The sequence below is a fragment of the Erigeron canadensis genome, chromosome 3 (genome assembly GCF_010389155.1).
Source record: "Erigeron canadensis isolate Cc75 chromosome 3, C_canadensis_v1, whole genome shotgun sequence".
NCBI lineage: Eukaryota > Viridiplantae > Streptophyta > Magnoliopsida > Asterales > Asteraceae > Erigeron > Erigeron canadensis.
In genome coordinates, this window is record NC_057763.1 from 24,577,453 (window position 1) to 24,649,541 (window position 72,089).

The 72,089-nt window shown below is 31.8% G+C and overlaps 3 protein-coding genes across 3 annotated transcripts; 2 read left to right on the top strand and 1 right to left on the bottom strand.

Moving 5' to 3' along the window:
- Positions 1–14,547: 14,547 nt before the first annotated feature.
- Positions 14,548–15,594, bottom strand: LOC122591737 (protein ANTAGONIST OF LIKE HETEROCHROMATIN PROTEIN 1-like). The gene has a single exon (XM_043763984.1). It carries the CDS (start codon positions 15,592–15,594, stop codon positions 14,548–14,550), a length of 1,047 nt encoding a protein of 348 aa, XP_043619919.1.
- A 1,237-nt stretch (positions 15,595–16,831) lies between these two features.
- On the top strand, positions 16,832–18,510 carry LOC122592703 (hydrophobic protein RCI2A). The gene is made up of 3 exons (XM_043764995.1): positions 16,832–17,004; positions 17,252–17,351; positions 18,212–18,510. The coding sequence occupies exons 1-2, from the start codon at positions 16,924–16,926 to the stop codon at positions 17,333–17,335; spliced, it is 165 nt and encodes a 54-aa protein (XP_043620930.1). The 5' UTR covers positions 16,832–16,923; the 3' UTR covers positions 17,336–17,351; positions 18,212–18,510.
- An 8,415-nt stretch (positions 18,511–26,925) lies between these two features.
- On the top strand, positions 26,926–27,560 carry LOC122594397 (hydrophobic protein RCI2A-like). Its single transcript, XM_043766863.1, has 2 exons — positions 26,926–27,006; positions 27,468–27,560. The coding sequence occupies exons 1-2, from the start codon at positions 26,926–26,928 to the stop codon at positions 27,549–27,551; spliced, it is 165 nt and encodes a 54-aa protein (XP_043622798.1). The 3' UTR covers positions 27,552–27,560.
- Positions 27,561–72,089: the final 44,529 nt, after the last annotated feature.

A 72,089-nucleotide genomic window follows, 5' to 3' on the forward strand; every position in this document is an offset into this window, starting at 1 on the left:
ATCTTGATATAACGGAATATTGTAATTATTTATTTTAACTTTGCTAACGATATGTTTCAAGTATTATTGTTATTTCCACGTGAGATAAACATGCAGGTTCTGGAATATTTGATATAAAGCAAAGGAAAATACCTCTAACGGTAAAAAGAAGATTGCGCACATGGGATAAATCTTCAACACGCAAAGAAGACTTAGTCTACCAATGACTCTAATTTGATTTCAGCATGAGGAGATTATCATCAACAACCACAAGACTAGTCAAGATATGCTCCAACGTTTAATTATTAAAGACCTGGAAGATCCCTACAACTTCGGATAGTTAGTTAGTTCCTAGGTCTGTATAAACGAATAAGGGTGATCGATCTAGGCATTCAATCTCGTTCTACTTTCTGCTCACTATACACTTATATTCACACATATTGCTCTTATTTCTTTTTTCACACTTAGATACATCGATCAACCGAATTTCACCATTTGTAAACACTTAACAAGCATTAATAAAAGAACAAAGACAGAGACAATTGTTTCCTCCCGGGGTTTTTATGCCGGCGATCCTCAAAGAATTAAGGGCTTTTTCTCGTCAACAAATATCGGTGTTTGATATGTCCATTTATATATACATTCCCATATCGTTTATAAGTCGTATTTTTTAAGCTTAATTATGTGCAAATTTCATGTATATTCGATGCTTTGATGGTATTGTTAGTGGTTGCAGGCTTAGAACAGGTAAAATGGTTAAAAATGGCATTTGGAAGGTCAAAAGATGCATTGGGATGGTTCTTGGACGAGTACGAGTAAAGGCCGAATGAAAAATACAAGTTTTTAGAGTTCTGAAGATTTGTGCGGTGCATGGATAATATGTGCAGCGCATATATCAAAGTTATTTTGATCGGAAAGTTGGGAAAATTCGAGCTAAGAGTTTATGCGGCGCACATCGGGTAGATTGATTTTTGGAAACTTGTTTTGTGTGGCGCACAAAAATGGTGTGCGGTGCACAGAATAGGTCGGCAGAAACCCTTTTGAATTTCACTATAAATACAAGACCAAAACCCTCCCATTCGATATACTTTCACTTCCAGTCGATTTTAGGGTTTCTTGAGGCACTTTTTAGCAGCTTTTACGTTCTCCAAGTTCTAAGGGTTGCTCGAGGGATTCAAGGCATTCAAACATTGATTTCTTTAGCTTTTCATTCTCTTTCGCACTTTGGTATAAGATGTTTACTCTTTCTTTTACTATTTGTGACTTATTTATGATTATGTCTAGCTATATAACTTCATCATCCACTGAGATGAAGTGACACATTGAATAATTATTGCATAATCTTTTGAGTTCAAGTTGATTGTTAAACGTTTTGTCGTAATCTTAATGTTTTGAGTTCTTGTGTTTTTATCTATTGATTTGTTGATAATGTATGAATGATTTAAAGGTATCTAAGTTTAGGAGTACGTTATTCTAGTTAATTGGGTAAAATTAATAGGTGTTGACTTGTGGTAACAAGACAATAAAACGACAATAGATAATAGAATTCGATGTGTTAACGGTTTGGTAAAATCGATAGACAAGATTGTTTACAATAACAAAACAAATTCGTCAATTTAGTAGGTCTTGATAGTGAAGGTGGTCACCGGAACTTAGGGGTCGAAGAATTGGTTAATGGGACGAATAGGGTAATAAGCTAGGTGTACAACTAGTGAGTTCTTTGTCTATCCTCGTTATAAAATCAACAAGTTGAATTAGTTTTAATATAAATGCAACCTAAATAATGTGTGTCATGGAGTCGAAGTGGATGATCTTTTAATTATTTTTGATAATAAGACAATTCTCTTTTCGATAAATTCTGTGAAATTTCTAACTCCTTCAATCAACTAACTTTTTAAAATAAAAATCAAGATGACGTGGTGTCTTTAAAAACCAAACTCTTTTTAGCTACTTAAAACTCGCTAGCTCTTTGTAGTCTCTATGGAACGAACCTTGACTTACTTTAATCTATATTGCATACGAACGGGTCCACTGCCCGATTGTGTGTGGTATTTGATTCGGAGTATTTCTAGTATTTTAATTTAACTCGATTGTCACACATCAGTGTTCTTGTTCTTTACTCTTTACTTAAGTTGCATTATTTACTTTAATTAGCATCATTTATCGCTATTTTACTTATTTTGATATTGATAATTCTGATTTCTATTGTTTTATATTTTTCTTCTTTGTTCAGTCGACATAACCGTTCTTTAAATCCTTTTCATTAAACGCATCTTTGAATCTCAAACATATTTTGTAAGCCCTTAACCCCACGAATGAAAGCTTGGTTACATAATTGATCTAAGTATTTTAAGTAAATTATCTTAGGTAATTTTTGACCAAAACAGTTGTATACTTTACCTAATGCTATATTCAAATCCCGAATAATAAAAGTAATCCTAAACTTCGCTTTCATTTGCCTTCACTTTAGAGTGGCCAAAATTTATTGATTTTGTCGTAACAATATGATTGTTGTAGGGCCAAGAAAGTCAGTTGAAGCTAACATATGAATGTGAAGCTCGGGAATAGTTTTATCAACATTTGAAGATCTAAATGGCACGTTGAAGTTTTTGTTGTTGCAGTCATTACGACATTATGGATTATGTATAACATTTATTTTGCTCTTATGTAAACCATATGCTTAAGCTTGGTGTTTGTTTATGAATTATGGATGATTGTTTCAAGTTTTTGTTGTAGCACTTATTTTAAGTTATACACAATATTGCTTAACCTTGGCCTCTATTTATTTACATATCTAGCCATTTTTGGGGTTTAGTTGGGTAGCTATTTGATCACGTATGTGATTACATTCATGTTATTAAGGCCTAAAGGCATAGCAAGAGCCCCTTTGACCCATCTTATTTACGTATACATTATATTGATACAAATGAGTAAGTGACGGTTGTTATCGGATAGATACCTACTTACTCTTTTTGCTTATAATTATTCCCCTCATAAGTGAATCATATTCACTTCAACTTTCATGCATACATGTGAATGCTCTCTCTCTCTTTACATAATAGTAAATCATCTCTAACAAATTCAAGAGGGAGAAAGATGAATCTCTCTTTTCTCTGATCACTTAACAAAAGTGAACTTCTCACTTATAATATATATATATATATATATATATATATATAATATCAATGAAATTCCCTCACTTTGACAAGTGAATTATATTCACTTCACATACATTCAACTTCATATGCAAAAGCAAGTGATCATAATCACTTCTACTTACCCTTTTAGAGCTCATGAGAAACGTCTATCTCACTCTAGGACAACCATTGCCACCTTAGCCTCGTTAAGAGCTTGTTAGGTTCGCACTGAGATTCAGGAGATGCGATAGTTGTCACAGTCAAACTCGTATGGTCACTGAGCTAGTCAATCTAGGTTCAAACACTAAGTTTTGATCTTAACTGGTGGTGGTGGTGGTGGTGGTAGTGAGAATGGAGAAATTTGTTGAAGAGATGTTGAACACATTTTGTGAAGATGGAGTTTTGTGTTGACTATTGTGAAGAAAATAAATGAAATAGTAGTAATTGTTGTTGTTGTCTTCATATTCATTATTGAAGAAAGAGAAAAAATGGTATGTGACATACTATTGAAGTATTGATTACACAAATTTTAATTGTACAGAGAGATAATGAAGGTATCTCACAAAATGAATAACTATACCACTATACATACAATACAACTATGTCATATGCAATTCCGTAATTGTAATAAATTCATTAATTTTTATGCTACTGATATCTACATATGTATGCATGAGCTAAATAACACAACTTAGTAATATTATCTCAAAGTTAGAACTATTGGTCCATTACGTGAGAGGCACATGATGAACTTTACACTCGAAGTTTGATGGAATCATTAATTTGGACCGTGAATGAGAAGAAAAAGGGGTTTTGGCACCAAAATCACGACTTTGAGTAAATTTGGACTATTCTTCCAAATTGAATGATAATCAAGGGTCAAAAATGCAATTAATTCTGAAAGTTATAAATGTATAACATCAACATAAACTAAAAAAGAAAAAATTTTGAACTACTGCATAACTGAATACATGAAATGGAGCAGTTAATTACACCACCTTTTTAATTATCAATAATAAGCTTCACAACAACATCAATCAACATTATAATATGTATGGAATGGTTTTATATACGTACCTAAAGTGTGAAGATAAAATATTGTGACGTGTCATCAACAAATGACTATGAAATCAGTCGCCAAATCAGATGAAACGCACCTGAAAATTAAGTAATATATATTTGATTAAAATGTAGACAAGAAACATTTTTTATGATAACAAATGTGTACGTAGTTATAAAAGATCATATATGTATAATTATATGAATATGGTGAAATCTATATACTGTATTGTACGGATGTACCTGATGGAATTGGAATGAGGATCCGAACCGAATGTATCAGGTTTGGAAACTAGTTTCATAAACTTCATTATGAATGTTTGTTAATTACTTGTTAGAACGGAATGTAGGTAATTTGAGAGAGAAATTGGTTAGAATGGAATGTGAATGGTTAAAAGGAATTGAAGTGGTAAAGTAAGATGATGTTTTAAATGGGAAACTGAATTATCCAACCACCAAAACAAACCTTTGTTATGGTTTTTATTCACTCGTCCCCCACATTTTCAAAACTTGTACTCTTTTTCATTACAGTAATTTTTCAAAATATAGTACCCGAGGTTTGTGTTCATGCTAATAGTACCGTACTCACCCCTATCCCACAACATAAAAAACGTGTCTTTTAATTGAATGAAACTTGATAGTAAAGATTGGTTGTTTTTTTTAAAGTAAAAATTGGTTACCTATCTGTAACTTACAGACTGTAAAGGGAGGAAGAGTGCACGTTGTTAACACATGGGAGGTACATTCAATTATTCAAAGAAAGCTCTAGACAAATGCAATTTTTTTTTTTTTCCATTGAACATTGAACTTTTTATTGATAATGAAAGCCAGCAAGCTGCTAGCCTACTAGTACAACAATTAAAGGAAAGACAAATGCAAGTTACGTACATCAGTACATGTTAATTTAAGTGAAAAAACATGTTAATTATTTTTAATATTTTAAATAAATAATTAAGTATTTATGTTTGTTTTTCTTTTTTTTTAACCGAATTATATTCAACTTCTACACTTAAATTACACATGTGGTTGGAAATCAGGACTCTCGAAACACCCCTACAAATGTGAAAAGTAAGACTCGAACCCAGGTGGATCCTCCCAAGGTCAAAGACTTTACAAATGGGCCACCAACCTCATTAACAAATATTTACGTATTAAAAATTAATGTATGAGAAATTTTTCATTTAAATTAAATATGTAATAGCCTCATATTAATTTGTCGTTTATTTATATACTTGATACTAGCATCATGTAACTTTTGCTGTGTTTACAATTTATTTTTTATTTTCGTATATTATAACATGCTCAAATTTATGTGAGGGAGAATGTTAACAGCAATGCTAACAGCAATACAGCATATATTCGTTTTCATATTTTTTTTATATATAATTTTATTTTAGTGATGTACTTCAGACAGTAATTTTAATTTATTCTACTACACCGAAGTGAAAACCATTCTAAAATAGATGTGAGTATTTTAATATATTCCGGCTAGCCTATCACGTAATAGCTTCTTAAGAAGTTACTCAAATATTCAGCCCAAAATTTTAAATCTTTGTTTTACGAGTAAATGACTACTAAAACTCAATTTTTCGACCAAATGTATGGTATTATAACCTTTAAAATATAAAAGTACAAAACTACAAATGACACATGCCTTACACGCGCATAGCGGTTTATACCATATTCACATGGATATAGTGTGTATTGTGATGTGATGCAGAAATTGAGTAAATTACATAAATCAATTTACCGTATGTTTGATGTTTTTTATTACTTTCTTCATTTATTTCTTTCTTTCATTTAACGCAAAACTTTTGTTCTTATTTTTTTAGTCTCTTTTCCTGCAAGCATGAATTCGTGAACCCAATGCTAGTATAGATGTAGAAGAACGTGCATCACCTACAGCCTTTCCCTCTACCGGGGACTTCCACAAAATGAAAATAGACGACATCATCACCAAACTGGCTTCTCGGTTGTTAGTAACTCATACAGAGCAGCCTATCTTGCTATGGTGAGTTATACAATTAATTGAGCAATAGTTAGATGACTATCAACGCTTAGCCGCATTATTCATCTTGAAAGGGAGCCGCGAGGCGCTGTCGTGTCAAGCCCTATATATACGGGAAAAGAAATAAAACGAAAAGCAGGGGCCCGAGTTCCACGACATTAAAAAGTTCATTTTTCATGATTTATCTTTTTGCCTAAGATAAAAAAAAATCCCTCCTTAATAAAATGGTTTTATAATATATATGGGTAAAGTGAATATAAGGCTGTCTGGAACCTAAGTTTACGTGTGGAACCCTTCACATACTAGTTTTTTAATATTTTTTATTTAATAAATAAATGTTTGACCCCTTATGAAATTTATAGATTAAAAAAATAAAGATATGAATGTTTTACATCTAACTTTAGGTACCTAACATACTTATATAACCATCCCCAACTTGAAATGTATAATAATTAATATTGAGATGCATAATTATATATGCATATACTTGTAAATTAATAAAATAAGTCCTTTTAGAATGTAATATATATCTGATACTTTCTAAAAAAATACAATTAAATACAAAAATTGAAGTGTACAGTAAAAACAAATTATTAATTATTTAAAAGTTTATTCATGATTAAGTTACATAATATATACAGTTGTTCATTTTCATTTCATGCATTTAACTTTCTTATTTCGTATAATAATGTTTTAGAAAATTCGGTCACCGACAGGGGCGGACCTACATACGAAGAAGGGTTAGCCGGGGGCCCGGGTCTACGGGTCCGTTTCGTCTATGAAGTGAAAAATTTTTTAAAATATTTTATTTTATGTTATGTATTGTTGCTACGGGTCTAAAAAAAATAGGATACCGGTCCAATAAAAAAACAACTATATTTTTATACATCGTTTAGAAAAAAGAGATGGAATTAAAAACCCACTAACTTAATTGTAACTTTTTAAGTGTATACGCTTTTATAACTGTGCCCAATTATAACCATTAACCACACATCATATCCTTATCTCCATCAATAATCACTTTAAGTTACATTTGCTAAGGTATTGTTAGGTCGCATGTTTGATAGTCTTCCCTATTTTCAAGGTAGTCGGACTCAGCAGACATCTTCTTATCAGGTTCTCGGCCGACAAGTATGGTATCTAAACACGTTACACTTTCCGACTTTTATCTCTTTGTGGTAGGAGGTCCTTATGGAAGCATTCTATCTATCTTTGGATAGAGGTAAGACTATCTACAACTCACCTCCCGTATTCCCTTTTCAGGGATTGAGTCCTATTGTTGTTCTTGTTGAGGTTATTGTAATTATTTTTAGTTCCTATAATTTTACTTCTTATGATGCTATTAGTTAATTAACTATATCAACCTATTTAAATATATGAGAAGCTTGTGAAGTCAGAAGTTAATTTTACTTCTTATGCTTTTCGTCAATTAAGCTTATGAAGTCTGATTTACGTAATCAAATGGGTGATAAATTTATGAATGGTTGTCTGATTTGTTTTATAGAAAAGAAGGTACTCGAAAACATTCCAATTAAGAATGTGATTGCACTATATCATATGCAAGACCGTAAAGGACAACTTCCATGAGACAAACTGCTATTGTTAATCTTTTGTGTTATAATTATATATATATTATATTATTTGTTTAATATTTTAACTTTCAATATTTTATCAAAACCAAAATAATCAGTAAGTTACACCACGCGTCATCACCACCAACACCACCAATCTCCGCCGTTACCACTGCTGTCACCTTCGCCCCCCCCCCCCCACGTTACTACTACCGCCGGCGCCACCATTACATTACTACCGTCGTCTCCACAACACGAGAGTACCGTTCTAGTGTTGATAAATTGTGCTACGGGTCCTTTGAAATCCTGGGTCCGCCACTGGTTACTGACTAGCTAGACATTAACTTAGCTACATATTTGTTTGTAGTGTACATATTTAATGTATAGATAAAATTAAAGGGGTTTGCTAAATACAGTCAGGGCTGTGTTTAAGGTGCATAAATTGTTTGTACATTTACCATTAAAATCAGGGGCGGGCTTTTAATATGGAAGGTACAAGTTTTTATATGCACGTTAAATACAGCCTTTAGGGCTGTATTTAGCATTTCCCAAAATTAAAATATGTTCATAGATATATGTAAATACGTAATTATGAAATTTAAACTGAAGAAATTAACATGTAAACGACACATGAACAAATGACAAATGTTAGGAAAACCTTCTTTAATATAATCAAATATTTTAGTAGTCTCGATCCAGAGAAAAATAAAAGGTAAAGAAATGGTGGACACGAAATAAAGAGCGCGTGGAGAGGGAAGGAAATAGACAGATCGACGGGCTTGGTTTTTACTTTATTGGGCTGGTCGGTGGCATGTGGGCCGGATCCGAACGTGACGGAGAAGTTTTTCATTAGCAAAACACGGAACCGCGTACTTATCTTGTTAAGCTTTTATTGGTTAACTTAATGTTAGAGATGTAAGTAAACCGGATGAACAATAATGAGATATTGTATACTCACTAAGAAAATTACTTTTTAAGTTTTTAATATCTTTTTGTATGTGTTTATGAACGAATACATAAAAATGCAAACAAAGAACGTACATATATTTAAAAGCATTAGAATTCAAGTAATGGAAGTTTATTAAATATAATAATCTTATGTTTATAGTTAGAGTTGTAGTTAACATCATGATATGGTTATCTATGTTTTATTTAAAGTAATTGGGTAAAATATAATTAATTCTTTTTAAAAAAAAATAACGTCCAATTGTAATAATTCAAAACATAATGAAACGGAATTTTTAAAACATATTTTTGAAATCACTAGTTAATTAGACGAGTCTGAATACTAGTAGCTGTTAAATGGTATTCAATATATTTATCAATTTTTAATCATCCATTACTAAATATGTATTATATCATTATACGTTACAATATTGAAGACACCATGTTTAAATAAGTTTGATGGTGAAAAGTAAAAAAAAAAATGGTGAAAAGTAAAAAAACAAATGTTGAAACATAAATAAGAAAAATCTAAGAAAAAAGAAAAAGAATACGTGTCTACTATACCCACGCACTGCCATATTGAGTGCTATAAATCATGGCAGTTGACACACCTAACTTACAAAACATAACCACAACCATCAATCAATCAAATTCTATTTGAAATTTTCATCGTTCGTAAATCGTAACACACTCAAATACATTATCAAAAAGAAGATCGATCAAAAATGCCTTCTGAAAGTACACTAAACTGCATCGACATCATCCTTGCAATCATCCTACCTCCTCTTGGTGTTTTCTTCAAATTCGGTTGTCATGTACGTTTTTTTATTTCTAATTTCTTTTATATATCTACCATAATCTATATTACTATTATTTCATTTTGTTAATTAGTAATGATTTGTTTTTAGGACATATATTGTTGGACCTTTTTGTATGTAGTTTTTTATTATAAATCTTACTGTATATTATTAGTTAATAATGATATAATAATAATAATAATTAATATAGCATTGAACATGTTTATTTTTGGTATTAGAAATTTGAATCATACTAATATATATTAGTATGGTGATTACAGGTGGAGTTCTGGATTTGCGTTTTGCTGACTTTATTTGGATGGATCCCTGGAGTTATCTATGCAATTTATGCCATCACTAAGTGATTCTTCGATCTTTAATCTTACATGGTAAAACTAAATCTTTTTCATTAATTTACCATTATTAACCTTTACTATATGATCAATTATTTAAACATTTAACGTTATGTGTAAGTCTTATGATAAACGGTATAAATATATAAGATACAAAACTATATATATAGTATATTTGTATGATTTCTGTGTATATGTAGTTTAGTTTAATATTAGAATATTAATAGTTGTTTTTGTTATTTTTTAAAACAGTGATAAAAGAAAAAGTAAGTACTTTATACAATACATTTTCTAGAAAAGTTATCCACATCAAAAGGTCTAGAGTTTTCGTTGTATACGATTTGCTTTTACTTTTATTTAAACTGACAAGAAAAGGTTGTTTCTCGTGGTACTTTAAAAATGTACATTTGTCTAAAGAAATGGGCCACATGCCTTGCTTAGCATTGTGTAACCTTTTGTGTGTCGCGAGTATTTTTTTTTTATACTCACTCCGTCCCATTTTAGTTGTCATATTGACTAACTTTGATCGTAAATAACTTTGTTTGTGTCATGTAACACTTATATAAAATATATATGAATAGAGAGTTAATACCCAAAATGGTGCAAATGAAAAACATATTTACTAAAATGGTGTAATTTAAAAAATATTTATCAAAGAGGTGTTTTTTTAAAACTTTTTTACCAAAATAGTGTTTTTTACTACTCTTGTAGAATTTTGCTTAAAACTTATGTTGCACTTGTTTTTATTAAATCTATTAAGTCATTAAAACTTATATCCACTTTTCGCTCATCCCATCCGGGTTGCTGATCCTAAAATACTAGTGGGTGAACAACCACATTTGCTCAAGTGAAGTTATCTAATGATTTCTTTTTGTTATATTTGATAGGTGGGTGGGCTCACATCGGATGCTGTCTGTGAAAAGCATTGATATAATTGGTGTCATTTCGTTTTCTAGTTGTGTTCTTCTAATTAGTGGTGGGTGATGTATTAGTGAATATGTTATCTGGTCATAATTCTTTCTTTTTCTTTTTTTTTTTGTTAATTTCTTTATTTTATTGTGAAAGAGATTATCGGATGTGGGTAATGAAAAGTTAATGTAAATTAGACTTTGGATTAATATTATTGTTATGTGAATCTTTATCTTTATGGGATTATGCTTTCTTGAGTTTGTGGAGGATATGAACGATATATATATTGGCAAAGTTTGAGAATATTATAGGTTGTTCTATGAATAAACAACACCATTCTATTCAACTCAAATTAGACTCTCTCGAGTTTTCAAAATCTCAAAAATAGAAATGTGGAAAATAATTGGAAAATTATTTTAAATTTTCGAACAAATAACAAGAGATCGTGATTCACGAGCACCAAAAAAGCACGTAATCGACAAGCAAACTAAAATCCATGTCATTCTATATATATGTATAAATAGCGTGGCTTGATTTCCATGGGGAGTTTTTTTTCACAACATTAATTTAATCTCTTTTAACAATAGTCTATCGTTAAAAAAAACTCTAACAAGGGCTAACGGTCATTTACTTCTGTTTGGATGTTGAACGGGGTAACAATAACGACTACAAATCAACTCCTTTTTTCTAATAGGGAGTTATGTCATTATCTTAAACGGGTGTTAATGATTGTTAGATGTTATTTTAGGGTCTAATGAGAGTTACAAATGCAACTGTAATATGTGGTATTTGTGTCAAATTAATATTGTCTCTCAATAAGCCTTCATAACAAAAAAGTGTCAGTTTGTTTTTATTTTTTTAAAGTTTTTATTTTTGTTTTATACTTTTAACTAAAATTGTCGTTTTTTTTCCGTTGTATTAGGGTTTTTACAGTTATTGTGTAAATTTATTATGATATTCGTGTTCATTTAATTTAACATATTATATACTATTTAAAATGATTTCGCGTAGTATATAAAATGATTTCGCATGAATAGTGAATCATACTAACTGGTAGCTGGCTCAGCAGCCTGCCTATCTGCTTAGGTTTTTTCTTTTCGTTTTTTAGTTAACGTGTTGTGTAAAATTTAACTTGCCTAGCTTCTTGGGTTTTATATACTTATATTTTTATTTTTAGGTGATAACATTTTAGTGTCTCACACTTTAACTACTAAATATTTTGGAACTTTTTATTTTTACCATTAAAAATTAACTACTAATTCATGGTACTTCGCTTTAGTATTTTTTTTATTTGCACCATGAAAGTTTTAAGCTTATAATTTTTATCTTTCAAGATAGTTTACAACATTTTATTTCTCTATCAAAGCTTTGTGTTTTAAGATTTACTTATTGTTTAAGGATGTGGTTTTTTTTTCTTCTAATGGTAACAGTTGACATGTTAAATTAATGACCCGCATTCAAATCTGTGTCCGATCGTTATCCCTGACCGTTGGCCGGGTATAACACTAGTTTAACATAAAACAAATAGGATTATCAAAGTAATAAACAATTCGAATGCTAAATTCTAAGCAAACTTCAACTATTGACTAAAAATCATATATGGTTAAAACGGTAGGCTGACCAAAGAGATCAATAAAATGGAACTTCTGCCAACTTTTGTTTTTATTTATCTAACCAAACTTCATTTTTACAGCAGATGTAGATAAGTTATAATAACAACATAACAGATTGAAACAAATAGCTAGTAAGTCTGATAAGTAAACTACATATGTTTTAAGTTCAATTTGCATATAAAAAATTAGCCTTAGAAAAGATGATATGAAGCCATGAACGATGTCGGTTTTCTAAACCAAGAAATTAGACAACGAACTAATTAATAACAAATTAAAGATCGTGATTAATGAGCACTAAACAAACAGGTACAGTCTAGAGGATAAAAAAATATCCATGTGATTTTATATGAATCAACCAGCTAAGACTCTCAAAGGAATTTAACATAAAAAAAAAGTCATGCCAAAAATAAACAATCCAAATGCAAAATCTAAGCAAACTGTATTGACAAGCATGAATGGAACAGATACCCAAAGAATTTATTCACAGGGTGGATTAACAAAGAAACATAAAGTATATACTCATTTATATATATGGGAGAGCAAACTCTTTAAGACATTATCAAGATTTGAACAAAACGTGGGCACATCAAAAGTTGAGGGCGTTAATCATTTATTCGCTCTGCCTTTCAAAAAGAAAAAGAACAACTTAGTTATTTAACAGCATATAACTATGACTATTATTAATCTAACTAATGAAACTAGCAAAACCAAAGTTGTCACATCATTATGTTGGGATCTTATTAACCGATAACATAAATGGGTCGGATGACGACCCAATTTGAGTGACAAAAATAATTCTTTATATTTAATTAAATGTCTTATTAAATCAGAGTAAGGAGCGAAAATATGTCAATCAACTATAAATCTAATCTATTTTTTTAAAGACAGAAGAGATACCTAACACCAACTTTGGTGCGCCCACCTCAGTATGGAATTGTCTATGCCCTAAAGAAATTGCTCTCTCAATCTTAGTGGGTATAGCGAAGGTATAACACCATACCCAATTTGTATTTGGTAGGATTCGAACCTTCAACAATAAAGAAAAAAACCACAAGCTGAAAACACTTTCACGACTTGCTTACAACCCAATCTTTATCTTAATCTTTATATATACTAAGAAACAACTGAGCTAACCAGTTATTGACCAATCACAACTTTCTAATCTTCAAAATTGAACATTGAATCATTTTCCTTTCAGGGGAATGATTAATCCTCCCAATTCATTGGATGATGACATGTGGAAATTAAAGGGGGGGGGGATTAAGAGAGAGATTAAGTGAAATACACTTGTCAAATTCATAAGGGGTTAAGAGGATCTTTAGGCTAAAAATTTTGGAGGATCAATCATTTTCCTTTCATTATTGATCTAAATCTATATTAGAAGTCATTATAATTATTATCCAAATATATTAATATATTAGTATTTGTAGAAAAAATCTTACTAAGTTACAATAAATTTTTTCATCAACAGTTTACATTTTTTAGACTCACAAAATACTAAATTTATAATTATTATATTATGTAGTTATAAGCTAGAGAAAGTTTTTCACTATACTTATTTTATTTTGAAAATGTCATAAACAACTTGTGTATATGACACGGGAATCTTAATATATATATATATTAGTTTTACGTATCAATGTTTAAAGTTATAATTGTCACTCAAATCAATAGTCTTAATTGTTATCAAAGAAAATGAAAACAATCCTAAATCTTATCTAATTATTATAAGATTGATAATTGAAAATAAACTTATTCGTGTTGTGGACCCACAACATGATCAAAGACATATACTTAATTGTCAAATTGGATAACAAGTATGCTTATATTAAGTCTTAATTATCTTTCATAATATCACAGTACGAGTACAACTGGTTTCAAAAAGTTCTTAAAGGGGGAAAGGAGTCATGACTCCCAATTTCCCATCCCTCCCAAATTCCACTAATCAAATACCTGCAACTCAATTTTCCTTTTCAACCCTCCCAACCATCCCTCCCAAACATTTTTAATGGCATTCATGACTTTTCCATCCCTCCCAAATATATATTTTTTTCATTTAATTTAATCAAACATTAAATAAAAACTTAAACATTCATTAAAATTAAAACTAAACATTACATAAACATAAATTAAAAAGTACATAAATTTAAATTCTAAATTTCTAAAATGAAGACAACTAAATCAAACTCGCAACTGATGGTGGCTGCATCGCTGGATCGTCAAGGTATGATAAGTCTAAAGCCGATACATGCGTCGTGAGATCATATCGGAGTCGATGATGCACGTCCTCGTCCTGTAACTCCCGGTTTGCTTCCGGGTTATAAACTCTCGCCACTGGTGGATCCATAATATGAACCGGTGATATCGCCCGCCCGTTGTTTTTGATGATCATGTTGTGTAGTATAGTACACGCAGCGACGACTTTTTTGATCTTCTCCTTTGTCCATCGACGGAGGGGACGGTCCAAGATCTTCCATTTTCCCTTGAGAACACCAAACGCTCGCTCAACATCCTTTCTTGCAGCCTTTTGTAGTCTTTTAAATTTCTTTTCATCTTGTTCCACTGGATGAGGATAAGCTTTAACAAACGCAACCCACCTAGGATAGATTCCATCGGTAAGGTAGTAACCGCGCTTGTAATCATGTCCATTTGCGCTAAATGAACTGTCTGGCGTGGATCCATTACGCTCGTTTTGAAACAACGGCGACTGCTGCAAAACATTGACATCGTTGTTCGATCCAGCAGGACCGAAAAACGAATGCCAAATCCACAAGTCATAAGAAGCAACACATTCAATCATAATAGTAGGTACCTTGTGATCACCCCTCGTGTATTGCCCTTTTAAGTGTTTAGGGCACATCCTCCATTCGATGTGTGTACAACCAAGACTACCAAGCTTTCCTGGAATGTGGTGTCTTTCTTCATGAGCTTGTGTGATGAGAGCAATGTCATGAGATGTTGGCCTACGTAAGAACTCCTTTTGATACAAATTGACGACCGCATCACAAAAGTACTCCATGATCTCGCATCCCGTTCTAGTAGCCATACATAAATACTCGTCATACGCGTCTGAAGGTTCACCCGTAGACAGTTGCTTGATCGCCGATGTGCACTTTTGAAGAGCGGTGCAACTTTTTTTACCCCGTGCGTCGTACCCCTCTTGAAAGTAACTAAAGTTGGCTTCAATATCACCAACAATCTTCAAAAACAACCTCTTGCTCATGCGAAAACAATGACGAAAAAATGGTTCGTCAAACTTTGAGTCTTCAACGAACTAGTCACGCATTAGTATCGCGTGAGCTTCTTCCCGGTCTCGATCGATATACCTACGAGTGTCGGTAGAGGTGCCGGTATCTTCAAGCTCGGCGTACACTTGATTAAAAAACTGAAAAGTACTCCCCGTAGACGAATCGTCTAACTCCGGTGGAACACAAAATGAAGAAGATGAGGAAGAGGAATCCATTTTTTGGTAGTGTGGTGTTTTTTTTTTGTGACAGTGTGAAATATGTTTTTGCTTGGTGAATTTTTTGGTTAAAAATGAAGTGTATATATAGATAAAGAGGTTGGGGGAATTTTATTTTATTTTTAATAATGTTCAAACGGTCAAAAAGTGGGCGGACCCCACCACAAACGCATCCCCCAACGGTCGGATTACTCCAACCCGCACAGGGCTTTTATGCCGCCAGCCTCCATGCCGGCTTCATGCCATGGTGATGGCGCCGGTGTTCCTTCGCAGGGATGGGCATGTCGCGACCCATGCCGTCGCCACTCCCTTCCCCCTAATATAGGAAATATTGTAGCATTTGCTTTGTGTAATGACTACGACAAACAATTTCATCAATATGTCTCAACTAGTAATGACAGTGACGAACTTATGATAGTACAACTTGCAAAGTATAACAGTTGCACTGTATATCTTCAAAAAATTATAAGCTTTTATTACTTAAATGTATGAAAATCTAATATTGATAATATCGTAAATCTCGTTTACAGTATTGGACACGAGTATAAAATCTAGTTAATACATGTGTTTTGATAATAATCTAATCTGCATTAGCAAAACATTATTGTAAGGATTTAAGTGCGTGACGAGTACGTTGTTTGGAAAGTATCAACAAAAATCAAAACTTAACCCCATTTATCTAGGATGGATAACACGTAAACTTAATTAGAGTGAAAATACTTACTTGTCGACCAGATTATCCGAACACAAGCAAACCAACAAATCTGGACCCGTCAAAAACAGAGAAATATCTACTTGAAAGATATTGATTTTATAATTTATGAAAATTGGAAAGCATGTCGACAATATTGTCACAACCAACAAACACATTTTATTTTCCTTTTATATTCATTAGTATTTTAATATTATGAGCTGGATAGATTAGAAGAACAAAACGAGACACGTGTTCTGCTTTAACTCATTCCCTATTATGGCTATATATATTGTCTCAACTGGCACAATCAAAAATATATCCAATCGTAACAAAAGCATTACGAATTATTTTCCGGCCATTATAAAGAAAAAAACACATTCAAGGGAAAAAAAAAAATGTCTACAGCTACGTTCATCGACATCTTACTTGCAATCCTTCTTCCTCCCCTTGGTGTTTTCCTCAAGTTCGGTTGCCATGTATGTAATCCTTTCTCGAACTTTTAATTTGTTCTGAATCGGACCCTTTTTTTTTGTTATTATTTACTGGTATCTATTTTTTTATATAAAATTTTGATACATAAAAAAAAAATAACAAACTAGTAACATATTTTGTAAATATTCTGAAATCTTGCATGTAAATACTTTTACGACTTAATTTGTTAAACTTTTAATAAAGTTGTTATAGTTATATTAAATAACCAATTGTTGTGTATATTATTTGCAGTCTGAGTTTTGGATATGTGTAATTCTGACTTTATTTGGATGGATTCCCGGAATTATTTATGCTATCTATGTTCTCACCAAGTGATGATTCTTATATGATGGTAAGCTACTACGTACTATTTTTCATCTTTCACTAATTGCCATGCCATTTTTAATTGTTTGGATTTTCCTAATAAGTACTCTCTCCGTCCTAATTTAAATGTCATGTTAATTAACTTTCACCGTAAATAATTTTGTTTGTACTATAGGTTAGTTGATGAAATTTATATGAACGAAAAGTAAATTAAGAACTCAATCCATTCATATATTTTGTATCAAATGTTACATGACACAAACAAAATTATTTACGGTCAAAGTTAGTCAACATGACAATTAAAATGAGACGGAAGGAGTAATACTCAATAGAGACTATAAAAACTCATTATACTTTTCAGGCTTCCATATCAAAAGTTCATTCTTAAATTTTATATTAAATGTATTAACTATAAACTCTTCAGTTTTAGTCAAACATACAATTTTTTATGTATGCTGAAGATAATTTTTGGGTGTCATTAGTAAAACCTTGATTGTTTATGCATAAATGTAAAACTAAATCTAACATGTGGTCCAAAGTTACTCCAAACACACATCAGCACAAAGAAATTCTCCCATGTAGGAGATCTAAACTGTGATTTTTAATTTAATTCCTCATGTAGCATAATCCTTTTGACTAAACTCCAACCGGTTGTTATTAATCAATCTCTAGTAAACGTATTTATAAATTTTCTAGTGGTTTTAAAAGCAAAAAATTAAGGAAAATACCGAAAAGTAATTTGGTTTAGAATAGCGCAAATTGGAAAATAATTTGTGTAAAACGACCTATTTTTTTTTTTTTTAAACCGCGTTGAATATATATCTTTTAAATAAATCGACCAAATTTGTATGCTAACCCGACGATTTTTTTTTCTTGTGATTTTGACAGATATTGGTGAATTGTCATCAGATATTATCCGATGATACGAAGTAATACTATTGGTGTGACATATTAGTTTTGTGTATGTGTTTTCCAGCTACGGTCGAATCGATGTATGAGTGAATACGTTTTGTTTTTTTCTCTTTCTTTCATTATTCTCGATTCTTGTTTTCAATTTTCATTTTTCATCTGATGTATGAGTGAATTGAATATGACACGTGTATTTCATATCATTCAATCAATCAATGTATCTATGTTGGGTAGACTTTGTTTTATGAAATTGACATAAAAGTGTGAAACTTTCTTTAGAATGCAACTTTTATTTAATTATTTTATTTTATTTTTTAAGATATATAAATGTTATGAGTAATTGTTAATGATTAGATATTTTCTAAGTTAAATAAGAGATAAAGTGTTAATGATTTTAGTTAGACCAGGATGTTTAGAAAAAAATAACTAATTAACTTCCACCATCCAGTCTTAAACCATTAAATAAGAGAGCTCATTGGCATCTAATGCAATTTGATCGATGGAATGGAAACTAGTACGAGAGATGATTACACATAAACTAGAAGATAAGCAAAACATTGATTATATACTAGCACGCCCGCGCTTTGCGGCGGTGTTCGTGGCAGCGACGGTGTTGGTGGTAGAGACGGCGGCGAGTGGTATAAATAATTGATGTAAAAGTAATGGAAAATGATTGATCAACCTAACCAAAACAACCTAATAATCAACTTAAGTACATGATGATGACATTTGGCATAATCAATAGAAGAGATTGAGAGAGATAATGAGTGGATTACACATGTCAGGTGATAAAAGGTTTAGGTTGATTATTAGGTTGATATATCATTACTCGAAAATAATTTATGTAAAGAGTTAATTGAGAAATTCTAAAAGACTAAGGACTAATAGTGTAATATATATTATTGGAGGTATTTTAGACATTTTCCCCCATGTAACTTTCAACATGGGCACTATTCTTTTTATAATATCATATAGATAATGTTAAATAAAACTTAGACCATCCACAACAAGGATGTCCATAGAAAATTTGTGGTGACATGGAGGATGTCCATCCATGGTTGTTTGTAGAGAAGGATTGTGAAAGATGAAGAGAGATAAAGGTAAAAGACAAAAATTACTTTGGAATTTATATGGTTGCTTATAAGAAGGATGAATATATTATTGTTGTGGGTAAAAAGTGTTTGTGGAAATGATGGATGAAAAGCTGACATAGTATGTTGATTAGGATGTTTGTCAGAAGGAAGTGAACTGATGCGGATAGTCTTATAGGACTTTATTTAACCTGTCAGAAAAATTAAAAAATTTATACATTTCATATAAAAATCTAAGTATACAGGACTTTATTTAACCTGTCAAAAAAATTAAAAAATTTATACATTTTTATATAAAAATCTAAGTATACAAGCAGTATTTATGGAGTAATACATTTTAACAAAAGCCCGTAAGGGTTCATTTAGCAAACACCATATAATATATATATATATATATATATATATATATATCTACTAGATTATTAACCTGAGTAATACGCGGGAGAACACATAAAAATATATCAATGTGACACCAGAAATCAATCCATCATATTCCAATAGAAGAACACATTATGACGAAACCTGTAAACATAAGAAAAAACTCTTTTAATGAGAATTGAACCCATGACTTTTGAACTTTGATAAAATATGCAAAACTTTACAAATTAATATCTGGAATGAATGATTGATAAGCCGCATATATGTATCCCTTTTATATTTGACTAATAAAAACCAATGCCAATTTTTTATATACTATATGATAATTGTTTTAATGACTAATCGATCAATTGATTTCTTCACATTGATTTTTATTTTTAATTTTGATTTTTGCTATTATAGTTATATATTAAAAAGTACGGGCCAATAAAAACTTTAAGTATTAATTATATTAATAAGAGTAAATTACATGAATTGTCTCTATGGTTTGTACATTGTATCGTGAACTATTCATCTTCGGAAGTTTTCTCATTAACAATCTCTACAGTGGTAAAGTTTTAAAGACAAATATGCCCTTTTAAATTTATTTTACTTTATTTGAAACTAATTATCATTTTAATCTTTTAATTAAGATTTAAATATGAAAAAAATTTATCACCATCATTTCTCCTTTCATCTTTCATATTTTTACATATTACTATCTATAACAAAATTCTTCCTTATTTACCCTTCAACTATCTAATTGATGATAATGTGCAAATTTGAAACTAAAATAGTATAAGAAGCCCGATCTAGTACACCTAAAATAAAAGTTAAGTTAGAAAATAGGTCAAAAGAAAAATTAACATATCTATTACAATTAGTATTAATATAGGATGAAGATTTTCTCAAGTTATTACAACTTCAGTTTAAATATTAAGATTAAAATCAAAGGTCAAAGTTTAAAAGAACAATTTTAAACCGTGACCATTGATTTTATTAGTATCTTTTCATCTTTTGTAATCATTAATTAGTATATTAGGAGACAATGTCGTTGAGGTTAAAGTTATCGTTTAAAAAATAATTGTTAGTTAAATAATTATAAATTTTAAATATTTATAAAAAATACGAATGTTGATTTAAATGTTCTTAAGTTATTGGAGACTTGATGAATCCAAAATAGATTTTAATTATAAAAAAAAAAAAATGATTTGAAGAACTTATGAGAAATATATTAAAATCAAAATGGTTGTGATTGGGAATTTAAAATGATAATAAATAATATATAAACAATTCAAATGATGTGATTATTCAATTGTAGGAGGAGATATAAAAAATGATGGTGTAGGGAAGTTAATATTATTATTTAGTTTAGTTATAGTTATTATTAGTTATTATTATTAATAGTTTGTATTAATAAAAATTTGGAAGGTGGTAGCTTTTCATCTATGGGTGGAAACTTTTTAAAAATTAGTTTAAGAAACTGTTTTATTATTATTGTTAGATTCTCTCTTGCTAGTTTAATTCTAGTCCTTTTAATTCATTTAATAAAGTCAATAACAAATGAAGCTTGATTTCATCCATTTTGATATCTCCATAATACTGAGAAACTTGTATTGTCAGAATTCCAACTTCAGTATACACGTAACAGGCCAAAAGATTTTTCATACGATTCATATTTCAAGCAGATTTGTCGTAGTTAATAATTTATAGCTAGCTTATACATGTTTGAAATGTAAAGCTTTTAGTTTGTTTCTATAACTTTAGGACGTGATGATTAAATCACCTCCCAATCCTCCCATTATCATGTAAGAATAAGATCACTCTAGATCATATGATTTACAAATTGCCATTTAGATTTTGGTTTAGTGTTAAAGCTAGTGGTTTTTCATATAGAATTTCAGTTTGAGTTAAGGTTCATATCTTGCCAAATATTGGGGAAAGAAGCTTTGTAATTAAAAAAATGATGATAATTCGTTCGCTCTTCCAAAAAAAAAATATTATAACCTATATAAAAACATTTCACCCGAATAGTAGAGTAATTTGGCTGAATTGATAAAATGACTGAATGGATAAATAATGTCTGTATTGATTAAGTCAATACAGTCTTTTTTATTTTAAGTTAAAAAACAAACATTTTTGATTACTTAATAGATTAAATACTTTTGATAAAGTCATAATTTTTTTATAAGACGTTTAACAACCCCCTTAATGTGTTGTGTATATATCAGTTGTTTTTGTGTTTTTTTTTTTATTTTGTTTTATATCAATACTTTTAGGGTAGGAATGTTTTACATTTACACAACAACTACATTTATTTTTAAGGCTTTTATATTTTTACCATTAAAGTTATTTTTTTGAGAATTCATGATATGACAGTTTTAATTTTTTTTTCTACCGTGAAAGTTTTTATTTTTTATTCTTATCTTTCAAGAAAGGTAACAATTTTTTATTTTACCATCGAAGTTTTGTGTTTTAAAATTTTATGTTGTATTGGTTAACGATGCGTGTACTTTTTTATTCATGGTAACGGTTTAATATATTAAAACTAACGACTCGTATTTAAATTATATGTTAGATTGTTACCCTGTTGTTTAGGCCTCAGCCAGCCCAAGACACCATCCTTCTTCTTCCTTAGTGCCACATCAGCTTTTCTCTCTCCTAAATCACCTCTTTCTCGCCTCTTCCTCATCTCTTTCTCAACTTTTATCTTATAATTTAATATATCAAAATATAAAACACAAACTTAATTTTAGTAAAAAAAACATTACATCAATAAAAAAAACACATTACAACTAAAGTTCAAACAAACTACATAATTAAAACATTACAATTAAATTAAAACTAGATAAAAATAAACAACATATTAAAAATACATAAAACTACTCGTCGTCCTCGTCGGCCTCTTCGCCGTCTTGGGCATCGGCATAAAACCTGCTCCCCCACTTTTCCTGCAAGAACTTTCGATATGCCATGTGAGCCTTCAAGTCTTTCTTTGACAAACCTGTTGGAATCTGTTTTGCTAAAAACTTCATGGCATCCCTAATCTGGGCCTGCTCCAAAGCCTCCTACTGCATTCGAACATACGTAGTAATAGTTTGGGTCGCTTCCGAACTCGGTGACCGGTTAGATGTTGTATCGGATGAACTAGATAACCTACGACTTACGTTGCGACCCGGTGGTCGCCTGATCGGGTCGTCACCAAATAACCCTTCAAATGCGGGACCCGTTTCATTTGAAGCCAGGGTCGAACCATGAGGCGTATCATCGGCGGTCAAATCTATCGCTGGCGCTGGTTGCCTACTCGTCGAGGCGTTGTCGTTCCAAAAGGTGACCACGTCATGAAGAAGGTCATAACACCTTTAATAATGCCAATGTTTTTTCCTTGTCGTTTTCTTGTACAATGCAATGTCCGTGTCGGACACCTGTCTGTCATCCGCCCCGCTTTGCCGGGCCTGCTGACTAACTTTCTTCAACGTTGCGCCAAAATCCTTAACATCCTTTTTGATCTTGTTCCATATGCCAAGTATTTGGCTTTTCGTACGGTCGCCGTATCTCGTTTCCTTGATGAACATTTCCACAATTTTATTCCAAAAGATGGCATTCGATTGATTCTCACCCACAACCGCGTCCTGCAAATTATGCACCCAACATCATGCCAACAATTCCGTATCGTCATCCTCCTAATTTTTTTCTCTAGCGGTTTCCTGGGCCGCCTTCCACCCTCCCCCCCCCCCCCCGCACGAACAACCGTTTTAACTTCATCTTCATCATCAGCAGAGGCGATGCTACCCGCTTTGAGTGCATTTTCCGGGATTTTTATTGTTATTGTTGTTGAAATTCGAATACCATTTGTGCTTGAGCTAACGCTATTCATTGAGTTTCGTTCCGATTATGACCCATAATTGGATTGTATGGGTTAACCATAAAGCCTCCGTGTAACACCCCGAGCTAGAGCTCGAAATATTACGGAAATTAAATAGCGCACAGTGGAATTATCGTAGAACATAACTACATGAAATAAAAGGATTCGGTAAACCAATCCTAATTGGACAAACGGATCACTGATCCATGAGAGTATCTGTCCAAGCTCAAGCAAAACAACAAGTAGTCATCAAGTCTCCAACTTCACACGAATACCTGAAAAGTAAGTAAGGTAAGTAAAGGCTTACAAGTAGCCTTTATAAGGCTCAACATCAACCAAGATAGACAACTGAAAGTAAACCTCATCGTATAACAAGCCAATAATGTATCAACAAGAATGAAAGATGCGTGTCACAATTATGCATGAGTAATATCAACATCCAAGAGTATGCAAAGCAATAAGGAATGCATAAAGTATATGTGCATGCGACATAAAGTATATCGTGTATCTCTTAACCATCATAAAAAAAAATGTACAAGTCCCCCGGGGAGCGAACGGCCTCGCACACGTTTCCCATACAAAAAGGGTGCGTACGTTCTCGCTCACGTTTCCCATTAGCTTGGGGGTGCTTGCGCCTCATCAATAACCATATCAATACGTATGCGTGTTTACGTACCCCGGGGAGCAAACGACTTCGCACACGTTTCCCATACAAAAGGGGTGCGTACGTTCTCGTTCACGTTTCCCATTATCTTGGGGCTACGTACATCTCATCAATAACCAACAATGCGTGTTACCTCAATCACAATCCATCAATCCTCAACCAACCAAAGTTATACGTACATACACTTAAGAGGATTCTACTTTCAACGAGTTCTCGATGCTTATATATAGGGTCACTCGCAGCCTTCCCACCACATCTCAAACTCTTTGAAGGTATAACCGACTTTGTGTAAACCATCAAACAATCAACAAGCTATCCATAAATCAAACCACAACTCAATTCATCATCCAATCGCACAATATATGATCATAAACAAATGCATAATAACTCAAATAAACCAATCAAAACATTAATAAGTCAAACAAACAATCAAACACATATGGGTGCACTTTCCAGCCCAAATCTCAATTGAGTAGGGAATTACGAAACTCACATTGGTTTCCAAGCTAAATAACGAGTTGGCGAAGAGTTATTTAAGCTCAACAGCCGCTACGTGTCCACAACCTAGCAATGAATATCAAAATATCATCAAAGTAAACTCTATAATCCTAAACAAGTTGATTTAGCAAGATTAAAGTCGAGTCACAACCCTCAAACACTTAAACAACTTTCCGGAGTAAGAACAAGACACTTTGACTCGACATTTTTAGAATGGAAACGGTTTCACTTCGAAAGGATGATACTATGAGAAAGTAGACTCTATCACGATTCCAATGATAGGTCATACATCTAAAATGGACTTACGGATTAAAAGATATATATATATATATACACATGTATATAGTTTATGTTAATATCTTGAATTAGGTTCCAAAAAGACACTCGACTTTGAACAACTCGTTTGTCATGTGTAGGGCACCAATAAGGTCATAAGAGTACATTCCAGAAAGGTCAGGACGATTCCAGGATGCTAGAATTGAAGCTAGGAAACGATTAGGTGGAAATGGGCCTTACTGCGCCGCAGTCAAAATGCAGGAAATTCTGCTGCTTTGCAGTAGCTAGCTACTGCGTCGCAGCAGATCCAGGCCTACCCCAAATCAGCAGATTACGAGCCAAACACCCCTAAACCCCCATTTTTGACCCAAAGATCGATCTAGGAAGATTCAAGACATGTTTTGAAGCGCAAACTAACATCATTTGACATAAACAAACATAATCCACATCTTAGTTTCGATTCATAACATCAAATTCTTGCTCAAATCCATTTTGACCCATTTCAAAACCCTAATTGAACCCTAATTCGTTTTGACCCGATTTGTGACCCGAATTTACTTGAAATCAAGTAGAAACAAATTAATAGACATAAATTGATGACTATGGGATGAGTTTAACTTACCAAAATCTTCACCAAGTGCTCAAACCCGATTTTGACACAAAGTGGATGATTTGTTAAGCTTGAAGAACCAAAATTTTGATATGTTATAGATAAAATGAAGATGTTAACGTTTCTTGTATAAATCTTGCTTTAAAAGACTAATATGGTGATGAATTTATAGAGAGAGAGTGAGGTTGTGTGTGTGTACTTGCAAGAGGAAGAGAGATAGAGAGAGAGAGAGAGAGAGAGAGAGAGAGAGAGATAAGATGGAGAATGAATGGATGAATGAGTGGATGGTGGTGGAATGGGGTGCAAGATCTTGGAGGGATAAGGTTGGGTTAATGGGTGTGGGTTATGGGTCTTGGGTTAGTTCCATGGTCAACCCGTCTACATTTCTAGTTAAACCCACTTATCGCCTAGTGTCATTTCACATAATAAATCGATATACCGACCCGCCAAGTCCATGACTAAATACTTAGTCTCAAAATAAATGGAATTACATTACTAATTTACTTTGTTAGTCAAATTTTCTATAAAGTCAAATAGTCAAAATTTGCGGATGTTACACTCTAGGAGGACCCATAGGGGGCAGCGGGTTGAAGGAGCCCGATGGGTGGCTTGTTTGGCTTTGATTGGTCGATGACATTGCCGGTGACGGATAGTCAAGAACTTGTTGCCACATATCGGCCGAGGTTTGATTTTGGTTAAGGTTTTCGTTGTTTTGAGACATGATTAATTAGATGAAGGAGGAGGAATATTTGAAAGAGTTTTATGCTTTGTGTGTGTTGTTTGAATTGTGAAAGGATTTTTTAAATAAAGAAAGAAAAAAACTTACCGTTTGACGTTCAAATTTAAAAAAAAAAAACATTTTTTTTTTGTTTTTACTCAGCAACATGGACCCACACACGCTCCTTTTCACCGTCGACCCCCTTCGATCCGTGGATGGTGAATCAGGACTAGGCCATCGACGAGGGTGCTGCCAACGCAGTCCTCGTTGACGAACTCGAGGAACAGCCAAAGACGGGCGGGTCGGCACCGGCCTTACAAAATTATTTTAGTTCAGGGAAAGCATGACACCTGCGAAGCCTATTAACTATTTAACCTAGTGTGATGTGAAGTGGGTTGGAAACTTGGAATAAAAGGAAGCACAGGACACGTGTCACGTATGATCCTTTATCTCATTCCACATTAGCACATAGATGTTGCCGCTGGCATATACCCAATACATATAAAATACAAATACTCCGCCTATAAGTACGATCATATTCATAATTCGTAACAAATCATTCGAATTCCATCTCTTAGAAAAACAAATTAAATACACATATTGAAAAAAAAAAGATGTCTACTGCTACGTTTATCGACATCTTACTTGCAATCCTTCTTCCTCCACTTGGTGTTTTCCTCAAGTTCGAATGCCATGTAATCACTTTTCTATATCAATTCCTTTTTTGAAAGTAACAACTTTGTTAATTCCTTTTTTGAAAGTCACAATTTTGTTATTCTTATATTCAACTACTAGTAGTTTTAATATAGGAAAATTTTAAATTACAAAGTTACTATATATATACTCCAATAACTTGCAATTTTCGTATTTATAACTATTTTATCATATCAACAAATAGCAATATGACAATCTAAATTAGATAGTGGGCGAGGTCGGATGTTCTCATTGCTAGGTTATTATTATTGTAGGCCAGCAGTGCTTTGATTGATATATGTTACTGTACTTTGTAAATTTAGAAGGTTTAAACATCACGAATAATATTATAATGGTTCACGTTTTTAATTAGCGTGAATAATTCAAAAAATTTATCACGCCTTATGTGTGAGAAGTTATGTAGTGAAAATTTAAAACTAATTGTTGTATATGCTGATTGCAGTCTGAGTTTTGGATATGTGTATTGCTGACTTTATTTGGATGGGTTCCTGGGATCATTTATGCCATCTATGTCCTCACCAAGTGATTCTTATATACTATGGTAAATTACTTCATATCTACTTTTTTTTCTTCACTAAATTACCGTTTCTAATGTTTATGCACTATTGTAGAAGTATAATTAACATGTGGTCCAAACACACATCAGCAAAAAGAAATGCAGGAGATCTAAAAGACGACTATATATGTTAACAATTTTTTTTTTTTTCATGAAAGTCATATAGGCTAGGCTTTAATTTCGGTTATTGAAAGTCATGTAGCCTAGTCTTTTTGGGTCATGAAAGTGATGTAACCTGATCTTGTTGACCAAACATTAAACGGTTGATATTAATCATTTTCAAAGAAATCAGGATTTTTCTTCTTAGAAAAGCAACAAATCAGGAAAATATAAGAGTTTATAAAGAATATAATCTTATAATAATTTATTTTTATAAGTATATTATATTTGCTTTATATATATCTAACTGAACTCGATGTTAAAGATCACATGGTCTTACACTCTTTTTGCTTTAATCATATATACTATCATATTATATTATATTATTTGGTATGTCTTGTAGCATCGCGTTCCCAAAAATCGAAAAAGGACGATAAATACTTGTAAACAGTAACATGACATACCCCATATCCCCACCACTTTTTTTTAACCCGACCACTACTACTTTTTACAGCGAGGGTCGCTGTAAAAAGTGAAAAAAAATGAGGGCCCTCATGTCTATAATGGTAAATATGGCAGAATAAAAGCGGACTCCCTGTTAGTGTCGCTGAAAAAGTCTGATCGGGTTACCAAAAAGGTGATCGGGTTATCAGGTGCCCTTATCTTATAGCAGATAATATAGTAGAGTAATAAATGAACTAATAATTTATTTATTTTGTCAGATTGGTGGGTTTTCACAAGGTTTTATCCGATGAAGTAATGTAACTGGTGTGTGGGTGCGTGACTTTTTTGTTTGGTATTTGTGTTTTACGACTCTGTCGATTGATGTATGAAAGCAATATGCGTTACTTTCTAACTAATTTGGTAATTCCCTTTTGGAGTTTTTTTTTTCTTTATATATATATATATATATATTGAAAAGTTCTTAATATTAATTGAGTTTTGTTAATGATAACCTTTAAGGCTGTCAGTATTAGTTAATTTGATGCATTAAAATTTGTACTTTGTCTTGTGAAAATTCAGGGGATAATTATTGATATATAAAGTACTACTTTTTATCCATGTAATAAGCTGTTAATGACAACCCTTAATAACAAACTCTTAGGGCTGTCATTATCATTTTCCATATGAGTGAGTATGACAAATCTATTTGGGTCTTTGAAGTAGAATCTATTTGGCTGTTAACATGGGCATACTCAACATGTGTAATTAGTTAGATAAATGCTAAAATATAGCAATGCAGGTAATGAAATGCCAATGGAGCAAGGTAATGAAATGCCAATGAAGCACAATTTAACCGGTAAATATTTGAAAACTGAGGAGACCTTTTTGGTTTTTATCCTTGTGTTCCGCTAGTTGAATTTTACATATTATCTCATGTCTAAACTTGAACATTCAAAAATTGTAGAAAATGAAATGTCTAACATAAGATACATAATAGACCCTCAAAATTTGTTATTAATTACATGATAACCAGTTTCCAAAATAATCGATCAACTTGATTATTTCAGGTAGTTTCAACATGTGGTTGCTACTAAATATTAAAAACCTATAATTAATTATAGGTAATGAGTTTGTTCAAGATCAAATAAGTTTGTCTGGCTTGTAATTCATCACATGAAACAAATAAATGGGATTCGAGAAGGTGGCTCCAAATTCTCAATTCTTAATGGAATTAGAGGCTGGGAATCCATTGTCTAGCCCACTCCAGAGAAGGCCCAACAGCTCTTCTTAAACATCTTTAGTAAAATAATCCAGCAAATATAAAAAATAAAAATAAAAAATATCCTCAGTTTACATGAAATTCAAGATTCATGAAATTCAAGATTCACTCAACATATGAAAGAAAAATGACATTCCAATAATTTACTTAAAATTTCTCAAACACATAGGTTACATTATTGTTTATATTATTATTAGCTTATATAATAGAAATTCATAAAATTAGAAAGAAAACATTATTATTTTTTTATTTATTATTAATATATTTTATATAATATAATTATATCATTTATACAAATTATCTAAAGTTAAAGTTTCTTTAATTGTCTTAACCTTCTATATGATTCCTAAATTTTCAAAAGTACAGAGTTTAAATATAATTTTTGGTTAAATTTATGAAATAGTTCATTTATTCAAAAGATCAATATTTTTTAAATTTTATTTTATGAAATTCTTAATTGAGGTTTTATAATGTCAATTAAAAATGTTAAATAATTTATTTTATGTTGGACTTCACTAATCCATATTTCTTTTTTTTTTTCATGGCAGCTTTAAGTATATCTAAATAGTCATTATTTAGTCAAATATAATAGTTAAACAAAAGTTATTTATTAAATTTTTAATTGCCTAATTAAACCTGTCAAAGACATCATTTTTAAATTACATGTTTGTTAATGAAAAAAATACCTAACCACGTCGCTTATTACAATATAAAAGATTTTTATTATTATATTATTATTATTATTTATGTGTCTTTTATTATTTCTGCAGCGTATTAATGGCTAATGTAAGGAGGGTAGGACATTTTAACAATTGATTTTGTCTTGCATTATTGCAATCTTTATTTTTTATCTGATGTTGTTAGAGATTCTTGGTTATACGTAAAACGTTTGATTAATGTTTCTTCCATTTCGTCAAAAATGTCTTTCAAAGGTATTTCTTCGGTTTGCTGTTGAGATTCTCCAAATAGATAATTATCTTTAAAATTTATGGATGTGTCTGACTTATTCCACTAGCAATTCTGGAGGATGTCTTCTCTCATTTCTTAATGTAGGCTTTTATAATTTCTTGATTGGACATGACATTTTGTCCTTATCTTCTTAATTTTTCTTCAATTTGTTGAAGAAGGCCTGAATTCTCTGTTGAGATATCCTCTTTGCTCTTTATATAATTCAAGCGCTTTCTTGATGTTTTCTAATATATCTTGGGATTGTATTAATCCTGTAGTGTCATCTTTTTCAATCATTTTTCTTCAAAATTTTGTAAGGAATACCCTAGGTATACAAGGAAGATTATCTTCAGGATGATTAACTTCCGGCATCCATTTGTAAATCCATGGGATTACGAATTCAGTATAAAAATGTAATGAGGATATGACCTCTTTAGAACCATTGTTCTTGATGATTGCATCTTCACTTTTGGGCTAATATTTACCCATTCAATATAAAGACTTTGACATGGTTCTGGTAGAATTTGGACTGATGGCCCATGTGATTTCCACCAAATAGTAAACCAATTTGGGAGGTTGCAGTTATAAGTCTTTCCACATACTTTAAAAAATCAAGTATGTTTCCTTGAGGATTTTCGTATAAAAATGAAGTATGCTTCCCAAGGCAACATATTTTTGGAAACATACTTGGTTTCTTAAAATATGTGGAAAGGTTTATAACTGCAACCTTTCAAATTGGTTTATCATTTGGTGGAAATTACATGGGCCACAGTCCAAATTCTACCAGAACCATATAAAAGTCTTTATATTGAATGAGTAAATATTAGCCTAAAAGTAAATGACGCAATCATCAAAAACAACGATTCTAAAGATGTCATATACTTATTACATTTTATTATTGAATTCTCAATCCTATGGATTTGAAAATGGATGTCGGAAATTAATCATCTTGGAAATAATCCCCCTTGTATACAAAGGGTATTCCTTACAAAATTGTGGAGAAAAATGACCGAAAAAGATCATACTACATGATTAATACAATCCCAAGATACATTAGAAAACATAATAAAATCGCTTGAAATATATAAAGAGCAAAGAGAATATCTCAACAGACAAGAGAATCCAGAACTTCAACAAATGGAAGGAAAACTAAAAAGACAAGGACAAATGTTGTGTCCAAGCAGGATATAATAAAAGTCTACATTGAAGAGATGATAGAAGACATCCTCCAAAATAGCAGGTAGAATAAGTCAGTCACCTCAATGAATTTGAAGATAATTATTTAGCTGGAGAATCTCAATAGCAAACCGAAGAAATACCTTTGGAAGACATTTTTACCGAAATGGAAGAAACATTAATCGATCGATATATGGATAAGTAAGAATCTCCGACAACATCGGATAAGAGATAAAGATTGTAATAATGCAAGACAAAATCAATTGTTAAAAAGGGTTTTACCCTCCTTGCATTGACCATCAATATGTTGTAGAAATAAAGGACACATGAATAATAGCTACCCTCTTTACATTGACCATCAATATGTTGCAGAAATAAATGAAACATGAATAATAGCTAGATCTTTGGAAGACATTTTTACCGAAATGGAAGAAACATTAATCAATCGATATACGGATAAGTAAGAATCTCCGACAACATCGGATAAGAGATAAAGATTGTAATAATGCAAGACAAAATCAATTGTTAAAAAGGGTTCTACCCTCCTTGCATTGACCATCGATATGTTGTAGAAATAAATGACACATGAATAATAGCTACCCTCTTTACATTGACGATCAATATGTTGCAGAAATAAATGAAACATGAATAATAGCTAGATGAGAAGTTCTTGCACTTGAAATTATCTAAATTCTTGATAAAAAATAATAAAGGACACATGATCAATAATAGCTAAATGAGCAGTTTTTGCACTTAAAATTACCTAAAGTTTTTACATGATGAGAAGATGATGATAAAAATGATTAGTCTAACATAAATCTAACTTGAAACTATAATCTTGGTGTAAGTATTGTAGAGAGAAAAAATATGAGAGTGTGTTTTCTTGAAATTTTAGAGAGAGAAAGAGATGAGGGTAAAGGAGTGGAAGGGAGGAATGGAAAGGAAAAGATAAAGTGGGGATAGGGTTAGTTAGATGGGTAATTAGGTCATGAGTCCCATGGTTTAGCATCGTGAAATCAAATAAAACGGTAAATCGACCTTAACTAACATATTGCACTTCCTTTAATCAAAAAAATGATATCAGTTATATTACTAGTTAAAATTCGTTAGTTAAATTATACAAATAGTCAATGGGTTAAAAATTTACAAATGTTACATTTATCCATGATGACACTTTGGTTTAACAATTTTGACTTTAAAATAACTTATATTTAGACATAATCTAAAACATCTATTTTATTAGACCAACAAATATAGAGAATTGGAGAATTGATTAGTGTCATCCACCATACAAGTATCTAGCTTATCATTAATTAACTAAATAGCAGATAAAAGTAAGAAAAACTAAACGTAGTAGATCTCAAACCGTGTAAACTGAACTATATTCAAGAAATATATAATATCCAAGAATAAAAAGTATTTAAAAAATTTCTACCAAACTTGTCATTTGTATATTGATTACGAGACAAGGTATCTGCACGTTGTGGCGGTGAGATGGTGAGGGTGATAAGTCATAGAGTATGATAGGTCATAAAGTGTGATAGCCAAATGCCTTAGTCATACGGGCTCCACCTTCGGATTTGAAAATTCGTCGGAAGTATATTGAATGACATTTCTAATGAAAGAACATGAAATTTTAAGAACACCCATATAATTTTTATAATTTATCAATATACGGTTTTGAGATAAAAGCTTTAAATGAATTAGAGGAATAAAATGATTTATGCAGAAGAGAAAAAAAGTGAGTGGTTGAGATTTAAGAAGAGAAAAAAAATAAAAAGTGGTTGAAATTTCTTCCAAAAGTATTATGAATAAGTAACAGGGATATTTTTGAGTTTTCACTTACTTAAAGTTGAAAAATGAAAGGAACAAATGCTTTATAATGTAATAGAGATAATATAAATTACAAAAATAACTTAGAAAGTTAAAAAAGCTAAAAAAAATATTTTGGTTTCTGGCTATTAAAGTTACATGGTTTTTATTGTCCTCAAGATTCTTTGTTGAACCTTTTAGATAACATGTTTTTTCATGCAAACATATAGGTGTCTCTTGACGTATATATTCAAGTCCTTAGATTGGTTTTTTTAATTAAAATAGATATTTGTCATTTTTGATTCGTGTACCATTTTTATTGATGACTATTGTTGGAGAGTAAGACCTTTATTAACAATTAATTTTGTTTGGTACTTTTGTAATCTTTATATTTTGTCTGATGTTTTCAGGGATTATACTTTATCCGTAAAAAGTTTAATTTACGTTTTTTCCATTTCATTAAAAATATCTTGTAAAGGTATTACTTTAGTTGGTGGTTGAGATTCTTCAATTAGATAGTTATAGTTATCTTTAGAAGTCATTGAGGTGTCTAGTTTATTCCACCTGTTATTTTGAAGGATATTTTCTCCCATATATTGGATGTATGCTTTTATAATTTTTTGAAGGATATTTTTTCCCATATATTGGATGTATGCTTTTATAATTTTTTGATTGACAACATTTTGTTGTAATTTTTCTTCAATTTGTTTTGAAAGATATATCCTCTCATTTCTTGGATGTATGCTTTTATAATATTTTGTTTGACACAACATTTTGTTCGACTCACGGTGCTTGATGTCCGATCCCGTTTTCAACCCGACTCGCGTTTTTGACCCGCTTGTCATTTCCAAATTTATTTTTGGAAACTTTCCAAAAACTGTTTTTAGAAACTTCTAGTTATTATCATTTATAAATGGTTCTTTTGTCATAAATATGAAGTTCAACTAAATCTTCCTCATTCTTCGTATGCGACCCTAAAAGTTCATAGATATAAGGCCGTATAAATATATTGGAATATTCTCATAATTCTAACAGTAGTGAGGAACCAAGTTTTTTTTTCACTATGGGTATCCCAACCACACTTTTTGGTATCCCAACCAAAAAGTGTGGGCCCCATGTCTATAATGGTATATATGATGAGAGTAAAAAGCGGGTCCCCTGTCATTAATAATTTGATCAGGTTACCAAAATCATGGTCGGGATACCATACGCTTTTTTTTCCTTTTCTAATTTTCCTAACTTTTCAAGTTTTCCTTCGTATTTTGCATTATAATCTATAAAAAATAACAACTTTGGAAGGAATCACGGAGTTCTTTTACGCTTGAATATCATATTTCTTGGTTATCGTTCATATGGCTTTAGGAGTACTTTACCGTTAGTTTTTTTTTTTTTTTAAACTTTATCTGTTATTTACTTAATTAGTCTAATGATAGGTGTTATTTACTTAATTAGTCTAATGATAGGCGAAATACTTGTATGTTGCAGCTAGGGCTGTCAATGGGTTCGGGTTGACGGGTTGAAAAACTCTGACCCTAACCCAAACCACTAAAAGTTTCGGATCAGAAATTTCAACCTTGACCCACAACCCGTCAACCCATGACCCAACCCATGTGACTTGATAAGCAAATATATATAAATATAAAATGGAATAAGTCAACCAATATAAAGTTTTATCGTTGATGGTGTAAGCTGAAAATGAAGGGTAAAAAAAAAAAAGAAATACGAGGGTATTGTTAGTACTTGGCACAAAGTTAATACACTTACCGTCTCATATTACATCACTTATCATTTCATAGAATTTTGAATCCTCTTCTTATTTCAAGTTTAAAGTTACTTTAGGTTAGAAATATTAGAAAATGAGAACGAGACGTGTGAATTAGTGTAATGTAGAGTATGAGGTACTATATATAATTCAATTATTTTAAAGTTATCGGGTTGGCGGATCGACCTGACAACCCAAAAACCCAACCTGGACCTAACAAAAAAAAAAATCAGGTTGGTGGATCGAAATTACTCAACCCTAACGAAATTACTCAACCCTAGTTGGAGCTAATCAATTCTCTATTTTCATGGGTCTAATAAAAAAGATTTGTAAATTATGTTTGAAATAGCCATTTATTTTAAAATCAAGGTGGTTAAACTAGACACTTATCATGAATAAACTAGTATTATTGTCGTGGTCTAATCCTATTTTAGCTGGGCGTGTTTGGGAATTTGACCATTGATAGACATTGATTCAAATATGGTGTTCTGACAGATTTAGTTACGAAATAAACTAATTACTAACTAAACCCTCAAGTAATTATTAACTAAAATCTTTGACAAACAATGACTAGTTTGATGTAATATGAGGCTTTTATGGTATATGAGTCATGGAGAATATGGCCGTATGGGTTTATGAAATCCAATATAAACCTCAATAAAATGTTACATTTAATTCAAGAACTAGAAAAGTCTACCCGCGCGTTGCCGCGGATATCCGTTTTCTTTTTTAAGAGAAATATTATATCAAATTTATATGTTTTCTTTTTTAAGAGGAATATTATATCAAAGTTATATGTATGTAATAGCAAAACTCAATCATATATAGATTTGTCTAAAAAAATTGTGATATCAAGCATATATTAATGTGAATTTGTTTGATCTAAAAGAATGACAAAAAAATCAAACAATATATATAAAGACGTACAATAACCAAGCAATTTTTTTTGAGAAAAAACTAATTATATAATGAAAAAAACAATGATAACTTAATACTAATTCAAGAAATAATATATATATATATAAAAGAACATGTTGAATAAAAATATAAAAAATAATAATAATGAAATAAACAATAACAATTAAACAAAAATCACACTCACATATATAAATAAGATCATCTTGAATAGAAAAAAAAACAAAACTTTATATATAATTTTAACAAAATATATATAAAAAAATCTTTAACTAAAATTAAAAAAAAAAAAAACAATAAAACTAAAAATGAATCAAAATAATATATATCCTATTTCAATCAGACATAAAAGCTTAAGGTTAGATATGTAAAATTTGGAAGGGTTGTAAATGCAAATTTTAAATTTAAAAAAAGAAAACAAAAAAAAACATCCAAATGGGGGTGAAAGGACTCAAACCCACACCTCTTCCATGAAAGAAAAAGTACAAACTAACCCATCTGATTCTCATCTTCTTTATAAGCTCGTTTATTAAGTATATATATATATATATGCAATGTTTTTTTCTTTTTACTTTTTACTGTTCATAGGCACGCTCATTAATAGTATATATAATATAATATAATATAATATAATATAATATTAAATTACAAAAGATGATCTTTTAATTAAATGGACTCCAAAAATTCTAACCTTGTATTTTTTAAGAATTAGGTTTCATTTAGACAGTAAAAATTATTGTTCCGGTTGAATCACTTGCTAAACAAGCAGAATCCTAGTAATCCTGGTCCTCTACTCTAGTTGGATACTATGGTAATCGGTGTGCGTTTCCATTTGTCAAATTCTATGCTAACAGGCTATGGAAAAGATTTGACCTAAAGGATGTTGTCTTAAATGATCAATGATATTTTTATTTTAAATTTAAAGGTGAAATGGGCTTAAACCATGTTCTTGAAAATGGTCCTTGGTTATTTAATGATATTTCCATCCTTCTTAAGAAATGACACACCGAATGTTGGTTTGACAAACCGGTTCCTACTAAGGTTCCCCTATGGATTAACAACTATGACATCTCAGGCCCACTTTTTTATTATGAGATTTTGAGCCAGATTGTCAGTGTGATTGGGGTACCTATAGCTGTTGATAGATATACTGCAGAAATGTGTGGAAAAAAAACTGGTAGGGCAGTTTTTTGCAAGGGTTCTGATTGAGATTAATGCTGACCAGGAAATCCCTCGATATGTTGAAGCTGTGATTTTTGACACAATTAGGATATTCAGGTTGGAATATAATTGGAAACCCTCTAGGTGCTCACATTGCAGGATCTTTGGCCATACCTTTTATGATTGCACTGTAAGACCTAGAACAACGACAGAGATGGAAGCTAAAAAGGAAACTTCAATTCCACCTAGTGAGGTTGGCCCATCCGGGGCTAATGAAAAGGGATTTCAGGAACCCAAAAGGAGGAAAAGAAGGACTAATGAGGCCCAAAGCACTTCAGGGGTAAAAATTACCCCAAAGCCCATATTCCGATGTAGGCCCAAGGACACTTAAATTGATGGGAGTACAGAGAAACAAGCTACTACTGGATCACCTATCCAAATCCCATTTCCTAACAAAGTGTGCCTAAGCACGACTACTCAAACTAGTAACACTTTGCGGCTCTAGATGGTAAATCTGATGTTAGGGATCATGATGATGACTTTGTCTTGAGAGAACATCATGAGGATGAAGTTAACGAGAACTTAGAGGAACATGATGTTGATGACTCTTCTTTCGAAACTGATGGGGTAATTGACATTCCCAATGAAACATCTACATTTATGTCAGCCAATACGAAACCATCTGCAACGACAAAGACAAGCGCATAGAGTGAGTGGTAGTTGGCATAGTTACCATGTCTGATTGATAGACTGTTGATGTAATTGGATATACCTGGCCTGTCGGGGACTCTTTCTTAGATTTATTGACTTGATTTATTTTCACATATATACGGCATGTTGTATATATCAATTAATGTGGATGCAGTCACATTACTTGTACTTAACGTTTTTATTTATAAGAATCGTCGGGGAAACCTTTTTAAAAAAAAAAAAAATTACTGTAAAAACTATAACTCTAGATAATAATGAAACTTTAACATTTGGTGAACCAAACCTTTAATTTTAAGTATAGCTAAAACTCTTAAGATAAACTTTTAGGGTAAACTTTTTATGATAACGTCAAAGTATTATTGTCTTACTTAAAACTAGATTATACCCGTCTAATGGACGCGAACACCACAAGTAAAGTAATTACTAATTACTTATGAGTGTTATTTTATCATATGATAAATCAAATCATATGTAAAACCAAGAAAATGTAATAATAGATGTTAGGATTTAACACATTAAAAAAGTTGATTGTATTAGTCACTCATTAACTCTACAATAAGACTAAAAAGATTCTTAATGATATATATGTACTCGTATTATACATGTAAAATATGAAAAGAACATAAAATGGATTCTAAAGTAAAAAAATAAAAAATACAATAGCGAACCAAGAAAATTTAAAACAAATAATATGTGAAATTGATAATGTAAGTATCTAATTTAACATTAATATTTTACAGAAGTATATTCAAATAAGAAAACATAAATCATACAATGTAATCCGTAAGTAAAATATTGGATATAATTATCAACATAATCTAGTTTATATTATAATTTATTAGTTAGATATAAAGAAGATATAAACATTAACGTAACATTGCAATTCCAAAGATAGTTATCTTCCTAATTCTACAACTTGTGATCAAATGGTGCTAATGTCAATTGTTGCGCCCAGTGAAACCACTTATGACAAAATGGTTATGTAATGTAGTGATATACTCGGGTGGCTATGTATGTATGCATTTTTTTTTGCTATACTATGTAAAATATGTACAAAACTTACATTGTATAGCAAAAAAAATACATAGGTCCTTACATTGATTGACCAAAATAAAAAGGTCCTTACATAGTATAGCCAAAAAAACATAGGTGCATATATTATATAGCCACCTGAGTAGGTTACTACATTACATAACCATTTTGTCATAGGTGGTATTATCCCAATTGTTTTTTATGAGATTACATAATCATAACGGTTTGAGTATCTTTTCCTTGAAATACTTTAATAGAGAACCAACATTACCATCTGCCGCAAATAATTAGTAACAAACATTACCATCTGGTATAGAGAACCTACAATTTAATGGATAACATAAGAAATAGTTAAAAGAGGAAAGAAAGAAAAAACTCATTTTAAATATAGAAAATCCCTAATGATTACTCGAAACCCTTGAACGACCAATTAATTTATTGTAATAACGAATCCTAATTCAACAGTACTCGTAAGATCCCCAAATAAAACAACGACAATTCTTAAACTAAATTCACTGGTGAAAATCAATAGTATTTTGCAACGTTAATGCTAGATTGATGATGTATATACTAAATTGTATGAGAGATGCTTAAGTAGAAATAAATCACACTTATGTGGAACATACGAATTCTTTGGAAGATATGAGCAATTATAATAGACTTTTTTCATTACTATAATCCAAATTTAAAATATCATTAATAGAAAAGCTTTTACACAATCAAAACTTAATGTGTTGATTTAGTTGCTTGCTCCCTACATTACAGCCGACCTAAAAGATATAACATATTTTTTTAATTGTGTAAAACTGAAAGTTAGTATGAAAAAGATTAGCATATATTTTTAATTGTTTAACACTGAAAATCGTTATGATTATTATTGTAAATAATTAATGTAAATATGGTAATGTAGTTATTTTAAGAGTTGATGTGTCGATGTTGCATGTAAATTACTCATATTCATTAAGGGTACAATTGTCATTTTGCATGAAGACATTTTTATAAGAGATAGTGTTGAAAGTGTAAGAAGAAAGAGTGTGATAATTTTTATAAAGTAGTAGAGAATGGTGCTGGTTAATTATGCTTGTTCTAGTTGGAATTCGGTATCACTAATTTTCAGTATCATTTCTCAATACTATGGTCTTAAATCCCGTGAACCAACAAAGTGGGTCCCGGTCCCGGTCTCACTTGGGATTGGGATTTTTTGGTACCAAGAGGACCAGCACATGGAAAATTATGCGCGCTCATTCCTATTAGGATTTAATAATATTGTTGCAATCTAATGACATTTTTGTTTATACAAGCCTATAAGTGTGAAAACCATGCATGTAAGTAAAACTGCTATCAGTGCTATGAAATGATAATGGAAGTTATTTTTATTATTACCATCTTTTTAGGTAAGAAAAGTCCAAAGTAATTTAAAAGTACACAAAGACACAAGGTAATGTAAAGCTGAAAAAGGGAGAGCGAAGCAAAATTAAGGAAGCAACATAATATCATGAAATGCGACTCTTTGTCATTTTATTATTTATGAACGTAACGGGATCATATCCATGATCATGAGCTAACAGGAAATAAGAATTTTGTTGATATATATACATACATCATACGTTTTATTATATGGTTTCACACATTCTAAGAGTTAACACACAAAGATGCAATCAAAACATGAAAATGGCATTCAATGTTATAATTAAGCACACAAAAGCATCATCAACTCCATTTAGTCGACAATTTCAAGATGGTTCCACCTGTTAGTAATGTTGTCAATATAGGCCCCGGACTTTTTATCGATACCAGGCTCAGCCACCCCACGAACACCGTCTTGATCACTTGAAAAAACCTTGTATGCTTGAACATGATTATCCCATTCGTTGTCTTGATCTCCTCGAAACTTCATAGTCTTGAAAATGTTGAGGATGGCGAAAGAAGTTTTCTTTTGCCAATTGGTTATCCCCATAGCTAAGGGCAATTAAGCTACCTCTTCTTGTTTAAGTAATTTGTTATTATTATTAAATTTTTTTTGTTAAATTTCCATCAAAAGCTATTAACGTGATGTTGGTACTTATAAACTAAAGAATTACACTTTATAATTTGCTTTATGTAATCAATTTTATAATAGTTGGAGACGTACCACTTGATGTACCTTTAGGTGAAAAGCTAAGAATCAAATAGGGTACAGCCCTAAGTTAATCATGACCCAATTAAACAATTGCTAATCGGAAGGTTCATAAAAGTGTGAAATTTTTTTTAAAAAAAATACCTTTTTCATCCTCTACAACATTCCAGATCGGTTACGTACGTTCCGTGTGATTAATCTAGATCTATAGAGAAATTTCTTAAAAGGATGTTCCAATCGCTTAGTTAAATCCCAAAAGTATGATCAATCCTTACAGTATTCATATATACGCTACAGTTTAAGTAGGGCATGTCCTAAAGATTTTGGGCCTATGACAAACTTGAAAGAAAACCCCAAGTCAAAAACAACGAATTGAACTGAGAGGTAAAAACAAAAATATGTTTTTACCTAACGTCCTGACCATCCAATCACGTTATTAGTAATAGTTAATTATAAAAAAGATAGACAATAATATATAAAATATAACTTTTGCATATATATATATATATATATATATATATACGAGATGGGTACCATTGCAATGCGGCGACGGTGGTGGGTGGTGGTAACGATGTGGTTATTAATCTAAAGGTAATTGACGTAAATGGTAGTATAATTATTTTATGGTAAAGGGATATATCTTTTATAAATAACTTTATTAAGAATATTATAGAGATATTAGATGAAAATGATTAAATTAATTAACAAAGAAGATAGATAGTTTGGATAAATATGTGTGTAAAATATTTTAGAGATATATTTGGTAGATTTAGTGTGTGAGTTAGGATTGTGTTAAAAATTCAGGGTATTTTGGGTATTTTAAAGGTAGAGAGTTGAAAAGAAGAGCGAATAGTTTGTTTATTAATATAGTATAGATATAGATATACGAGAGTAAGTACCTGTGCGTTGCGGCAGTGAGATAGTGGAGGTGATAGGTCAAAAAGTCTGATAGGTCATAGAATGTGATAGCCAAATGCCTTAATCGTACGGTTTTCACCTCGGATTTAAAAATTCGTTAAAAGTATATCGAATGACATCTTTAATGGAAGATCATGAAATTTCAAGAACATCAATATAATTTTTATAATTTATCGATGTACGGTTTTTGAAACAAAATATTTTGAATGAATTGGGGGAATAAATGATTTATAAATAAGAGAAAAAAAAAATAATTGGTTGAGATTTAAAGAGAGATAAAAAGTATTATAATTATTTTAGGTAAACGAGCAATAGTACCGCACAATGCGGCGGTGAGATGGTGGGGATGATAGGTCATAGGAGGTGATAAGTAATACAGTGTGATAGTCAAATGTCTTAACCATACGAGCTCCGTACTCGTATTTAAAAATTCGTCGAAAGTATATCGAATGACATCTTTAATGAAAGGTCATGAAATTTTAAGAACACCCATACAATTTTTATAATTTATCGATATATGGTTTTTGAGATAAAAGATTTTGAATACATTAGAGAATAAAATGATTTATAATGGAGAGAAATTTATGAGTGGTTGAGATTTGAGGAGAGAAAAAAAAAATGAGTGATTGAGATTTAAGGGTATTATAGATATATTAAGTAGGGCAGTTTAAATTAATAAAAATAAAAGAAGGGTAATTTAAATCATTCAAATTATATTTTGAGATTTAAAAAAAAAAACCAAAATGTATAGATAAACTCAACAGGCAACATTGACTCTTATAAGGTTCATTAACATTGGTATTTTAAACTTAAGGTTTGGAATGCTGGCTCAACTGTCTTTTTAAAGGTTATTCTAACCTATTGGCATTGACATAAACATAATTACATATAGCGTTTGTACGTAATTAACGATCTGAAAATAAACCCAATTGACAAAGCCTACCTATTTTACTTTGTACCTTCCCGAAGTGTTGATGACTAAAGTGGATTATTTCTCTGAAGTAGTGAAGTGGCAACACTTCATCACTAATAAATTCGAAGGAAATAAAATAAACCTACCACAATTTTTAATGGACATATATAGCACTAGAGGAGGATTCCCTAAGTTTTTTTCAACTTGACTAGTCAAGTTGTGAGGATCTTGACTCTTGGATGAAAATCAAGGTCTAAGATTCAATAATACTTATTTAATCTCAAGTTGGAGAAACTTAAGAGAATCTCATTCCGTGTATCGATTTTGGAGTAATAACAACTAGTCACTATCTATACTTTTTTTTTATAAAGTATGTCATCCTTTTCTTAATTTTTAACTTCTAGCCTTTAAAATACGTTAATTACTCTCTTTTTTATTAACTAATATATAAAAATCCCCACCTAATATACATATAATACCTTAATGAAATTAATTACTTTTACATTGCTCTCATTAAATCAATTACTTTTAATATAGATATGTACATCGGTCAAGAAAACTTAAGGTTGAAGGAAGAAAACACTATAAATAGATCTCCTGGCTTCAAAATACAATGCATGCTAGCTGTCTAGCTTTTAATTAACTTGCTATGAGAACCCTCCATTAAACAAGATTTAATAGTTAATATATATAATAAATTTCAAATAATATTTTATGAATCATTATATTCGATCTTAACCTACAAGACGTGACATTAGATAGATTTACTACTCTATATGATGTAACTACTGTTCTAAATACTTCTAATGGTACTAGCTTGGGCTTCGATGACCACACTACAAGAAAAAGTGAAAAACCAAAATAGGAGTCTGCCGTTAAAAGATCACGGCTAAGCGACAAAATTTTGCTATATGACTTTTAAGGTCAAATTATCGTTAAAGAATTTTCCCAAAATTTTGAGGTTTTTTATTCCTTGTGGTGAGAAAAACTCCAACCAGGCTTATAATGACGACATTATTATCGCTATCGCTAAATGTATTTTTTCAAATTTTTTTACCTAAAGTCAATTATTATTATTATTATTATTAAAAAGCAAAGGAATTGGATTAGAAAGAAAAGACAGGAATTGGATTAGGAAAAAGCTTGAAAAGCGTACTTGCTTTAACAACGGAAAGAGGTCCTTGCTTTTAGAGAATTGCTGGCTCTGCCTCAGCCTTTCTGCCTTATTATAATTATTATTATTATTATTATTATTATTATTATTATTTGTGACTTATTCAATATGGAAACGATGTCGCGCAAGTTTCTGGAACATAATTAAGACTTGAAAAGTTTTGAAGGGTTTAAAACAAAATAAACCCTCAAATTCTTAAAAAAAAACTCAAACAAAGATAAAAATAATCTTTGAAAATACCGTCCTCACAAAAAGTTTTAGTCAAACTACGATTTCAACACGAATACACAATCTGTATATTTTTTGGTGTTTTACGACCTTTAGTGATTATTCCTCACAAAAAAAGTTGTCACGAAAATCATTTTTTAGTAGTGTCGAACGGGTATCGAAAATGGGAAGCATAAAGATATGAAGATATATGCTGACCAAATCTGCTCCCCTTTTCTTTGATTTGGCTCCAATTAATGGATCCCATATGTTCAAATGACCTGAATGACACATAATAAGTACCGAACGTACAAAAATAGCCAATTTTATTATAGAAAATTGGATTAACAAGTATACTAGCTGGTTATTCAAAATTAAGAGCGCTCAAAGGTGCTCCCCGCTTTAATTTGTAAGTAAAAAGAAGCAGAAACTTAATTAAAAAGAATTTGCTCATATAATTAAGCAGTCACATATCTAAGTGTACGTACGTCAAATGTCAATAGACTACATATTTGACTAAGACAATAACAGAAACCATTTTAAAAATTGGCCAGTTCATGTAAAAAGCTTAAACATCCCTATTTTAAGAAAAATTATTTATTTTAGATTATATGCATATTTGTAAAATAAGATAGATGTTACTAGAAGAAATTAAAAAATGTCTGTTGTTAGTGTATCTTTAATTTTAAAGGGTTTATTATTCGTGTGTTATTTTTAGTATTAAAGAATTTTTTATTTTTATTATTAATATTATAAAGATAATTCATTTAATTTATAAAAGTAAAAGTGTATATATATATATATATATTATGTCATGTGTTCTGTATTGTTCTACATCTATAACGGCTTAAAAATGATAAAGTGATAGAAGCTGATGTGTCGATGAAATAACGTTCTGAATGGTTTTTCATAGAACCACCATACCTGATGCTCTTAACATAAAATGTAAAAGAACAAAATAGATTAGTAATGCATGCATTACATTGTACAATTGTACTTGATCATGACTAGTGTACAGAAGACACGTGCAGGATTTGTCAACATCCAAAACATGTTGATTCTTGGAGTTAGCATTTTACTATACACGTTTCATATATAGGTACCTCTTGAAATCTTAAAATGTGTTGGTCATTAAGGGGCCGCACGAATTATCTTTCAGAAAGATTAGTTCATGTCATCAACACCACATCGGCTAAAGAATAATTACCAAGACTTATTCTGTAAATCATCCCTAATGGAAGGCCTAGCTAGCCTATGACTAATCATTTTTTTTACCAATAATCCCTTAAACACCTCACACATTTTTAAATATTCACTCATTCATGCAGGAACTAGCTAGTCCCCCAAGGAGGAGTGCCGGACTAATCATCAATAATGGTTTCACTCATCCATAGAATTGAATAGTAACAATGCTGGGACGAGAGGGGTATCAAGGCATTGGGCACCCCCTAATTAAGAAAAATTTCTTGAAATAGTGTGATTTTGTTTTGTTTTTGTCAAACAAGTTTCTTGAAAATTTTTTTGTAAAAATGGGTAATCTGGCACTCCCACTGCCGGACTCGCCGATCTCACACGAGACTCCTGGCATTGCCAATACCGGCCTCGGTTTGATTAGCGAGACCGACACTTACACTGCCGGCCTCGGTTCAAAGAGTACATCGAGGAGGAGAAGGTGCAGGCAAGAGGACGAGGCATTCGAATCTTTTTTTTGACTGCTTTTTGCTTATATATACATTGAAGACTGCATTTTTGTCGACACATCTCTCCTTCTTTTCTCCTTCTTTCTTTCTAAAAAAAAATGGCAGGTTCATCTTCAGCCCCAAATTTCAGACGTCTTGGAGCACATGAGAGGGTTCGAGTTCACGGTATTGATGATAACAAGTGTAATAATAAGTTGTCAACTTTAGTCAATCATTTGAAGGGGAAAAAGTCGGAGTATGAGGCTCAGATTTATGAACGTGGAACAGTGGTCCAACCGTCCAAATTAGACGAAATGTACAAGGAGTCCTGCAGGAGAAGGTCCAATGGTTGCAATTAACCATTAACCAACTTACTTTTGCCGAGTCGTCAATGATGAGCACAATTCAGCACGGGACTAACTATCTTCATGAATTTCACCCGGTTGGTAGGCGGCCTGATGGTTACGTGACTGATCCGGGAGAGGAATATGCACCACGAGACCCCGGAGCTCCAGCCTCACCTGACTATGAGCCCGGTGAATACATTCACCGTAATGATGGTGACAGTGACGTATCTTCTTCAGATTCCCGATTTGGTTCGCCATACTATTCGGTCCATCGTAACGATTTCAACCTTTAAATGTTAGGATTTATGTAATTGCCTTTCGTTTAAATAAAATAGCTTGTTTCATTAGTTTTTAATGTTGTTTTGTATGTTTTTTATGTAATTGTAATCGTTTCGGTTTTAATAATGTTTTTTATGTAATTTTAATGTTTGTAATATTTTTTTGTTTTAAAGTAAGTAACATTAAAACACTAGTGAATTATTAAAAAAAACAACACATAAAAACATGGAAACAAAAACAACACACAAAAACAATACCCAATAATGAAAACAGATAAACAACAACATTATTGCCATTTTTAAAGTTCAGGGGATGTATTCCTGTTATGGCCCAATCCGCCGCAAACGCCACATCTAGCTTGTTGTCTTGAGGTTGAAGATCTGCTGGTAGAACTCTCATCCATCTCGTTCCGGTACCGTCTGGTGCGTCTTCTACCCCTATGCGTGACCAGTTTTTCCGGGTTTCCCTAGATTTTCCAATCTACCTCCGCCCAATAATTCACATCTCGGAGGGGAGCAAGTGCAACATTATACTGATTTATCCATGTCCTAGTTGTGTACCTCTTACTAGGAAGATTAGCAGCTCTCTCTTGTCTATATCTACAACCAGAAATGGCATGAGAACATGGAAACCTTTGATGCTGCCAAGCTCCACAAGAGCATTTTTTTCTATTCTCCCCCATGACAACATTGTATGTGTACTCGCCTTGTGCATTTCTTTGGTTTGTTCTGACCGTGTAATTTCTTGTTCGTTCATCAAACACTTCCACCCTATGACTTGTTGAGGCTCTTTCACGCATCTGATAAACCTCCCACATTTTGCGAGCTAGTGGTGGGTTCCAACTGTTGGCCTTCCGGTATTGGCTGACAAAATGGTCTCTTGTCCAAGTAAAAGTGGTCTCAATTGAAGCTCTAATAGGTAGCATTCGAGCCTTACCTAGGATATTGTTTTGGCACTTGACAATGTTTGTCGTGAAGTTACCCCAACGACGAAGCCCCGAGTCGTGCCTTAGAGTCTACTTATCCAAACCAATGTTTCTCAAATACGGCCAAACAGCATCATCTTCACCTTTGACTTGATTAATTGCCCAAGTATACTTGGATGATTGGGAAGTGGAAACGATAACCCAAGTCAGATTTTTGATTTTCCTGTTCTTGAAGTGAGAGTTCATGTTGCTACAAACGTGCCTCAAACAATACCGATGATGTCACCCCTCAATTTGGTTCAGAGCATTAAGAATGCCTTGGTGACGGTCTGAAATGATACACAAATCACCGTGTCGTTGCGATCCGACATGGTCTTCAAAGAGATTTAGAAGCCATGCCCAACTTTCATTAGACTCTTCATCAACCAAGCTAAAAGCGACCAACATTAGTTGTCCATTGGCGTTCTTCGTCACTACAGTTAGCAACTTACCCTTATTAGCTGCCTTTCAAATGAGTGCCATCGACAAAGATCACCGGAATACAACGTTGGAATGCCCTAATTGCCGGTCCAAATGCCCAAAATACAAACTTGAATGTATGTATATGGCTTGAACTGGTTGGAGAATGGAGCCATTCCACAACAGTGTCTGGGTTAGCACGTTGTAATTCAGCAACATACTTAGGCAGTGCATCAAACTTACTCGGCTAAGTTCCATACAACCTTTCAATTGCTATCCTTCTTGCATTCCACACCTTGGCGTAGCTCACATCCACATTGAAAGATGTTTTTACTTGCGCCTAGATCTGTTTAACTTTATAAGTTAATTCTTCCCGCACGTTTGGCAAAATTTCAGAAGCAACCATACTTGCTATCATACATCTGTTGTTGTTAGATATCACCTCTCCATAGCAATTGTGACTCTCCACCCACTTTGTGATCTGAAACAATCCTTGATGTGCAAAATCGAGCTTTAAATTTATAAAACTAAAACTACCCAAAAACTCACTACTATGCACTCACGGGCAATGGACCCGATTGTTTGTAATATAGTTAAGAGATAAGTCTGAGTTCGTTCTCAGGAATTGGAATTGATTAGTTGCTTATGAAATGGTTTGGAAAACGGGTGTTGCTTCGAAAATCCTCTTGACAAATAAAGTAAATGGGTTTGCAAAATTATTGCATAAATTTAAAAGAACACTTCAGACAATATAATTAAAAGTCATCCACCTTGACTTCCCTCGACTTCAAATGTGATTGCATTTAATGAAGAACAAATTCTCTAGAGTTTAAATATAATCGTGACAAGATTAAAATGCTCACTTGGTACCACCAACCGTGAACAAATTATCGAATCACCTAATTGCTAGTCGAATTACCCAAGCCGGTACCACCAAACTAAGACGATTATTCTATCAATCAGTTTTATTGACTATGAAATTATCAATTGAACCTTTGTGACAATAGCGTGGTACCACCAACCGATATCAATCACGTTGACAAAATTAATCTTTTCTTAAAATGATATTCACTATCATACCATGAACTAGTGATAATTACTTATAGACAAGTAACCGTTTTAAAATCACATACACATTCAACTGGTACCACCAACGAAGAATCATATGCAACCAATATCAAAATTAATTAATGAAAAGAATTAACATCATCAAGATCACAGAACAACGATAATTAAATAAACCTTTTTGAATTAAAAATATTGCAATCACATTATCCGTCTAGTTTCATCAAGGTGGATGATTAAACGTTTAGCCACTCATGATCAATTCATAATAATAAATAAAATAGAAGAGAAACATGATGTACCAATCGTTTGAAGAAAATAAAATGCAAGACAATAAGTAGATACGATCTAGATGGGTGCCCGTAAATCATTAACGAATCCGCCTAAGAAATAATCTTGATTGGAGGAAGAAGAACCCTTGTAGAACAGCTCCTAGAAAGATTTTTGATAGCCAATTTTTGACCTAGGGTTTTCTATTTATACTCCTCCAAAATCTGATGCAAAAACAAGGCAAGTCTGATTCTCCCGTGCACCCACTGCGGCGCAGTGGGGTTGAGCCTTCCCTCACTGCGGTGCAGTGAGGTATTGTTTGATTTTGACTTCGGCGCAGTGGCTAAGCAAACCACCATTGCGGCGCAGTACGTTTCCACGACTTCCTTTCTTCTTTACTTGAGTGCAGTGCAGTCAACTCCTAGCCATCCCCACTGCGGCGCAGTGGGGGTTTGTCCATTAATTTCCGTGGATCAGGACTGCGGCGCAGTGGGCATGGCAACCTCCACTACGGCGCAGTCACGAGCTTGTACAGAGCCAACTTATTTCGATCTCGATTACTTGCCAAACTCTGCCGTCTCTTCCACTCAAATCAACTCTCATCAACATAACGTACTTCCTGGCCAATAATCACCCGAAAATGTACCAAATGGACGAGTATCCTGTTTAGAGCCTGTAAACACTAACAAACACCATAAACGCGCCAAATGTATACAAAAACGACTTAAAACATATAGTAAAATGACCAATAACGATGTGGGTAATGGGTATAAATTAGTCACATCAATCCTAATCTGTTTTTGCTTGATCCAACAACAACCCACCTACACAGGACCCGGTCCATAACACCACGATAATTCTTCCCCTTGGTTATGCACTGTGCTTTCCACAACATTGGCCTCGTATCCATAACAATAAGTTCTCTGTTTTCTCTTATGTTCCAAAGCCTAACAACGTGTACAAGTTCCGTCTTGCTTTGAAAAAACATTCCTTTTTCTATCACATTTCTTTCTCTCGACCAAAATACCACATCTTCTTGAACTTCATTGAATGGCATTAGTTGATCATCATTATCATCGACAAGATCAAGGTGTTGTTCATGCTCCAAAGGACCTTGTGGATGAGCCCTTTCTTCTTCTTCATCTCCAGATACATCCTCATCAACACTATAGCCGTCCATGGTATCATCACTTGTATAAGGTGCCTCGTCACTTGATCCATCACCCATTGGATCAATTTCATCATCATGTTGAACATGGACATCTTCGTTATCTTCATCATCATCGTCATTGTCTTCATCATCTTCGTTATCTTGTGGCTGGTTACTCCCTTGATAAAAACATTGGCTTTGAGTCAAGCTTAACAATTGGTTTGTAAAAGTAGTCTCCAACTTCACTTCAAATTGCGCTTCACCCAGATGATAAATCATTGCCAAAGTATTATCATCCGTAATTAAATTCCTAAAGGGAACACCTTTAAATTCATACCATAAATATAATTGCAGTTTGAAGTCTTGTTTTGAAACACCAAAACAAGTGTAAGTCATATCACAAATTTGTGAATATTTCATTACGTGAAACAGAGGAAAACTTCTTCTTTTCGATGGATCTGCACTTTGAAGGATCCCATTTACGAATGATACACAACCATCCCATATTAACTGAACTACAATTGGGTTGAAAGATGAAGAAGATGCCATTTTTTGGAGATTTTTGGGTGTTTGATAATTATTTGAAAAGATTTAGTACTGATAAAATGTTTGGAAAAACATTATCACATCTACATATTATATATATAAATTTATATGAGATTAGGGTTTCACAAAAGATTGACACGTGTAGGATTTCATAAACTTGTCGGTGCACTGTATCGGTAAAAAACGAGGCCGGTATTCCCACTACCGGTCTCGGTCACTATTTTTGTCTCCTACTGCGCCTTCTCATCCCCTTGCCTGCACCTACCTGCACCTTGTCTCACCTTTGTCGTCTTTGAACCGAGGCCGGCAGTGGGAGTGCTGGTCTCGCAAATCAAACCGAGGCCGATATTGACAATGCCGGTCTCGTGTGAGAATAGCGAGTCTGGCAGTGGGAGTGCCGAATTACCCACTTTCACAAAAAAAAAAATTCAAGAAACTTATTTGACAAAAACAAAATGAAATCACACCATTTCAAGAAATTTTTCCCCTAATTAACTAATGTATTAATTAAGTGATTGCATTATAATTAGTTGGTCTTGTTATAAATCTGTCAACTCCACCTCGTGTCAACTATTAAGTTAGACATTTCTACTTACTACGTACGTAGTTCTATAGAATACGACATATATCCTCCAAATTTAAATTTATTATTGTACTTGTTTCTTTTATATATACTTTGACTAAGTTTTTTCGTACGTAAGAGTCTTTAACAAAAACGGGACCAACGAAATAAAATTCGATATGATCAACATATCTAAAACTTGTAATTATTGTCGTGAGATCATCTGGATAATCACGATCGAGTTACATGAAGAAATCTGTGAGTAATACGTACTCATCATTATTTTGGTCGGGAAACTTACATATCGGTAACACGCAAATGACGCAATAACGGTGAGCCTAAATAAACATAAATAGATATGACATTTATTCGGTGATATAAGTATTAAGTACAAGAACATATATATATATATATATATTATCAATTTATCATCATTTAATTGATAACTAGTCAGCAATGTCAAGATGGTTCCACCGGTTTGTTATGTTGTCGATATAAGCACCGGCTCGTTTATCAATCCCAGGCTGAGCCACCCAACGAACTCCATCTTGATCACTTGAAAAAACTTTGTATGCTTTCACATGATCCTCCCATTCTTCCTCTTGGTTTCGTCTAGCGGATTTTTTACTACTTTTGAAAATGTTGAGGATGGCGAAAGAAGATTTGTTTTGCCAGCTACTGCTTCTTCTTCCCATTTGGGTATATTGTAGTTAGCCTAGCTAGCTCGACTCAATTGTTTGGGGTACCTGTCTATATATATATATAGACGAGAGAATGACACTTTATTCACTTTTCATTAGCTGAAACTAATTAATGATATTCTGGCTCATCAATTTTATAAACGCACAACTTGTAGTACCACTTGACTAAAATTAATCTGAGAATCAAAGAGTGTAGAGACTCAATCAATCGAGTTGATTATGACTAACTACTCATGTATAATTTAGTATAAGTTTCATATATTACGGGGAATTTATTTATTTACGAATTTAACATATCAATATGTATTTGGCACGATATGATGTGCCCGGCCTGGATAAGTTTTTTCCATATAGTAATCGACCACTTCACTCCTGGAAAAAGTTTAAGGTGGATAGAGATAATTAATATATGCTTCAGGACTAATAAGCTCGTAGTAATGTGGGACGTTTCTTATAAGTAGTTTTTTGAAAATATATAGAATTAAGTTCGATCGAGTATGTACGTGTTAATTAGGGGTGTAATTGTAAGAATGGTATCACTAACCCAAGCAATCATCTTGTGTTAGGGTGTAATTGAGTTGAGTTGAGCCAACATACTTATTTGAGCTTGACAAATTAAGTCTTTATTTTTTAGCTTGAGCTCGTGTTTGCTCTACTAATCTACACCTTGGAGCTCGCTCGGATCAATTCAAGTCGATTAAGTATTATGTTAAATTTTATATCAAATTAATTAGTCTTCTAAGTTTGACATTTCATGTCCGACCCAATACTTTTGAGCCTGACTCTATTAAGCTTGGCTTGGTAGGATAATACGGAGTAATTATGTAAAAGCATGCAGTATAATATTCAAAAGTAAAATAAGAAAATATCACAAGTTTGATTAAGCTCTTGAGCTTTAATTTCGAGTAGCTAGGTAATTTGAGGCTTGGACTCAACTCATAGGTCTCAACTTACTCGAGTAGACTTTAAAGTCGAAATCAAGCTCGAGCTCATTTTGACTTAGGCCGAGTCGATTTCGAGTAATTTACGAGTTGATCGAATTTGGATAGCTCGTTAACTCTTTCATCTCGTTATTTCCCTATATATATAGTATTATCCAATATAATTAATACTCGTAATATATATGAGATAGTGTCATATTGAGTCTTAATTATATTTTCAACTTTACATATACAGATATATATTATACCTCCAACATTTCTAGCCAATGACTAGGGTCTCGACTACTTGTTTGGTCTTCTCCTAGACATAATGAGTGGTACAAAGTTATACATCAAATCCTACGATATACTCGTATAATAGTTAAATACGTGGGAGTATATTCTTCGAGTATTGTTCTCTCAAAACTCTTAAAGAGGCGTATCATCATCGATTTTGTCTTTCAAAGATATGAATAATTTGCCGAGTCTATATACGTTGATTAGGCACCTAACTCTAGACATAATAATTAATTTAAGATGATGCCAATAATTGTTCTTCGAGATCTCGGTTTGGTACGAAAGGAAGATTGAAGACATTATTTATGTACACTACAACAAAAATGTTATTTATTCACACTTACTTTAAAAAAGTGTGAAAAAATTTCTTAATTTGTTCATACTTAAAAATATTTAAAATGTATTCATATTTAAAAGTGTTAAGAAATTTGAAAAATCATAAATTTTTCACACTTATATATGTGAGAAAAAAAAGTTTACACTTCCAAGTGTGTAAAACTATATCAATTGTTCACACTCAGAAGTGTAAGGAATAATTTGTAACAACAAATTTCTTCACACAAGGAAGGTGTGGGTGTGTGAAGAAATTTGGTGTTACAATTTGACTTTCACACTTTTAAGTGTGAATATATTTGACATTTGTTCACACTTTTAGGTGTGAATTTTTTCTTTACACATATATAAGTGTGAAAAAATTATAATTTTTCAAAATTTTTTACACTTTTATGTGTGTATACATTTTTAAGCGTGGATAAATTAAGAAATTTTTTCAGAATAAATGATTTTTTTTTGTAGTGGTATATCAATTGAATGCTTGGGTCATGCAAACTGAAGGTGTACGTACAAGAATAGTAATTATTATACTCGTATTAATTTGTTATTGAACATCATAAACGAATGCATGAATAAAGGTTCAAACAAAAAAAGAATGTATGAATAAGATTTGTTTTGATTAAGTTTTTTTAAAATTTTAATTTACATAACACTAATTTCAAATCACCAGATTCACAACGCATGTCAAGCAGGGAGCAAAAACCAGAAGAAAAAAACCCGAAAAATTCGAACCTAACCAACTTTTTTAAGGGTATTCGGGTTTCAAATTCATATGCAAAAACCAAATCGGAAACCTCTTTATATTATATTTATATTATTTTAATTATATTGCTATTTATTATATATATATATATATATATATATTGTCGGTAGAGTAGAGAGACAAAAAAAGAATGAATTCTCTTGCTTCTGATTGGGTGAGAGTTTTATTTTCTTGTATTCTGATTGGTTGGATTATATTTAGAAACTATTAAATGTCATTTTTATATTTGGTAACAACTGAATTTAAAGAAAAGTTATAAAAAAAATATATTCAAATTCTTAATGAGTTGGAAATCTTTTAATATAACTTAACTTTCATAAACTTATACTTTTGTAATACATCTGTACATTAAAAAAAATCAAAAGGCAAATTATATTTTGTTTGTAGCTAAGAAATTTATCAATTTATATATACTATTTATTTATCAACAATGATTATTTATTTTCCCCTACTAAAATAAACATTAAATGAACTAATATTAAATACATTTTTTTCTATTTTAAGATTATAAAATTAATAAAAAAAACCTTTAATCTAATACTGTACGTGTGTTTCTAAAATATTTATAAAGTTATTTTTGTTTAAACTTTATCCTCATGACATTTTACACTTTAGTGAAATGAGCTTAATATAATGGTACGTGTGATTCTAAAACGTTTATAAAGTTGTTTTTGTTTATACTCCATCCTTGCTACATTTCACATTTTAGTGAAATCGGCTATCGAGAGTTGAAGAGTTAAGCCCTAATTGATTAACAGACTTTATCTTATTATTGGCATGGAGTGTTTTGTAAAAATAATTGAATAGAATAACCTAAGTAATACAATATTTTGACTACTTTCAAATATTATATAACTAGATGTTCAATACCGAAAAAATACGTTTCTCTTAAACAATTCATTGAACTTAAAAAAAAACTATCAATGATATCATTAACAAACTTAAAATTTTGATTGACGGGTCGACTTACAACTTGAAAACTCAACCTGGACCAATCCGAGAAATCATGTTGGTAGATTAACGGGTTGAAAATCTCTTATAATTTCAAGTCGGGTTTCAAGTTGAGTCAATTATTGACAGTCTGGCTATTGTTTATAAACAACTTAATCATACATTTACAATATTTTAATGGAGTAAGGTATATAACCCCTATACATACACAATAGTTAATACTTATTAAAACTATTTATATATGGTAAATGTTTTTCAAATTATAATTATAGTTTTTTTTTCAATAATAATATTTTTAAACTATAAAAAGTCATAAAACCCTCTTTATGTATATCAAACTCATTCTATATATACTATATTTGAAATTGTACAAGTGTTTAAAGATTATCTTAAATGTATGTTCGATTTCATATTAAACATCATTTTTGGTATATGATAAGACGTATATTTTTTGCAATGTCTGTTATATGTACATGTTATTATGTAACTTTTAACGACCGGGTATTAAACTAGGGCGGATTGAAATTTAAGATCAGACACTTCAACCTGGACCCGAGTCGACCAGACTAATACATGGGTTGGCGAGTTCACAGGCCCAACTTATTTTAATTTTCAAATAAAAATATCAAATCAACTTTTTTGTGGTTTATAAAAGGTATGTAGATATGTAAATAACCGCTATTGTTAGTCTAGCTGTTAATGAGTTCGAGATTTCATGTTGATGGGTAAAATACCTGTGACACTGACCCAACCCATTAAAAAATTCAGGTCAGAATTTTCAACTCTTACCTACAACATGTCAACCCAAAGCAACCCATTAACTTGAAAAAAATTTGGTTTGGCGGGTTAGTAGGTCGAGTTTTGGGTTGTCAGGTCAAATAGGCTAGTGGGTTGATGGGTTGGCGACTTAAGGTTAGGTCAAATAGGTCATATGAGTTATGGGTTGATGGGTTGATTTTAGGTCAAATGGGTTAATGGGTCGACTTGTTAAAAAAATATTATATAAACTTAAAAATATTTTCACGTTGGAAGGTCGACCTGTTAACCCAATAGATCAACTGCAACCTAACCCAAAAAATAAGGTTAGTGGGTTGGCGGTTCGAGATTTCACAACCCTAACTCGGTTATTTTCGTGAGGGTTCCAGTTCTGGCTTCAGGTTGAGTCGAGTATTGACAGCCCAAATTGTTATGGTTGTCAATTACGTCGATTGGTATCGAGTTGGCTTTGGGTCAAGTACTCAAGTAGGTTTGACGGGTCAAATAGATTGTTTTCGGGTATCCCGGTCACCGACCGGGTATTAATCTAGTTATTTGTGGTTAGTAAATATGTTAATATATGTATATTTATTTTGCTTTTTAAACATGTAAATCAAAATCAATTGTATGTTTTGATGAAATGACAAAATCGTTTCAATTTATGAAAAATCAGTCTTACTGTTGCTCTGAAAAGTTTCAGCAGTAAAAACAAGTCCGTTCCCAATCAGTGCTAAAAAGTAACGTGACCAGTTTTCCTTGGCTAATTAAAGCCGCTTTTTCTAGTAGTGAAGCCAATATTTAAAAGTGGTACCCTTGAAACTTGAAAGTGTTTGATCGCTTTGTATTTGCCTGCAAGCTGGCTAACTTTGGGGATTATTTTAAACTTGATTTAATCTGCTAACTTATGTATGCAATATACTATACCTTACACTCTAAATGCTAGAACAATTGTTTAATTAAGTTACTAATTGATCTTTGCTTCTTAATTAGAATATGCTTCTTTATCTTAATTTATTATACAAGCAGCTTTTCCTTTTTCAAAAAATAAAAATGATTACAATAAACTTTTTTATTTGGATTTATATTTATGTATATGTTTTTAGTGTTAAAAGAGGAAGTTTGGCCCATTACTTTATCAATCTAGAAGGTGTACTCGTGTAATGCGGCGACGATGGCAAACGAGCGAAGATGTTGGTGGTAGCAGTGTGGTTATTAATGTAAAAAGTTATTCATATTAAGGGTAGTGTAGTTATTTTAATAGTTGAACAATTATGTTGTAAATAATCTCATTAAAAATATTATAAATGTGAAAATGATATATAAACTACAAAGCACTTGATCGAACTAAACACAAAAAGTGTAACTGGAAGGTTGCCTCAGAGCTATTAACTGCAAGTTCGAGCATTAGGCATATGTAGTCCACATAATAACTTTAAATGAAGCGCTTCATGGAATGAAATTTATAATTTCTTATGTTAACCTAACATGATAAGAAAGAAAATTCAAATTTCATTCCAATAAATTCTTATATATTCTGATAACCAAATGACCCCCGGTCTACCTGTTCCATCTGTTAATAATTTTGAGTCTATTTCTGAAGACCATATCGATCATATCATGAGCTTTCAGATATGTTACCCACGCCCTCTTTTCTCAATCTTTATCTCAACCATTTTCTCAAAAAGTGGTTGACGTACGTCAATATTTTCTCAAAAAACATATACATGAAAAAATGCAAATAAACGGTAGGTGGGGGGCAAGTCATTTTCAAAATAGTGGTGACGGTTAAACGGTGATGATAATACAAAATAGTGGGAAGGAATTGATATGCGTGTATGTAAATAGAAAGGAGGGAAAGAAGGTACTGTGTGTTAGATCATGGTATGGTGTTTGTCTGATTGTGTTTAAAGATATAAAATTAGAAGTAATGTGTGAATTAGGGACAATATGAGGATATTGAAAAAAAAGTGCTTAAGTTACCTTAAATAGAATTTCAATAAGTTTTATAAGGGTTTATAGATAAAGATGTCATTTAACACATTCATATGTATATTGAAATGCACCAATTGAATTCGTTAATTAATCGACATATATTGAAAATTAACTGCATTCTAAATATAACAGAGATGGGTAACATAAGACCATGTCTAACCGAAGGTTACGGATGATCTAAAAGAAATATCTGAGTATGTTGTTTTATTACGACAGACCCAATTCGCACGGGCTGGGATGGTACACATTCTGTTCAAAACAGAGGAGTACATACATACAATAAGTGATCAGCTAACAACGAACATATTAGCAATCGGCATTTAGTAGTTACGCAAGCCTGCGTAAAAATAGTTAAATCAGTCTCCAATATCAAGATGGCTCCATCTGTTTGTTATGTTGTCAATATAAGCACCAGCTCTTTTATCGATTCCAGGCTCAGCTACCCAACGAACGCCGTCTTGATCACTTGGAAAAACTTTGTAAGCTTTAATCGAATCGTCCCATACATCTTGATCATCTCGGGCCTTTTTAGTTTTGAAAATGTTGAGAAGGGCAAAGGAAGTTTTCTTTTGCCAACTGCTTATTCCCATAGATGGCCTTATTATTGGTCTAATTAAACTCTACTCGTTTGTCTTTTTATATTCCCTATAGTGATTTTTCAAGGAGAAGTTGATCGATAGTTATATGAGAATATAGATGGTTGTATATATGCTTTGTGGTGTATGACAATGAAGTACAAGTTATAGTAGTATTTATACTAGTTGGAGAGGGGTATTAGTAAGCAAAAAATAAAGATAGGAATAAGAGGGGGTAAAGCTTTGAGTTGTATATGATTAAAGAAATAATAGAGAAAGTTACAAGGAATAAAAGAGGAAGTGTGAAGTAGAAACTGTTTGACTAGCTTGACCATTTCCAAACCCAAACCCCATCTCTTAAAAAAAAAATAATAACCTATTGCATTAACACCACTCACCATGTAAACATGTAATAAACAGTTATACATTGTCAATAAATAATTGTAATTTGAGGGATGTAATCACCAAAGAAAAAAAGAGATTGAAATAAAAGCCCACTAAATTGACCATGATACAGTATCTTTTTATGAGAAAAAAGAATGGAAAGTTAAATAGAAATGAGAAATCTATCTATTCTATAACCTATAATGTTTTTTAAAAAACAGAACAGATAAATGACTAATATCCTCCCAATTCTGTTGTGCCTACATTTCGTTCAAATTCTGTCGACGCCTTGATGCAGTAGTATAAAGTAAGAAGCCTAGTTTGTGGGGGCCAAACCGATATCGAATTCTATGGTCCATCTTTGAAATTTGTGAACATGGAGATTAAAAAGTCCTATGACCATAGAAAAAAAGTATTTATTTTCTTGAAGGCTATAATATGCATGGGAGGTAATAATTGTGATTTCTTATGCAGTTAAGAATTTTCTCATAGTAAATAAAGACTATAACAACATGTATGTGTTAATCCACGGGATGGGTAACCCATCAGGGGAAAATGTGTAACCCCACCACAGAGGGTATTAGCGGCGACGTCGCCGCTAATACTGCGGGCCTCCATGTCTGTAATGGTAAATCTGAACGAGAAATTAACGGGCACCCTGTCAGTGTCAGTGTATTAACAGCGACGTCACCGCTAATATGTTGGTCGGGTTGACTTTTGCCTGATTGTGTTACCCTCTACCTTAATCTATTGTGGTGATAGATGTCACCACCATATATAGGTACATAAATATCGAAAATAATAGTCTGAAATCTGAATAGCATACCCTTTTGTGTAATAGAAGAAACGTAAATAATCAAGATCGTCAACAGAATATTCAGCAATTTAATTAAAGTTATCGATCGAAACTTCTTTTTTTTTGGTGTTGCTACATACATTTGAGACTGGGTAAAAAAATCAAAGTAAAACTAAGGTGCTAGATGAAGCCTTTAGACCTGCACTTAACGTGCATAAAAAAAATGAAATTTCTATATGAAACGTCCATCCCAGAATTATTATATATGGTGAATGTACAACTATTTAATGTAGTTTATCGAAAGCAATTAGAGTTATTAATTTAAACAAACCGGCCTTATAATTTAAACAAAATGTTGTGTTTATTAATTTTACTTTGGCTGATTCGATCATTACCTTCGATCTTAATTATCAAGTACCACGGAAAGTTTAATATCCCTTCCCCGAAACCTCCTACAGCTAACTAATTAATTAAGAAAGCCCCAATTGATTTAATACCAAACTGCTTGCAAGCTGTCTGTCTAGCTTTTGGGATATATTCCCGGCCTGTGGAACCAAATGTAAAGTAATTAGTAGAGTTGGTGATCAAATTATAAGGACTCGATCAACTTTGAATTCCAACCTACAAAAGTAGTGTTAACCCATGCTATATATATCAATTATTTTAAACTTGTCTTTAGAAACTCACTCCAATATCTATTCTTTCTTTTTGAAAGCTATACATATAAAGAAACACATTGTTTAATGAAAGGGAGCTAGGTGTCTATAATAACAAATATATCGAAGATATTAATTAAGACTTATATGTCTATATATATATTGGTCTTAGTGGATTAGGCATATATAGCTAGTAAAGGAGGTAGAAAATACTTCAGGTTAAGGCGACATTGATGATTCTTTTCACGCTTATAAACTACAGAATAGAATATGGAAAACTTGAAGTATTACAACAAAACGTTAAGTAGAAAAAATAAAATAAAAAAGGGAATAAGCTAAAGTTGAAAATGTAGATTTAAATGGCCGTATGTTATTCATCAAAAACAAATGTTTTATCTCATCTTTATAAATTAAAATACGTAAATTGGCAAATATATATTACATGTACAAGTGTACAACTCATACTTGTAATCATTTATATTTTCCACACAACAATTTTTCTCGTTTGAATGATAACATGTGACAAACTGATTTCTAGACTTTTAAGCACGAACAAGTTTATAACATCCTTTAAGATTTGTATAGTGTCTTGATATCTGTCCAACCAAGCCTAGATTATGTGAGTACTAACTATGAATATGTATGATATGAATGAAGGGAACTAAAGAGAAGATTGATGGATTATATGCTTTAGTTTTGCTAATTAGCCTAGATTATACTCCGTATATATAAAACCTTTTGTATTTACATAATGATCTGTAATTTGAATGTATCAATCTTTAGTAGTGGGTTTCAATATCAGCCTAATTAACATACGTTAGTTGTCGGACGTATTAAATCTTAATTTTGACTTCTTAAGTCTACTATTTATAACTTTGACAATGATTATCTTATTTGTATATTATATATTAGTTGATAAAAGTTATATCAATAGTATATTTAAATTAAACTCAACTTATCCATATATTATATAAAGTGTTATATAACACAAACAAAAATTTTTACGATAAAATTTAAAAGCGGAAAACTTGACAAGGAAATTTTGAACAATTATTATGGGATGGAGACATGGAGTAGCTCCCCCCCCCCCCCCCCCCCCGCGCGCGCGCGCGCGCAAAAGGCCCGTTAGTTTTCAGCTATTTATGTCTTACCCAACAATAAACTCCCTCTACCCTCGTCAACAATAACATCCCCATTAGACAAGGTCACGAGTTTGATTTTGTTGTTCCAACGGGTTTCAGGTCGGACCGAGTTTTATCAGGTGAAGAACAAATATCCCTTAAACCTGGTTAGGATCAGATTTAGACAGGTTTGTGTCGGGTCATGAATTTTTGGGTCATATGTTCATCCCTACTTCTAATTAATTACTCTAATTTAATATCTACCAATCTATATATAACAAGGTCCTAAATTCATTCCTAAACAAATAGGAATCCTTGGATGAGTTCCAACTTTGATTTAGAACCATTAAATCAAATTTAATTATTTCATCTTTATAGAATGACGATATTAATACTTATACTTTATATGATTAGTCAAAATTTATCCTTCTTATATATTTAATTTTCCCTTTAGTAAATCTCCAAATTTAAGATTCATTCTTAACTACGCATGTTTATTTTCGATGTGATTCATATTTACTTTCTATAAATAATGAAATACAGTATATGATACAATCTTTAGTAACCATATGTTAATGCCAACGTAATTCAAAGATATATGCATGTAATTTACTATTTTATTTTAATCTTAGAAATAATAACACATAAAATCATATTTCACATTATTCCATTATATAATAATAATAATAATAATAATTTATATTAATGCATTTTTTATTTTTTAAAAGTATAATATCCATAATAATCTTTACCTACACATATATTATTAAAAGCCGGAGAAAGTTAGCCAACTGGCAGATGCACCTAAGTTTTTTCCACAAATCATGGGTTTGACACTAGAGAGTCACGTGTTTGTGGAGTTGTTCTTTGGAGATGTCACTATGCGGTAGCACGTACCCGATCAAGACAATGTAGTCAATCTTGGTGGAATCATCATTATATGATGAGCTAAAGTACAATTTGCAACATGTCTTTTATAAAGATACATTGAAAAGGTCTCAACAAAAAGTAATGGTAATATTGTCATCCAATTAACATGTATATGTTGATTATATTTTTTTTAGTTATTTTTATTATGAGACGTATGAGTTTCACTGTCTCATATTAAGTGTCCTATTTTGATTTTTCAAGTCTTTTTTTTTTCAACTTTAACATAAATATTTTTGTTTGTATTATATAGTATTCGATGAAAAATATATTAATGAAAAATACGTTTAAATCTCAATCAGTTCATATACTTTATATTAAATGGGCGATGAAAAATATATTAATGAAAAATACGTTTAAAACTCAATCAATTCATATAACTTATATTAAGTGTTATACAACACAAATAAAAATATATACGGTCAAAATTAAAAGAGAAAGACTTTAAAAAAGTCAAAATATGACACTTAAATTGAAATTCGAACCCTGCTAAAGATCTTACCAATAGGTCACCAACCCATTGACAATTTTATTAATTGATTAATAACATAGAACGTACTATTATGATATATATTATTTATTATTTTATTGGATATACACTAGCTATTATTTTTGATTTATTATACTAAAATTGGTTAAAAAGTTAAAATTGGTGATGAAAAACAAAAACAAAAATGTAAATTAAAGTCAAAGCTGAAATTAAATATCGACTTGAAGAAATCGAGAGCTATGATTGGTCGATAAATTATTAGAATAACTGTATTTTAATATATTAAAAGAAAGATAGTTCTTTGAGGGTGTCATTAAATTACATTGATGATGTTATTTTTAACATACTATTTGGTCTAAAACATTATTGACTCTCACACTTTAGATGAGTAATCAATATATATATTAGGGGTGTCAAAATACCTCTAACCAAATAATCGACTGACCCAAATGAATTTTAGTCATACGGGTCACCTCATTTGGGAATTTATGGGTTATTTGGGTTAACGCGTACCCAGATATTGGTTTAGTATATGGGTTAAGCAGATAAAGATTTGGCGACCTGAATAACGCATTTTTGTATGAGTTAAACACAATTTAAACGAGTAGCAATGGCGGAGCCACTATGGTAGTAGGGAGGGCCAAGGCCCATCCAAGCCCATCGATAATACTTAACAATCATATGTGTGGTTTTGTAAAATATTGGTTTATAATTGAGTTGGCCCATCCTATAAAAGTAATTTTTTTTAACATTGGCCAATTCACCGAAAGATTATAACAAGTCAACCACTCTTTTGACTGCCACTCTTGGAAGGATTTCCATTCTCTTTTTTCTTTTTCTAACGAACTAATAAATCTTCCATGGAAATTTTAATAGTCTCCACTCCCCATTCTCTTTTTGTAATCTAACAGACTACATGGCTACATTAACTAATTCATTGAATTCATTTATCTTTTATCCTTCTTAATTCAATCTAACAAATGTATATTTGTACTAATAGATTCAAGACGTTGTTGTTGTTGTTTTCGTTTTGATTTATGTGGTTTATATTTTTTCTTCATTTTATAAGGTATAAACGGGTTTTGACTATGTATTTGATTTAGCATAACAATTATTGTAAGTGAATAATCAATAATTCAATATTGTTACTTGTTTAATGTGGTATAACATTTCTATATTTTCATCCATCCAACATGATCCCGGGACCTATGTGGAAATATCCGGTTAATTCACGTGATGAGATTAGAAGAGCTTAGCCGCATTCGCATGAACCAAATATAGAATAAGGGTTGCTCGGGTTACAGGTCCGTTAAATCCATCTAGTTTAAATCTTTTGAAATATGATATATTTTCTATAGGTGCTAAACTGCTACGGGTCTCATAAATATGAAATACGGTCAATGCAACTAAATTTAAACTTTCGAAAAAATTTTAACAATAAAACTCATAAAGATATATATGTGCAACTAAATTATCGTTACGTTATGTCAATACAAAGCTAGTGAGAAATATTTGTGTTACGAGTCACATTGAATTATAGTTCCGCTATTGCTTAGTTATTGTCTAGTTTTGGCCCATCCTATGTATAAATCTTGGCTTCGCCACTGACGAGTAGCAAAAATTTCCATGTAAATATACCACTACAAAAAAAGTAATATTTAAAGGTCGAAAAGACATATATGAAGACTGGAAGCCTCTTATTAAATATGTAATCCATCATGAATTGTCTTCTTATGCATTCCCATTATAAGTTTATCAGGACATTATATGCACCAATATAATTTTTCATTTGTACACGATTGCACCATCAAACTTTTTATTGAATTGGTTTCCATATAACATTCAAAATTGTTCAGATGTGGATGTATTAAATTCTCAATATTTGTACATATATGATCATTAGACAATTCAAATTTTGATGATTTTCTAATGACCATATGTGACACATTTTAAAAATTCACAATCATTTTAAAACAAATTGTGAAAGTTTGAAACCAGTGCAATAAAGAAGTTTATGTTGCACCTGTGCATAAACTTTAAAAGTTTATTAGGTAACCATTTCAATAAATTAAAAAAAAAGAGTTTATGATGCAATCATTATAATTGTAAAAATACATTGGTTCACGAGTGATTAACCTAAATTATTTATTATATAAATGTTGAAATGGATTAAAATGTAATTTAATGACCTTTAGATGCCTGTAAACTTATGAATATTTGCATGCTATTGATTTTAAATATAAATATTAAATCTTATGTCACACTTTCTTGAGTTGAGTTTTTACATTAAGATGATTAAATGTTCAATAATGTAGTTTACAAATAAATGAACGAATTTTTAAATTCATTAAGTCAATGTTAAAGAAGTATAGAATTTTAACGAATTTTTTTTCTTGATTATCAAATTATTAATGTCTCTAAATATTGCTAACATGTGTAATTCAAATATCTGTTATAATATAAAGTTGAAGGCCTGGTCGTTTTTTGGCACTTCATTCATTAGGGTAATTATGATACTAAGGAGTAATGATTAATACTATATAATAATTTGAGCTATATAAAATGAAGTTTTATTACTTAATTAGTTGTTTAGTTGATTTATATAATATATTGGTGGATCTCTCTTATATGATTTGTATTAAATTAAATCAGGCCCAATTATTAGTAATATAGCAACGGGCTTCACTTAAGAAAAACCCAACCGTTCACATCCCCACCTAATTCATATCCCCCGCATGATGAATAGATGTATTCAATCAAAACGAGTTTATTTGGGATTTTAGACTTCTTAAATCCTCATTCAATTCCTCCTCTTCAAGAGTTCAAGCCGGTTCATGTCTCAAATCTGATCAAATACTCAACACCTCACCATGCCACCACGACCACCAGCCTACCACTGCAGTCCTTCCGGTTAGCCGCCAAAAATGATAAGGATCTTGCATCTAACATAACTCAATCAGGTTTCTAATGATCTTATGTTTTTGTCCGAATATACTCCTTTTTGTGTTATTCAGGTCAAGATATATTTCACTATATTCTCTCTGCACTACAAGGTTGGTTTCTTATAAAAAAATTATCATAAAATTCAATAGCAATAACTTTTTTGTTTGTTTGATCATTATTAAAGTTTAACTAATTATTATAATCATTCGGATACATGATATTGCGTTTGTTATAAGAGTAATTTGTATCCCTATTTATTCTCAGCAATCAATTTAAATGTATGAATCATAATCTTCAACGAAGAAAGAAGGTATAACTCACTTTTTATGATTTTAGTATTATTATTCAAGATTTTTATGTTGTAAATTTGTAATGCGTTACATTTGGTATCTCCCTTTGTCTTTCCTTTTCTGATTAGCATATGTTTCTGTTGAATGGTTGCTGGTTTTTGTCGTTTTTATAGTGCTAAAAAAGTGGTAAATACAATATCCGTGTTGCTGGAACATCAAATATCCATGTTGCTGAAGGGTATATGGTACATTTTTCACTCTTTTTATCTATTTTATGCATACTTTAACTTGGAAGCTTTTATGTTAATATTATGAACATATACAAAGGGGGTAAAACTGGGAGGGATCTGTCTAGGCCCATCGGGGAAAGTTGGTGCCTTTAGTTCTCGGTTTTGATTTTATGTATGATGATTATATGAATACCTAGATGAATTTATTAAGTGTATTATGTTATTATGTTTTTATATGTTTTATTTTTATTTATGAAAATGGCAGGAAATGAAGGGGTATGTGAATGGTGAGACTGATCTGGGAAAGGATTGTCAGATGTGCGGTTTGAAATTGAGTATTCAGTGGTCGGTTAAAAGATGTCATAAGTAAAGGCAATAGATTGTTTGACTGGTCGTGAGGTAATTATGGCTCACTCTTATGTTTATTAGCTGGTAAATGGTCAAGATGGGTTTGGGTTGAAACATGTCATATTTTAGTACATTTTAAAAGTTGAAACCGCTCAAAGAAATGGATCAAACTGGTCAAATATCTCCCAAAGTTTACTTTGAGCGCATAAGACCTAATTCTTTCTTTATTTGTTACCGTGTTTATTTTTTGCAGAATGTTACACAAAAGGTTGGAACTGGTAAGCAAATGTCATCACGTAAGAATGGTGAGTCATATTTCCTTAACTTATGTCGTGTTCCAGATATGATGCTATATAGTGGTAATTCTGGTTTTATAGTGCCTGAAAAGTATATTTTGCTTTAGTAGAGGTCACAAAGTAGGCAGGTTACGCAGTTCTGAATCTTTAAGCCACCCATAAACAAATAGATATAAAACTTAGATATGCAACTACAAAAACCGTTGATCAGAGGTGTTGCAAGCCCATTTGGATTCTGCTTTTATATCAAGAAAGGGTCGATTGGTCAGAGGGGTTGCAAGTCGACCCAAAAAATTTTATCATGTTACTGTAATTTGCAGGTAATCAACAAATTGATACTTTATAAGAAATAAAATTAAGATGATCATAAAATTCACGGTAAACCCAACCACCCATTTTAATTGATATTAAGAGTGGATGTTTTAGCCAGGACCTATTTTAATCCATTATCCAACTCACATGAGTTCCCAAGTTTCCCCTTATCCATTGTAAATACATGCATATGCTCTCTACTTCGAAGTTAAAAATGTGAGTTCCTTGATTGAAACTTGAATGCAACAAAGGAGGAAAAAGTCTTCCTATATTTTATGGCTTTGGTTTGGTTCCTGTGATATTACCTTAGTTAATTTATCGTTGGATTAATTAACTATCATGCCGATTGCAGGATCCGAGAAAGAACTTTATCACAAATCGTTTGAAGTGACTACAAGGGTATGTTGCACCCAGCTAGCTTTTTTTTAATCCCTGATAGCACCAACAACAAGTTTGTGTTTGTTATACCTATACCTTCACCCTCTATGTGCTAATTTTCATTCGTTTCGATATGAATTAATTGTCACTCTCTCATGGAACATCATGTAGCTACAATAGTTTTTCTATTTCAAGTTAGTTATCTTTCTTGATATATAATTTTGAGAATAGAATATAGTTTTTATTATTTTGACTAATAAAAATATTAACACATAGTGCATTATTTTCTTAGTATTTTGATATGTTTGTATGAATTTTGGTTTTTATGGTATGATTTATATGATATTTATACTTATAAAACTGCAATCATATTTATGAGTTCTATTTTATAAACTTATAATCATATGACGAGTTTTATTAGTTATAATCATGATGGCTTAAACTAGATTTTGCTCTAATTTGATACTAAAGAAAAAGTAGTCCAGGAAGAGAGAAGTCTATATGGTTTTTGCTCTAATATGTGTTAATGCATTGCTGGTATGATAAAGAAGTGAGTAATTTTGACAAGTTATAATTTTAATAGTGTTGGTCCATTTTTACGGAGTAGTTTTGATTATTAGTGACATGGTGAGAAGTGAAATGTTGGAAAGGTAGATCATTTAGGAATTCATCTTATATATTTGTAAAAATACTTAGTTATCGACATCTTTTTGTTTTAAAAATGATGAACTGATGAACAGTTGACTCTGATGCAGAAAGAAAATGTGCGATTCAATATGGCCATAAACTTATTGGAGCCACAATTCCACAAAAATATGAGGTAGACTCAAAATTAGCATTGGCTAATGATATTGTGATTGCACCCGATTCAAAATTCTCAGCCCTTGCTGCCAACTCCATTGACACGGTAACTTTTCATCATGGTTTACTTTATATTAATCATCGATTTTTCAACTTCTGGATAATTGTAAGTTATTGAATGAATGGATGGAGATGAATGTTAATTAATCGTCAAATGATTGTTTTATATGACCACAACCCAAAATGTAAAAAGAACCCAACCCAACTCAGAAAAACCCCAAAGTTGTTTTTAGTGTTGTACTGTTGTTTGTATGCTGATTTTAGAGTTATTTTAGTGTTGTTTTATAATGCAGTTTTTGGTGATGTTTTATGTTGTTTTAACTGCTATTTTAGGCTGTTAGTGTTGCTGCTTTAGGCTTTTAGTGTTGTTGTTCTTACTACAGTTTTAGGCTGTTAGTGCTGTTGTTTTTAGTATTGCTTTTGTGCTGATTTAGGCGGGTTAACAACTTATTTTTCTGTTATTAAAAGTTGGTTTGTTGTAGATTTAGGGCTGCTGATTTGAGGTCATTTAGGTGAGGTTTTAGTGTTGCGGTTTAACAGCTTTGAAGCTGCTGATTTGAGACCATTTAGGTGAGTTTTTGCATTCTAAAACTGCTATTTTTGGTCCCTGTTAACAGGTTGTTTTGGTGTTGAAGATTTGGGTCTTTGTAGGTGGATGTAATGATGTTCCGATGAGGCTATTGTACCATGAGGCTATTTCGTTGTTTCTAAGGTACAATTTTTTTGCCCCCACTATCTTAATTTTCTGGATCCGCTATATACTGGAATAGTAAAATTATAACAATCAACTTACATTGTATATAACTGTATATGTCCTACTATATATACATTTCTAATATATGCAAATGTTTATTAAAATGTCTATACATGTGAACGGTGAACCCACTTGAGCGATGTAACACCCCGCTAAAGCGGAATATACGGGATGCACAGACAAGTACAAATGCACACAGTACAAGTTCAACACAACCATTAAGATTAATCAAAGATCAGGAGAACAAAGTCATTACGAATCATAATTAAGTCTAGATCAGAAGTACGAATGTTATTACAGAATATAACTGAATCAAAATAGTCAAATTCATGGGACAGAACAATTGTCTCATAGAACAGTACTTGAGCTAGAATAGTAATAAGGCCTTCGTAGCTCCAGGACTTGTATGCACGAACCGTAGCCAAAAGGATGAGCTTAGAACGGAAGACTCTTATGCTAAAGATCTAGTACCTAGCCTGAAAAGCATGTAAGTTCAAAGGTCAACTACGAAAGTAGTTGGTGAGATTCACATAAAGTATTTTATAAATATACATAGTACTGGTATGTATAAAAGTCAAGTCATATAGTCTGTACGGCTGTCAAATGTACCTTGCTGTAATAACAATAGTTTAGAATCTGTAATGTACTTAATATGTATGTCTATTATTACTGCTAATCCGCTTGGCCATAACGAGCTATGATAAATCAGGGAACTCATGCAATCAGAAAGTATATAAGTACGAGCTAGGTCAGAACTGGTGACCAGAGCATGTGATCAGAACAGGTGATCAATAAGTCTAGGTAATATGCATTCTCCTGTCCTGAGGAGAATGAGGATGGGCCTACCCTAACAGCGCTGTCCATAATACCTACGGTCCATTCCCAGAACAGGTGGGAGATGAATTGATAGCAGTAAATCTTAGGTCTCATACATAGACAATAAGTACACACAAGAATGTATTCAAGATCCTGCCCATTCAAGATCTAGAACACACATTTAGAAAATAAGTATCATAACATAAATAATCTGTCTGTAAATAGTCTGTCTGTACATAGTCTGTCTGAACATAGTCTGTACATAAATAGTCTGTCTGTCTTAAGATAGAACGTAGTACAGTCAAGAAAAAATATATATATGTATAAGTACAAAATAGTTTTCATGCTTTTCAGTCCCCGATAAAGAACTTTAAAAATGTACGAAAGGGGAAATAAGTGAACTCACAGTGATCTGGTACAATATATAGAACTAGTACAGTGAACAAGTACAAAGATAGATAAGTATATCTATCGGGATCCAATTATGCCTTGCCGAACTCCTATGCACATAATAACCATATAGAAGTACATGTATTAGTCTAAGTGATTATTCAAATCACAAATGTCCTTGGTGAACTGATGATTTGGTCCTTTGAACATTTTGACTCAAAATAGTTTTAACTGAACTTTACGTACATGAACTGAGCGAAGGTGAGCCTTAAGTCTGTTTGAACTGAACTTGAACGAATTTAGACATTAAATTCGTTGGACTGAACAGAACGAAGTTAGACATTAAATTCGTTGGACTGAACTGAACGAAGTTAGACATTAAATTCGTTGGACTGAACTGAACGAAGTTAGACATTAAATTCGTTGGACTGAACTGAACGAAGTTAGACATTAAATTCGTTGGACTGAACTGAACGAAGTTAAACCTTAAGTTCGTTGGACTAAATTCGTTTTGAACAAGATAATTTCGTTTGATGCAGAAGGCATACGGACATAACACTGAACTTAACAAAATCACGAGTTTTGAAGATTAAGGCATGTTACGACCCAAATTTGATCGCCAAAACAGTTACTAGACTTATTTAAACATAAACCCATTGTTCTTTAACACGTTTTTGACATCAAAATCGACCAAATCATCAAGAACATATAGTTGAAAAGTTTGAACTTAGTTTGATCAAAATCACAAAATACGTTGTTGTTACCTCAAAATCAGTTTCAGAAATATGTTTAGATGATTACAAGGAAGCTAATGATATCAACGATTCGATCTAACAATCACGAAATCAAAGAATTTCTTATGTGTGTGTTTCTTGGTGTGGTGAGTGTGTGGAGGTGATGAAGGTGGTGAAGAATAGAAATCTTTTTGGGTTTACACTTCTTTTTATACCTTACCATAAAAGTGCAAATTTCACAACTACAAGGACCATTTTGCAATTAAATTGAGCTGAGCTCTTTAACGATCTTGTAATATTTGTGAACCGAACTTACTATATTATTGAATGTAATCACAAACTCGTCGTACAATAACAATATTTAGATCAATTTGAAGTTCACATAAGCACATAATGAACATCTAAAGTACGTCTATAACTCATATAAATTAGACTGTCTGACCGATTTAGTGGCATATGTACATTTTCAAGGACTTAAATAGAACATTTCTGGGACGGTTGTTACATCCTCCCCCACTTGGGCGATTTCGTCCTCGAAATTAAGA

Bases quoted from the DNA above. Each gene is read 5' to 3' on its own strand.
- LOC122591737 (XM_043763984.1), bottom strand. From the start codon at position 15,594: ATGAGCAAGAGGTTGTTTTTGAAGATTGTTGGTGATATTGAAGCCAAC.
- LOC122594397 (XM_043766863.1), top strand. From the start codon at position 26,926: ATGTCTACTGCTACGTTTATCGACATCTTACTTGCAATCCTTCTTCCT. The intron at 27,007-27,467 runs GTAATCACTTTT...TGCTGATTGCAG, and splicing joins TCCTCAAGTTCGAATGCCAT to TCTGAGTTTTGGATATGTGT.
- LOC122592703 (XM_043764995.1), top strand. From the start codon at position 16,924: ATGTCTACAGCTACGTTCATCGACATCTTACTTGCAATCCTTCTTCCT. The intron at 17,005-17,251 runs GTATGTAATCCT...TATTATTTGCAG, and splicing joins TCCTCAAGTTCGGTTGCCAT to TCTGAGTTTTGGATATGTGT.